Source organism: Botrytis sinoallii, assembly GCF_014898435.1.
Source record: "Botrytis sinoallii strain Bc 23 chromosome Unknown BSIN_005, whole genome shotgun sequence".
NCBI lineage: Eukaryota > Fungi > Ascomycota > Leotiomycetes > Helotiales > Sclerotiniaceae > Botrytis > Botrytis sinoallii.
This window is the reverse complement of record NW_024066032.1, coordinates 21239-93327: the sequence shown is the minus strand read 5'-3', so window position 1 is coordinate 93327 and position 72089 is coordinate 21239. Positions and strand designations below refer to the sequence as shown.

The following is a 72089-nucleotide window of genomic DNA, read 5'->3' as shown; positions in this document are numbered from 1 at the left end:
TCAACTCGAAGCTAGCAATAGAAAGCGTGAAGCCAACTATGCAAACGTATGCGGGGATACTTCAAACCCCCAAAACCGCGATCGCTACTCCCTCCGGCTCAACGGTGAAAGTAGGGGCTGCAAATAGGTCCAAGCAGGTGATCAGTGGAGCACCGAGATTAGAACGTACAGACGAAAGACTTTTTCTCTGATTTGACAAACAAACCAAGATGGAGTTGTTCTTATGGAGAATCAGATAAATGTTAGTAAAGGTGGTTCTAAAGATTGTTATTCTAGGGGCTAGAGTTATTGCAACAGTAATAATTACCCGAACTGGGTGGGCAGTCATAGCTTTTCTAGAAGCCCGTATAGTCCTTTTTGCGAACAAGTAATAGGCTATAGCAGCTACTAAAGCTACAGATCTCGCGATCAGTAAGCTATGGTATATATATATAGCATTAGGGGTTCTAATGATCATTACCGATCTCCTGGGAATGCCCACAGAGATTGGGGAAAAACAAATGAGGAAAGAAATCTGGTATCAAACGGGACTATGTTCAGTATGGGTAGCGAGATTCAAGCTTGGAGTAGATGAGCAGAATCGGATTACCTGGATATTATCCTTCCAGGAGCAGCTACCTCATTGTAACTTATTCAACGAGATTTGAATGTTTCCAGTAAGTAGAAAACGAGCCTTGGGAAGATACGATTCAGGGTGTTAGTAATACTGTGAAAGCTGGAAATACAAAAGAGAAGTGGTATGTAGAAAGTGTGTATATTTACTATCTATTTATGAGCTAACCGGGGATTGTAATCATCCAATACAATGTGCAGAATGCCGCAGGCCCTTCCCAGCGGATTATGATAATTGCTTTACCAAGCTCCAATAGGTGAACGGTAAGACAGTGCGTTCGGATCGAAAGCAGATCCAGATTATCCGACGAGTAAGGGAGATTAGTATTACTATTGCTTTAGTATTAGTAGTAATAGTTCAAATACTGGTGATAGTGTAAGGAAGAAAAAGGAAATCTAGGATGGATATAGTCTCCCAATACAAAGATGATAGCAACTCAAAAAGCGATACTAGAAGAGAGCAAGCAAATGATATCTCGAGAAGCTCAACGAATGAAAAGCGGGATGTGTAAGGCTAATGTATCATCTATAGTAGAACAGCAAAGATCAATAAGAATTTCAACCTTGAAGTTCTAAATAATCAGGCTATGACTAGGGGATATAATATAACAATAAAAGATCTATATGAATAAATCGAAGCCGCTATCTATTATCTAAATAAATATACAGAAAAAGCCTCATATCGCATACAGCAGCATTGCAACAAGCGTTTGAGGAAAAGATCGATATAATATATATACAAGAGCCCTGAATATCCAATACACACACTCAAACACATAACGGATACTAATGCCTGTCCCCAGTAACCTCCTAGAGGGAAAGCGAGATGTACAAGGAAGGGCAGGGACGCTTATGAGTAATAATATATATCAAAACTGAGATTAAATTACAAGTACTATAATTAGCAGGAAAGGAGTATAGAGATTATATGTGGCTTTCTATAAACGGAATTAAACTACTAAACCTATATAGAGAATCGAATACCTCAGGAGTCCTGGAGATGATCCTTGATCTAATACCAACTGAGGATATGATTATTGGGGGAGACTTCAATGCTCACCACACACTATTCGAGCCAGATGTGAATACAGCGCATATACAGAAGTCAGGGCTGATATGCATTGCGGATCCGATCACAATATCCTCCTCACTATTATACAAGAGCAAGCTCAGTACCGAGATCCCAATATGTGTATCATATCAGGGAGAAAGACCTACCTTTATTTTAAAGAATGATATCAGTTAATATAACGGGAATCAAATAGGAAGCACAAACAGTAATCACAAGTATAGCCCTGGATCGAGCCGTTGAAAATATACAGAAAATACTACAACAGGCAATCAGAACGATAGGAAAACCGGATCGGAAAACAGGAAAATCGGTTCCCTGGTAGATACCCAACTACACAATCGCTCGAGATGTATACCTCCAGAGCTGCACAATTAATAACAATTACTTTACAGAATATAAAGCATTCCTATTATACATACAACAGACCAAAAGAGAGTACTAGAGGAAATTCCTTAATGAGATGAAATCAGATCGAAATCTATATAGAGTAATCGGATAGTACAACCTGAACCCCATATACCGTTCTCTACCAATTATAATAAACAAATGTACCGCTACATCGGATAAAGAAAAAGCCGAACTACTACACTTAAAGATTCTGCAGCATTTCAAAGCCACCAATAATCTCCCGAACTCCAGATACAATCAAAATGGGAAAAAACTATTCTAGGGGGAGCCCATCTCTATAGAGGAAATGGAATATAACACTATAAAGATCTCAAGTACATCCCCGGGGATAAACCGGATTATAGTAAGATTACTAAAAGCTATCTGAATAGAAATAGGCTTAGTTCTATATATCATTTTCAATAAGTGTCTACAGCTCAATCATTTTCCTATAGTATGAAAGCAAGCAGAAATAGTTATACTATTAAAAATGGGGAAGACAAATCGAATATCCCCATGATTATAGCAGTCTATCGCCCTTCTCTTTTGTATTGGGAAGGGCCTTGAAAGGATTATAGCAAGATATCTAGTGTGGATAGTCCTAATACAAAAAATACTCAGCCCATAACACTACAATGCCTTTCCGAAACGATTGGCTATAAACTTAGTAGTATTGTTCGTTCACAATACAGAAGTAACACTCAACAAAGGCTACGAGATTATAATGGTTATGCTGGATGTACAAGAAGCGTTCGACACTCTACTTAAAAACAGATTCCTAAAACGAATGAGGGGATAGGGGTTCCTATAAAACCTGATTACTCTGATTGATTCCTTTTTAACCCAAAGGCAACTTAGGGTTAGACTTAATGAAGCAATAACTGGCTATAGTATAATGGAATGCGGTACCCACAAGGTTTACCCCTCTCGCCAGTCTTGTATATGCTTTATCTCGTAGAGCTACTCTAGCAAGACCCTAAACTCCGATTTGGGTATACAGACGATATTTATCTATACCGATCATTGGCAAATGTTTAATAAAACGTTGCAATGCTAGTAAGAGATATAAAAAAGTATATTCCACTGGAGAACTAGAAACAAAATAATCTTCGTATTTGAAAAGATAAAGATAATCCATATAACATAGTACAAGCATTTTATCAATCCAATATACGAAATAAACTGTGATTGCACTATCTCATTGATTGCATCAGGATCAGCTTTATAATAATTAGATATATGGTTTGATCGCAAACTCATATTCAAATAGTATATCGAAATGCAAGCAGCTAAAAACTGGAAATTGGCTTATTACATCCAAGGGCTAGCCCGGATTACAAACGAACCTCTAGTAGCATTCTTATGGAAAGCAGTGATCACTTGCTTATACCCAGCCCTATTCTATGGGGCAGAGATATAATATACAAAACAAACAAAAACCACTGGACAGCATCAAGATGGAACACCAGTAGTAATGAGCGCTCGATTAGGAGAAGTGATTCTAGTTATTAATAAGATCCTACGAATAGCAATCAGAGAAGTTCTTCTAGTCTAGCGAACAATCCCGAATATAATGATAATAAGGGATAACACTCTCCCACCAGCAGAAATAGTATTAAACAAATAAAATAAAAAATAGCCTTCCATACCCAAACTATTGATCTAAAATATCCGCTTTATTACCGAGGGATAAGAGCCACCTATTCCTCCGGTAGCAGGGAAGGCCAATTACAGCCAGCCAGAACAAAGATCCAGGTGATCAGCCAATGCCTTCCCAAATCAAGGAGACAACTTTAACAGAGCCTCATTATATATTAGGATATCAAACGGATCCCATTAGAGGTTTTACGAAAAAGATAGCAGTAGAGTAGTTTCAGGAATGGTAAAACAAGTGTATACACAATCAGATTACTATATTCTTTAATGAATCGGAACAGACCGATAAGGATAGTAGGCGAGTAGAATATAAATATATTGTATATAGAGAACAGATGGTAGTATGCAAAGGAAACGGTGGATTGCATTATAACTCTTATATATTTGATGCAAAAGCGATTGGGGTATACCGAGGTCTCCAAGCAGCAATCAGAAATATTACCGGTATAAAATAAATGGAAATCTGTATATACATCGATAGCATATCAATAATATAGGGAATAAGAGGCATAGCCTTTATTACATCGCAATAGGCTTTCCTCAAATGCTATAAACTGATACAAATGCACTTGATTCAAATCAAATGGTCACCAGGCCATACAAGGATCGAAGGGAATAAGTGTGTGGATGCACTTGCTGATAAAGGAATAAGAAAATCAGCCTCAGAGTATGTAAATCGATCTACAGCAAGCGGTATCTGCTCTATAGCAAAAACTGCTATGGAATCGGCAGTACAGGTATGGTGGATCAAATAGATATTAATGCTCTTCAAACAGTACCAGAAATGGGACCTAAAGAGCATAAACAAATGCTCTAAGGAACTAGAACTCTTACAAGCAATTCTCTATTGCATATTAGCGATTCGCTTAGCATATAATAACTTTGAAAGCTATCACCGATGATTTAAATACAAAGAAGCAACAATCCATTGCTCATGTGGAGCATTCAAATCCCCCAAGCATATTGTGTATTGCCACAAAGTCCTCGCGACCTATAAAACCTGGCCCCCAGATATCAAGCCTAAATACTCATCCTGCAATCAAGCAGCTCAAGAACGACTACTAAAACAGCTAATGTATACACCAGCCAAATTCGCTAAATTCATTGTTATAACAGATTTCTATAAAAGCATATGCCCTAAAACACTATCAGAAGAATAGAAAGAGAGAAGGAAAGGGATCGATTGATCCAGGCGAACATAAGCAGGGAGTAGGAGGGGATAGATCTAGAAAAGCTATGTGGAAGAAAATTGAAGCACACAGCATACCATACTGCAATAGAATATATACAAAAGCTACCCTTACAGGATAAAACAGCTTTCAAACAAATACTATATAGGAGATCGGAAAGCGCGCACGGAGGCGCTCAGAGGATCGGAGACAAAGGCGCAAGTGCGCTAGCCATCGCTTGGGAGGCTACTGAGGGTATTGAGACCCCATCCCTAGGAAAGGGGGATCATGTAAACTAGAAGATCATCCCGCAGTTAGCCCAACCGTAATGCCCCCTGGGAGGCTCGCCTATACGGCCCGGTTGAAAATTACTAATAATAATAATAATAATAATAATAATCTGTTTACCCTATTTTACAAAAATTACCAAGCTGACCCTGTACCCGAATCTATTCTGAAATCCCTACAAAAAGAATCCCCGAAATACTCGAAAATCATTTTTGTTAAGTATACTGAAAATAACAACTTGTTATACTATCAAGAAAAACTATATATTCCCAATCATAATCCCCTGAAAACCTACCTACTCTGCCTATACCACAAATCGCCTGTTGTTGGTCACCTGCACCATACCCGAATCTTTGAATTATTATCCCGAAACTATTATTGGTCTGGATATTATAATTATATTATATAATAAATCTGTAATTATTATAATTATTATTGTACTACCCCAAATCGTAAAGGTTAGAAAGGAGTTTTCCGTTTGTTTTTGATTCTGTAAAAAGCTTAGCAAGATATTTCAATAAATTTTATTATATACCTACCCGAAAGTATTGATTTCAATATTATTATAGTAATAGTCAATCGATTAATGAAAATGAAACATTTCTTGCCCTACTATAATATCTACAACTCCAAAAAGATCGCCCACTTATTTTGAAAGAATATCTGAAAGCTTTATAACTTACCCCTAACCATTATATCTGATTGTAAAGCTCAATTCGTCTCTGAATTCTGGAAATATATCTACAAGCGCTTGGGCATAGCCGCCAAGCTTTCAATTGCTTACCATCCTGAAACTGATAAACAAACTGAAAGAGCTAATGCAATGCTGGAACAATACCTCTGGTTGTATGTAGCCTACTTGCAAGACAACTAAGCAGAGTGGCTCTCACTCGCTGAATTCTCTATTAACAACACCTAATCCAAAAGTACCCGAATGACCCTGTTCTTCTCGAACTATGGGTTTCACCCCCGTTTAGGCTTCGAGCCTGTATCGTCCCAGAGTAACTGTTCTGCTGTATAAGATGCCGAAGAATTCGTTACTAAAATGGAAGCCATCTCCTTACACCTACAAACCGAATTAACTACCAGTCAAACCCGATACTCGAAGAATACCAATGCTTGCTGTTCCCTTGCCTGTAGATACCTGCCCGGTAACCTGATCTGGCTGAATACTAGAAACATTAAGACCCTACATCCACAAAAAAAGCTTGATTAGAAGAACCTCGGGCTCTTCAAAATCCTGAACCCGATAAACCCCTATATCTATAAACTGGAGCTCCCGGCTTTAATGAAGATTTATTCTGTTTTCTATATTAATCTGCTATATTCTATATACAATAATCCTGTTTCTAGATAGCATAATTTGTTACCACCCTTTATAGAAGTAAATAGCCTCGAGTGTTTTGAGGTTACTGAAATCCTAAATTCTTGTTAAAAAAGAAAAGGTTGTAGAGAACCTTGCCTAAAATACATTGTTTGTTAGATCGGTTACGATACACCAACCGAAAAACCTGTAAACTACCTGAAAGATACACAAGAATTGATCTACAACTTTCACCATAGATATTCTGATAAACCTGGTTCTACTTGATCAAACTCTGCCTGTTTATAGATTATAAATTGTGATGTGCTGTCTCGATGGAGCTCGATCTTTAGGAGGGGGGTAATGTTATGATGTAAGTTTATGTGATATGCTGATCCTATTGGAAAGGATCGAAAGAAGCGCTCGTACCGGAGTACAAGCGAGCTAGGGCCTGATCGGGCTAGCTTACTGTAAGAATTCTGTATATCTTCAATTCAAAAAATCCTGTATTGTAGCTTTTTGAACTATATCTTAATCCTCAATCTGAATCTATTATTCGAATCAGTATAGCCTTACCAGATTAGGGCAAAGTTATTAGAACTCTATCCAGCCCGCCTGCCCCGTGATAAACCACTAGTTTGTTTTTATATAATAGTAGTCCATCTTTGAGGCTAAAGTGATTATTATCTTTCTGCATTTGTTTCCGTAAGGCTTTCAAAAAAGGAGTATAGCGATTAGTGAGTAAAATACGATCGATAATCCGTAGAACTGGGAAAATCGGAATTAGGTCTAGGGTTCGAATAAGAACTTCTTCGGCAGAATCTGGTCGAAGCTTGTGAGCCAGGATAAAAGGATCGATTTGATTGTCTTTTAGAAGTTACTAATAGTATTGCAACTTTTTCTTTTGATTTTGGTTATCGAGTTTGTTGGTGTAATGAATAAGAGTATTGGCTAATGAATTATCTTTTCCTGGATAATAGTATATTACAAAATTGTAATCCACTAGAAATTCGGCTCATCGTGTTTACCGGGAGTTTAAGGTTTTTATAGTTATAAAATAGATTAATACTTTATGGTTGGTATAGATATAAATCTGGTGTGGTATACTAGTGAGTTCAGTATATTAATATTCAAAGGACTTCACAATAGAGAGTATCTCTTTATTGTGGACTTTGTAATTAAGCTTAGCAGGAACTATAGTTTTCGAATAGAATCCTACAGGTAGCCAGTTTTCGCTATGCTTTTATAAGAAAACACTCGCTATTATTCTATCTAAAGTATCTATTTCCAGTATATATTCAAGATCTTATTGATAATACTATAAAATAAAAGAGAAGGTAAGAGAGTCTTTAAGAATATCAAAAGTATGTATACAGTTATTATTGAATTGAAAGGGAATATTATTTTTGATTAAATTGATTAAAGGTTTGGCTAATATATCAAAGTTGTATATAAATCGGTGGTAGAAATTACAAAATCCTAAAAAGGATTGGATTCCTTTAACTATAATCGGATACACCTAATTATATATAACAGCAATTTTCTCAGAATCTATTTCAACTCCTTCTATGGAGATTATAAAATCAAGGTATTTAATATGAATAATTGTTAGAATATATGGAAGTCAGGTGACTCCGTTCACCCTGTCTAGCCTCATTGGGAATAGCTTAGCAAGGCATATTCCACTCTATATAGTTGTAGCTAGTATACAATCAATATGAAGATAACCTTTTCCACTATTATGCTTCCTATTATATACCTAGGACAGATTATTTCTTTAAACAGGTTATAAGCCCGGGTTCGTATTATAATAGAGAATAAGTATTCCGGCTTTATTGTAGTTATTAAAATATATAGTCCGTTTAGTAGAACCGGAATAGTAGCTGAAGCTTCTGGAAAATATAATATTGAGGAGATACCTTCAACAAATTCATTTGTAGAGACAATAGAATAAAAAATACTGATACTCTACTATATAAATCATACAGTACGCTAAGAGATCTTGATATATATTATTAATTCGAAAAGCCAGTAATAAAAACAAAGGAGTTATATTCTATTATATAAATTAAGCAATACATCACCAATACAATATAACAATATCCTTTTTACTAGAATTTAAAGAAAAGTGCCTAACAAAGAGTCATTTCTTTACAATACTTTCACTTCTTCTTTACTTTCTCATTAAGCTTATAATAATCGCATATATCAATATACTGAATCAAATTCTTTATATTTCAATATGATATCTATATATATACAATCCTTTTAAGAAAAGAATCTTTATTGATATAATTATATTATCAATATCTTGATATTTTTCATATTCTTTTTTATAATTAATAATAACCTACAAAACTACTTTCCTTTTCTAATTAATAATAATCTATAAATCACCTTACCTTATACAAAGCATTTCGATATACCTTATCCTCAGATTTTCGATATCATATAATAGAGAGCTTAAGGGAAGGATTATAATCTCAATTCAAGTATCAAAAACTTTGCTAAGAAATTGCAAAGTTATATATCGATATCACTTTCGCTTTAAAAGCAATTCTATTATATTACAAATGGGTTTAAAATAGAACGAGTTCATAAGGGAATCAAGAATTTAGCTTCGTTCCCATTATCTTATTTAACAAAGTTCACTTTTTCGATATTTTCATATTCTCGATATCCGAATCTTTTCTTGAACCCTGTAATACCAAGTAGATATTTTATATAGAGGATATATAAAAAATGACTAGAAAGATCTATAAGATCTGAGTCATAGGGATTATCAATCTGCAGATCCCAATAGCATTTATACCTAGATTCTATATACAATTCGCTGCACTTTACTTTATAAGCTATTTCATTTAATAGGATTTCATTATTTTTATTATTCTATTCAAATATTTTATTTATCTTATATATAGAGCTAAAGCCTAAGCATTGATCTAATTAGTTTTTTGATCATCGGGATTAATCTTTATGTTATTTTTGTTATTCTATTTCGAAATCTTAAGGTATATAAATATCTAAAGTGCTTTTTCATTATTTTAGATTTTGTTCCTTAATTTAAAATTCCTTTTTTTTTTTCCGATATCATTAATAGCCGGACATTATAAAAAAAAATAAAAAAAAAGAGAAGTGCCACACATTATACTCCATTTCTTTTCTCATTGCTTTTAATGTATCATTTAGTAAATACTCAATCCAAAGGAATGAAGAATTATTAGCATGGGGGGGCTAATTAGTATTCGTTTGAGTTGTATTGCTGTATACAATATCATTGTTTCTTATTAGAATATATATAAAGAAGATCCTTATTATTGATTTTCTTTTACAGTATATTCGTTACTTAACTTTCAAAAGCTAGGGGATTTTTAGTTTTATAAATATCTGAACTTAAAAGACTCTTATTCGATCAAAAGAGTTCTTTTTGGAAAGCTATTATCTGCCTAAAGGAATAGCTTATAGTTTTTTTTATAATTTTATTATTGTATTTTACATTAGAATATGGATATTAATCAATTTTTGATTATATTTTATTTCTTCAAGACAATTCACTCGTTTTTCGCATCCAATTTTTTTTAATTCGATAATCTACTATTTGTTTTACTACATTGATATTATATACCAATCTATATTCGGCTATTGTGGGGGGGAATAGGGGGGTATAGGAAGAAAGCCTATAGGACTGACCACCTGAATAATGGGAAGGCCGAAGGATTTGAATTGGATTATCTAATTGAAGAACTAATAATACAATAAAAGTAATCCTAAAGATAGAAATCACTTGCTTAAAACTAAACCATCTAATTGGAGAACTAGTGATATAGTGAGAAATGAGATTACTACTTATACTCTGGGAGTACTGGATACGACTGAAAAGGAAAGGCAGAGAACTCCCACGCTATCTCTAATTTAGAAAACTTCTAGTTATATTGAAGGAGTACATTACTAGTATACTTTGATTTTCTTTTAGGTTTTATGTTTCAGGTTTAAATCCAAATATATACACATACAATATATATATTTAAGGGGAATACTGATTAACTAGCATCACAGTGTATAACTGTATTGAGGTTATAGTTAAAGTTAGCTCTGGTTTTTCATGTTTTTCTAGGCCTAACAAATTCACTTTGTATTGCCTTAAGAAAAGTGTTAGAATATATAGAAGTCAGATGACTCCATTCACCCTATCTAACCTTATTGAGAATAACTTAGAGGCACATTCCACTCTATATAGTCGTAGCTAGTATACAACCAATATGAAGATAACCTTTTCCACTATTATGCTTCCCATCATACACCTAGGACAGGTCATTCCTTTAAACAATAATACTAAATTCGCTTTTCTTTAGATCAGCTTGAAGACCAGCGTCTCTTAAGCATTGTAAAACCTTTTTCACATGGATCTGATATTCCAAAGAATCTAAAGAGTAAATTAAGATATTATTCAAATAGATTATATAGAAATTATTAAGGTAATTGAAGAAAATGTTATTTATATAATATTAATAGATAATAGAACTATTAATTAGGCTAAAAGGAAGAACACGGTATTTGTAGGCTTCATAGCGCATACGGAAAATCGTATATTCTTTGGATTGAGGGTCTATTCTAATTCGATAGAATACTTGACGGATATCGAGTTTGATGAAAATCTTAGTATCAGTAAGGCAACTAAGGATTTTATCAATCAAAAGGAGAGAGTATCGATTCTTTCAGATAAGTAAGTTTAATATATAAAAATCGATACAGAATCGAAGACTTCTATCTGCTTTTTTTATAAAGAGAATAAAGGTTACAAATAGGGCTTGATTAGATTCAATAAAGCCTTTATGAAGGTTATCAGTAATATACTTCTTGACTGTTTCAAGCTTTTCAAAAGATATTTTATAAAAAGAACTATATTTGAAAGCTTTTTCACTATTACCTTTAAGGATAATCTTATGATTATATAATTGATGTAGTAGTAGTATATCCGATTCGGCTTTTGAAAATACATTGGCATAGTCTTCATATTCTGATGGAATGGAAGGTTCTGTATTTAGTATAGATAATAAGGCTAATAACAAATGTGCAGCTGTATAACGTTGCAATAAACTAGAACAAAGGTCTTGCAATGCAATATCAACTAATTTGATTGATCTTTCCTCTTCAAAGCATTGATCGATTAATTCGCTAATTTTGTGGAAAGAACTAATGAATAATTCATTGTTTTGTCAGTATATACAGATCAAATGGAATACAGGGCCTGTAATAAGAGCAATTCGATTAGATACTTTAGAGCTATCTGAGGAATACAGAATAGAAAAACGCCTTTTACAAGGTATAGGTATAGATGAATTATTCTTTAAGACTTTATATGATAGATTCTTCAGAATTTCGTTTATTCGCTTAATACTTCTAATTATTGATTTCTTAAAAGTATTGCTAATAATAATCAGAATCAAGGATATCTCTTTTGAAGTCTTTTCGAAATTCTTTTTTAAAGGTTTTAAAACTTTGGAGCTTTCTTGAAAAAAAACTTCTAATACTTGGATATCAAGGGATATATTGAATTCTATTGAATTATTCGAAAGGGTGATTTTATAATCAGAATTAACTTATAAAATTAGGTTCGAAGAATAATATATATTATTAAGAATAGGGGATTTTCGTTTTCTTTAATATTGATCTAACTTTTGATCTCTTTGCTTAGTGTCTAATTACATTGCTGAATCTAGAGGCTTAGGTTGAGATTTTTCCAAGAGAGAATATAATTGGAAGTATCACGGAGGTAATAGCTATGTCTAATGGTCACTTTGATCAGGAGATAGGTATATAGAGTGATAATAAACTAGATTGACTTGAGGTGTGATCATAAGGATCATACCTGCTTTATATACCCTGATCAGGCGATGGAGTCGCCTAATTAGGTATATAGGGTACACAAATGAACTGAGTGAAATAGTTTTAGTAATCATGGGAATGAGTACTCCGGAGGAGTACTAGGATTAATACCGTAGGGTTACACTATACGGTGAATTCCGTGACAGGAAGCAAAAGAAAGAGTTGGAGGATAAGAATGGGGCTAAAGCCAATTTCTGTTTTTGTAATCAAAAAGGAGGGAATGCTTAGCTAACTATTATTATCCTAGAATAATATTATTGTTTTGAAGAGTAGTAATCAGAAAAGAAGTATATAATTAAATACATTTATCAATTATAAATATAAAATAAGTATAATAAATAATTTGTTTATTTGTAATACTATTATATTCTTTAACAAATATTAAAGTAGATAATTTAATAACAAAAATAATGAATATCAAGGAGATTTGTTATAGAAGGGTTTATCAATAAATACATAACTATTAGCTCTAGAGTTAATAAGAGCTTGAACTTGAAAAGCAGTTTCTTACTTCAAAATCGTATAAGGAATAGTTATATAAGAACCTCCTATTAGCTTTTGTAGATTAAGGTATCTTATATTTTTTAAATACTCTAAAAAAAAGACTTTTCCTAAAGTTTGTTTTTGAGAGCTTTGTATTTATTACTTTTTCTTTCTAAATGAAATCCATTAACTATTGAATATTGGAAGGGTTACTAATAGATTTGCCAAAAAGTTTATCAGTATCAATAATCTCTTGAATTCGGGAATCGGATTGAGTTGGAATCGAATTTCTTGTTGGATTATTAGATTTCCAAGATTGGGAATTATAATAAGGATTATTTGAAATGGAAATTGTATTGAATTGGTGATTCGATGGTAAGTGGGGTGAAATGGTATTTGTGGAATATTATGGGATTTCTTGATTAGTTTTAGGTATAGAACGTGATTGTTATGAAATAATCGTATAGTTGCTAGCAGGGTTCGATCGGGTAGCCGATGTGGTTGTATATTCCCTAGTTTTAATAGATCGGTAATTTACATTATAAATTTGAAAAAGAGCTATATAATCATTAACATTTCGAAAACTAGTGAACTTTGTAATGCAAGTATATACTAATCTGATATTAATTTGGTTTCGAAGGCTATTGAGAAGAGTAAAGCTATCTTGAATTCCGGTAATATTAGTTAATTGTCGAAATTTTTGATAGAATTCTCAAAATAATTGATTTGCGTTTTGTCTTAATATTTTATATTGATCTAATACTATTTGTTGCTCAGCCGGATTAATAGTAACTTGTATAATAACTTCAATTAATTCTTGTGTATTATATTCAAGAAATAGATTAAGGAATAGGGATTGCAAATGATTATAAGCTATGTCTTTGGTATTAGTGATAATATAAATCCTGTGTTGCTTTTTGTTAGTAAAAGTATATATATATTATTCCAGGTTATATTTAATCAATATTTCCATAATTTGGGCTTCAAGGCTTTACTATCCGAAAGCTTTTCTGTAAGATAAGAAATCTTCTCTATTCTATAGAAAATGGAGAAAGTTGTACTTTGCTTATCAAATATAGATTATTGAGGAAAGATCGAATCAGGAATAAGATGAGTATTCTTTTTGTGTGAAGAGTGTATAGTGATTTTCATAGAATCCACAGATTCAATCGTATCAAGAACTAATTGATATAAGGCTTTCTGGAGAGTAAGGGATTGATTTCAAGAGTTATTTTTAGAAGAATAAGAGATACAAATATTATTGATTTCTAATCTCAATTCAGTAATAATAGTATTTTGCTGAATAATAAGATTGAGAAGATTATTAGCTCAGGTAGAAGGCTTTTCTTTATCTGATTCTTTGTCTTTTTGTAGTATAATTATTCCAGGAATAGAGGAATCCGAATCTTCTTCGTTATTGTTAAGAATAACAAACTAATTTGAGATTGAAATGGAAAGACTAGTTTTCGTTTGAGGAGGAGGAGTATACAATAATCTTTTGCTTTAAAAGATTGTAATCGTATTGGATTCTTCGGAATTGTAAGGAGAAGCTTGAGTATACTTCTTTATAACTCTTTTCGATCTTTTTGAAGAATTAATATGAGGATTAGAGGATTGTTGTTAGTTAATTATCCTTCAAAGATGTTTTCTTGTCTTCTGGTATAGGTTCTTTTAATCCATACAATATCGATATTTGGGTTTCTTAGGAAAAGGTAAGATATTATTTGGTATGCTGTTATTGGCAGAGACTTGTATAAATGAGTTTTAGATAATATAAAGGATTATTATAAAAAGATTTAATTCATTTTAGAATCTAAAACTAAAGAAGGAAAAAAAGAATAAGAAGAGAACTATAAGGGCTCCGAACTATATATACCAATGAGTCATGTGCTAGGCTAAGGTTCTAGAAGCTAAGTGACTGAGAAAGGAACCTGAAAGGGACTGAATCGTCACATGAGCTAGTATATGAGTATATAGTATATAAGAGGGAATAGACTAATATTAGTCTATTATGGGAAGCTGGCTCGTATTAACAACTAAATAGCTATGAAACACGTGATTTTCATGAAACAGTATATTGATATTCTTATTTTCTTATTCTATATTCGAGGGGAAAGGCCTTATTTTATGCTTTTTCCTACTAATCTAGCTTTCCACTTTCGTTTATCTCTCGTAGATCTCTTTCTAATCCGGCCATTCCATCAAATAAAGCTTTTCTTTCTTATTCCTTATTCGATTTCGCTAGTACTATGTCGATTTTACTACGAATGGATTGAAAGAACTAATAAAGAGCTAATAAAGAATTGATTTTCAGGCCGTTCTGGGCTAAGAGCTCTCTTAAGCGACGATCATGTGATTTGATCATGTGATCCTGTGATTCGCTCTTAGTATACTATATGAATATAGAACTATATATATAAAAAGATATATTATTATATTATTTTTTATATAAAAACAATAGATAAGAGATACTATTATATAACTATATGATAATATGATTTTATAATATAAGATCATATTATATACATATTAGTCATTAAGATATGGGATGCGAAGACTCAACACCTGTACGCAGTGCATTCTACGAACCTCCAGCTCTTTCTTGAGAGTCTGCAGAGCTAAGATTGAGTTGCAAATGGAATTGGAAGAATTGGAAGGAAAGAGGTTCAGAGATATAGCAAAGGATTATATTACGATTTTATAATAGCAATACCTACAAAAAGTTGAATACCAGTTTTAAACGCGGATACAAAGGTTACGGAAGCCCTGGTTAGATTTAATATTTATCATCGATTACTATTTCAAATACAGAAATATGATATGCAATAAATCTCTTTTTTAGAAAAGTCTTTTCGATATAAAGCTTGTTGCTGCTCTACTTGTATTACAACTCTTTTTTATACCTTTTGGCTTTCAGCCACTCGAATATTATAACAATATAATACAGAGAATGCTATTGCCTTCAAATTAATATCATACTCTGGGTATCGATATAGTACAACGTTTTTCTTTTAATTTTCGAATTTTCGAATTTTCTGAATTGATTTGTGTGTGGGCAATAGGGCTTAGGATTCGGCCCTGTTCTATTATTTTCAATAGTTTCGATTATATACATCTAATAAGAGCTGGAGGATATCAAGCTTATAAAGATATATAAAGGGTTAGTTTAAAAGAGATAAAGATAAAGAAAAGTAGTGCTTTCTTTTACTACCTTACTAGCAAGAGGATCTTTTGTTATATTAAAAGCAATTCGGGAAGGATAACTCTTGTCTTTTATAGAAAGGGAGGGATAGCAAATTGGATTTAGGATTTTAAAAAGAGAAATTGAATATTGGGATACTTTGATTGAATTAGGGGTAAGGAAAGAGTAAGGAAGGAAATATCTTAGAGGATGAAGATTATTTAATCTCTATTTGCATTCCGAATAGAAATCGGGCATAGTACTCCAGCATTTGTTTTTACTCTCCCAAATTGAATATATCTACTGTAGATATTCACTAGTAGTTGTTAGGTTCTTAAAGCCTAGCTGTTCTAAATAGTCTTGGACTGAGAAAAGGACGTTAATTAAATCAATCAATCAATCAATCATTAAGATATCTCTTAATTAGTAAGATTGGATCAAACAGAAACCAACGCTCTCCAAACAGTACCAGAAATGGAATCTAAGGAGCATAAACAAATGCCCTAATGAACTAGAACTCTCACAAGCTACTCTCCACCACATGCTAGCGATCCACTCAGCACACAGCGATTTCGAAAGCTATCACCAACAATTTAAACACAAGGAAACAATAATCCATTGCTTATATAACACATACAAATCCCTCAAGCACATCATACACTACCACAAAATCCTCGCGACCTACAAAACCTGGCCCCCAGATATCAGGCCCAAATACCCACCTTATAACCGGGCGGCTTAAGAACGACTACTGAAACAGCTAATATACATACCAACCAAGTTCGCTGAATTTATTGCTATAACAAACTTCTATAGGAATATATGCTCTAAAATGCTATCAGAAGAATAGAAAGAGGAAATGGAAATGGATCGACTAATCCGGGTGAATACAAATATAGAATAGAAGGCGATCGATATAGTAAGGCTATAAAGAACAAAATCGATATATACAATATACTATATTGTACTAAATATATACAAAAGCTATCCTTATAGGATAAAGCAGCTTTCAATCAAAACATTATATAAAAGATCGGAAAGTGTGTACGGAGGTATTTAGAGGATCGGAGACAAAAGCGCAAGCACGTTAGCTATTGTTTAGAAGGCTATTGAGGGTATTGAGACCCCACTCTTAGGAGAGGGGGATTATGTAAATTAGAGATTATCCCGCAGTTAGCCTAACCGTAATGCCCCCTGGGAGGTTCGCCTATACGGCCTGGTTGAAAATTACTAATAATAATAATAATAATAATAATAATTAGTAAGATATTAATAAGTGATTTAGTGGACTTATTATGAATCCTCACAATTTCTATAATATATCAAAATACATATAGCGAAAGCTATGAAAATAGCCTCACACATCAGATTAATCACCTGCATTATATATAAACTACCAGCTTTTTATTTACAAAAAGTAGTGATCACCTGTATTCTCTTAGTAATATTATTCGGTATAAAGGTGTAATACATTAATAAATATAAATCTGATTTGGATTGAAGCGAAACAAATATAAGTATAGATATCAAAGATTATTTTTGTTATATTAATAAAATAATTAATATTATTACAAAAAGAGTGATTCCAGTATACAAAACAATATCAATCATAGCTCTTATCAAAGAAACTAGCTTATCATCAGGGATAGTTGCGTTAGAGTACACTAAACTGAGATTCGCTTTCTGCTTAAAAACAATTAACAAATAGTATCTACTAGTAAGCCATCTAAAACCTATAATATAAAAGTAAGGGTGAGGAATAGGTATAACTAGAAAACCTTTCACAAGAATTCAACAACTCAGCCTCCTTATTTCAGAAACCTAGCGGCCAGAATTATTCCACCCGCATTTTTTGATAGATTATAGAACAGATTTAATAAAAAGATTAATTAAAAGAAAGCAGCTTAAGCCTTCAAAGAATAATAACTATAATTCCTATTTAAAAATTATATAATCTTTTCTAACAAATCAAAATAAACTATTAATTGTAAATACTATATTAGCTATGGATATGTAATATATTGCAATAATATTCAAATAGCTTCTAGATCTAAATAGATCCGAAGTGATTTATATATATTCGATACAAAAGCAATAAGAGTATAGCACGAATTGGAGTATCTAATTATTATACTCAAAGATTCCTTAAACAATTGGATCTGAATATATATTAATAATATATCGATTATCTGGGGTATACATAGAAATACATTATCTATAACACAATAAGCCTTTCACAAATATTACAAAGTAATGAAATAACTCGATATCAGGATAAAATGGTTATCTGGATATATAAAGATTTCTTGGAGGTTAGCTTTTATAATAATAAGGAATAGTATTATTATAATGATAGTGGAAGATCTAGTCAGTTTAAGCTTGAGGGATAAATCGAATATATAGAATAAGAGTTGAATTGAAGTCAATTTAGAAGAGCTAGGCTGAGTTGAGATGAATTGCTTGCTTTTTCCTAGATTTTCTTTAAAGAATATTCTAGGTTTATATAGTTTATAATGAAATTCCAGTATATTCTATACTTATAAATAAGATCAATTTAAATCGTATCTTATAGAATCATTTTAGATAATAAAAAGAAAGTACAACCAATCAATTTAGCAATATTTCCTGTATACTTCCATCTAGTTCCATTTCATTTTATTTTATTATAAATCAATTTGATAAGAGATACTATTATATAATTATATAATAATATGATTTTATAATATAAGATTATATTATATATATATTAGTCATCAAAATATCCCTTATTTAATAAGATATTAATAAGTGATTTAGTGAACTTATTATGAATCCTCACATACCCCCTTAATAAATGCATTAAATCAATCTTATTATATATTTTAATTCAGATTGATCTGATTTGTAAATTCGATTAATTTGATTCGAGCTAATAGTTTAATAAGCCCATTAGCTTTCTGTTTATTAGTAGATATATAAATTAGGTCTAAATCCTCTAATTTAATAATATCTTTAATATAATAGAATCTGATTGCTATATGCTTGTTTCTTTTGTAGAATATAGGGTTTTTAGTAAATGCTAGTGCAGTCTGATTATTTGTATATAGAGGAAATTTATTTTGTTTATATAAATTAAACTCTAATAATAGTTTTTTAATATAAACAGTCTTTTTAATAATTAGATTTATAGTAATGAATTCAGATTCAATTATAGAAAGAACTATTATTAACTATAATTTAGATTTCCAATTAATAGGCCCATTCCCTAGTATAAATATATATTCACTAATGGATTTATATATATTGATTTCCTTTTTATAATCAGTATTACAGAATCCTTGAATATAAGGGTTTTTAATTTTATTATAATTTGTATCCTTATTTATAATTCCTTTTAAATATTTTAATATTCTTTTAATAATTTGAATATGTTTTGTACTAGGATTGGACAAGAAACTAGTTAATCTAGATATGGAAAATACTATATCTAATTTAATTCTGAAAACTAAATATAATAAAGAGCTTATAATTTTTTGATATAATTTAATATTATTATTATTAGCTTTTTCTTTATTATGAATTAACTTTATTTTCGGATTTATTAAAATGAAAACAGAATTGGAATCTAATATATTGAATTTAGCTAATATCTTTTTAATATATTTTAATTGATATAGCTTTAATATATTATTAGTTTTTTTGATTTGAATACTTAAATAATCCTTTATAAGATTTAGATCTTTTAGATCGAAATATTTCTTTAAATTATTAATAAATTTATTAATAATCTCTTGATTTAAGACTATTATAGTAATATTATCGATATATATATTTAGAATTATATTCTTATTTTTATTAATAAAATATATTTCTTGAAGATTAGATTTATAAAGCTTAATTTATTTAATATATCTTTTAGAATATAATATCATATCCTAACCAACTGTTTTAGGCTATATAAAACTTTATTTAGCTTTAAAGCTTTATTTTTTAATTTGCTAAATCTTTTTGATAGATTTAATAAAAGTAATATATCAATATTGTTTTATACAAATATTAGTATCATATCGATTTTATAAATTAGCTAATTGTTTTGAAAAGTTAATATAAATAAGAGCTTCTATATTATCGATTTAATTATCAATATATATATATCAATATAATCTAATCTATATAACTATTCGAATCCTTTAATGATAAATCTAGCTTTAAATTTAATGAATTTATCTGAATCTTTTATTTTATATATTTATTTAATCCTTAGAATTTTATTATTATTAGGATTATTAATAATATCCCAAGTTTTATTGAATTTAAAAATATTTATTTTGTATTTTATAGCTTTCAGTCAATATTCCTTTTCCAAAAAGCTAATAACTTTTTTATAGGATTTAGATTTAATCAATATACAATCTGGCTTATTAATAATAATCTTTTTATTATTTTTAAATCTAATATCGAAAGTTAATTAAAGATTTTGTTAATCTATTTTGATATTTATTCTTTTATTGATTAAATTGAAATATTCAGAAAAAGCAAGTCTATAATAGGAAATTATATATTTTTCATTATTAATAAGATCTTTATTATTAGAAATTAGATCTCTTATATATTTAGATTACTATATATTAGATTTTATTAGCTTATTAAGCATAAATTCACCAGGTGTAGATTTACCAGGATCAATCTCTATATAATCGATTATTCCATCACTTTCATTGTTTTCATTCATTTCAAAATTAGCTTGATACCTATTAATACTAATAATATCTTCATTCTCTATATTATCTTAAATAGATTGAAATTCGAGATCTTCTTCTTTCAATAGCTTTAGATCTTGGTTTTTATATTTATTAGAATATATAAGATCTTCTTGAATATCGATATCTCTCAAATTAATCACTCTTTTATTGGCTAAAATATAAACCAAATAATTGTTAGATGAATCAAAGCCTACTAGTATATCTTTTCGAGCTCTAGAATCCAGTTTTCTATTATGAATTTCTTTATTATTAATAATATAAATAAGAGAGCCTAGGATTCTAATATAGCTTAAATCAGGCTTTTTATTATATATTAATTTAAATAATGAATTATTAATAGAATTATTATATATTCTATTTTTGATATAAGTGATGGCTTTAATTAGATATAGCTATAAATAAAGTAAAATCTCTTTTTCTTTAATTAAATAGATTAGTCTTTCAACTATATATCTGTTTAGTATCTCGACTATTTTATTCTGGGAATAAGTGTATGGGCTAATATATTTATATATAATTTTGTGATTTCGAATAAAATTCGATTATTTATTTGAAAGGAATTCAAAAGTATTGTTTAATCTTAGTATTTTAATATTAATATTAAATTGATTTCTAATTAGATTATAGAATTTTATTAGAATATTATAGGCCTAGGATTTGAATTTAATGGGATATATTCAAATAGTTTTAATAATCTAATCTGTAAATATTAGAAAGTATTTTTTATCTTTAATTTTTGTAGTTCTAAAAGGTTTAGTTATATTTAGATTGAATTTTTCGAATTTAAAACTTATTTTAAGGATTTCAAAAGGTTTCTTGCTTATTTTCTAATAGAATTTGTTGAATTTGTATGATTTATATGTCTCTAAATCAGATTTAGTTATATCTAATTGGATATTTAAGGATTTAATAATATAATCCTTATTTATATAATCTAATTTCTTATAAATTAGATTGAGATTGATTTTATTTAATAATAAATTCGATTTTTAAATTAATTCCTTTTTTATTTTAAAGATATTAATATTTTTAAGATATTTTGAATTTATTTTAAAATTAAGATAATATATATCAATTAATTAGAAAGCTATAGTTTATATATTAATCTTTTTATAAATAATATCAATCTTATTTCCTGAGGAAATAATATAATTAGCCTATTCTTTTGAATTATTTTATTTGAATTAATAAGATTGGAGGCTATATTGAAAATATAATATACTTTTTATAATAGCACTTCTGATTTATTATTAATTAGAATAGAAATATCTTTTATATTATTAATACAAAACTTTTTCTTATTAGTTATAATAATAAATGATTGTTTAATAACTTATAATTTATAAATCATTTTCTATTGAATAAATAATACTTTATAGTACCCGAATCTAATATAAATTTATATTTAGATCTAAGAGATTGATTAGTTAAGTCTATATAATAGTCTATAATTATTAGTTACTTATTAGAAATAGGTTTATTCAAATCTTTATTCAAATCTTTATTCGAATTTTTATTTGAATTCGATTAAAATGCTTTTTATTATTCTCTTTATTGGTTTTTAATTTAAAGTATTTTATAAAGTATTTCGATTTTAAATATTCCTTTTTAAAGTAATGCTTGTAATAGAAAGTTTTATTAAAACTTATTTTATTAGTATTTAGATTAATATTAGATTGTATTCTAGTTTTTTTAGATATTAGCTTCAAAAAAAGCTTATTCAAATCAATACTAATTATATTTTTAGCTAGTTCTTTGTATTTTCGAAAAGCAAAGTTATTATTTATTTATTTATTTATAGTGATTAACGTCTTGTAGAGGACCTCCCGAGGGGTATGAAAGACGTGGCTAGATCTAGAGTTACAAATACAGAAAGGCGCTGATGCGCACGCTAGTAAAACCTCACAGGGTAAACCCAGTTCCTTCTATATATCCTAAACAAGCCAGTGTAATGATCGCAAATAGGGCCGTTTTTGTTTGGCCCCATATTCCTAGCGCTTCCTTCTGCTCATGGAGAGGAGCGCTCTGATTGTACAATTACTTCTGTCATAGAACCATGTTTTATGGACAGGAGCGGTGTGTATAGGTGTGCCGCTTCAAAGAAGCGGGTGTGTGTGTGATGGTGCTCCAGAGGAGCGGAGGATTCGGCTATTGGGCCGCTCGAGAGGAGCAGCCGGAACGATGGTTCCGCTGAGTAGCGGAATGGCGCATAGGCGCAGTGGTGGCGGCTGGAGGGGGGATCAGTTCCCCCTCAGCATTCGATCGATCGCTTTTGCGGCCCATAATAGAAAAGCTCTATTAGGGTTAGCGGTAGATTGTCGGAGCTCAGTGGAGCTGTGTCAGGAGGTCCACACTAAGGTGGCCTATGAGGCGGCATATAGGGTGGATCCATGTGGATCAGATCGCTATAGCCATAAGTCGTAGAACAGTAGGAGAGTGACCCGATCACTCTACCACTGAACCAGCCAGGCTCCTTGCGGAGGACAATGGTCTTTTTGTCTGCAAAGTTATTAAAAGAGCTAGGTAAGCCTTTAAAAAGAAATTATATTATAAAGGTATCCGGAATATCGAAATTCATCGATTTTAGGTAATTATATAATGATTGGATCGAATTAATATATTCGTTTATTTCTTCTGAATTAATATAATTAGATTCTATTAGCCTATTTAAATATCTTCCCATTAATTCGATAAAAGACTCTCCAAACATCTTATTAATAGAATCCTATAGACTTTTAGCCGAAATTTTATTTTTGAATCTTTCGACTAATTTGAAGCTAATTATAGATTTAATAGCTTTTAATGCCTTTCTTTTATTTCTCTGATATTCTGAAAGTCTTTTATTATATTTTATAGTTAATTCAGGTGAAATAGGCTTTTTTGATTTATCTATATATAAACTTTTATTGGGTGAAACTTCTGTATTATCGATATATAGCATAAAGCTATTTATTTCTAAAAAGAGTTTAGCTCGGTTAATCCATTCAATATAATTAGATTTACCTTTTAGAGGATTAGATTTAAAATTAATATTAGAAGCTATTTTAAGTTCTTTATAGATTAATTGGTTTTATATATTGATTAAATACTAATCTAAATATTTAATTAATTTTAAGACTTGAATAGATTAGATAAATAAATCGATTTAAAATCGATTTTAGTTTCGAGGATCAAATAGATTAGTTATTTTTTAAATTAGATCTTTATCTTATTTGGTATAAAATAAAGACTAAATAAACTAGGGCATCTTGATATAAAGAATATTGATATATTACCTGCTATAAGTAACAATATAACATAAATATATTGTTTAGGGATCTAATTTTATATACTTAATTAGGTTTAGCTTTAGGGATGTAGATCTTAGAATCTATATATAGTATTTTTCGATATAAATTCGATTGAATTGATTTGAAAATTCGATATTCGATAGCTTAATAGTAATATATATATAATATACAGCCTTAAATCAAGCTAATTCCTTTTTTAAACTAGTTTAGATTAGCCGGGCTTATAATCTCTTGGAGGTTAGCTTTTATAATAATAAGAAATAGTATTATTATAATGATAATGGAAGATCTAGTCAGTTTAAGCTTGAGGGATAAATCGAATATATAGAATAAGAGTTGAATTGAAGTCAATTTAGAAGAGCTAGGCTGAGTTGAGATGAATTGCTTGCTTTTTCCTAGATTTTCTTTAAAGAATATTTTAGGTTTATATAATTTATAATGAAATTCCAGTATATTCTATGCTTATAAATAAAATCGATTTAAATCGTATCTTATAGAATCATTTTAGATAATAAAAAGAAAGTACAACCAATCAATTTAGCGATATTTCCTGTATATTTCTATCTAGTTTTATTTCATTTTATTCTATTATAAATCAATTTGATAAGAGATATTATTATACAATTATATGATAATATGATTTTATAATATAAGATTATATTATATATATATTAGTTATCAAGATATTCTTTATTTAGTAAGATATTAATAAATGATTTAGTGGATTTATTATAAATCCTTATATATCCCCTTAATAGATATATTAAATCAATCTTATTATATATCTTAATTCAGATTGATCTGATTCGTAAATTCGATCAATTTGATTCGAGCTAATAATTTAATAAGCCTATCAGCTTTTTGTTTATTAATAGATATATAAATTAGGTCTAAATCTTCTGATTTAATAATATCTTTAATATAATAGAATCTGATTACTATATACTTGCTTTTTTTGTAAAATATAGGGTTTTTAATAAATACTAATACAATCTGATTATCTATATATAAAGGAAATTTATTTTGTTTATATAGATTAAACTCTAATAATAGCTTTTTAATATAAATAGTCTTTTTAATAATTAGATTTATAGCAATGAATTCAGATTCGGCTATAAAAAGGGTTATTACTGGCTGTAATTTAGATTTCCAATTAATAGGCTTATTCTCTAATATAAATACGTATTTGCTAGTGGATTTATATATATTGATCTCCTCTTTATAGTTAGCATTACAGAATCCTTGAATATAAGAGTTTTTAATTTTATTATAATTTGTATTTTTATTTATAATTCCTTTTAAATATCTCAATACTCTTTTAATAATTTAAATATATTTTATATTAGGATTGGACGAGAAACTAGTTAATCTAAATATGGAAAATACTATATTTAATCTAATTCCGAGAGTTAAATATAATAAAGAGCCTATAATTTCTTGATATAATTTAATATCATTATCATTAGCTTTTTTTTTATTATAAATTAATTTTATTTTTGGATCTATTAAAATAAAAACAGAATTGGAATCTAGTATATTAAATCTAGCCAGTATCTTTTTAATATATTTTGATTGATATAGCTTTAATATATTACTAATCCTTTTAATTTGAATATCTAGATAATTCTTTATAGGATCTAGATCTTTTAAATTGAAATATTCCTTTAGATTATTAATAAATTTATTAATAATCTTTTGATTTGGGGTTATTATAGTAATATCGTTAATGTATATATTTAAAATCATATTCTTATTTTTATTAATAAAAATATATTTCTTAAAAATTAGGTTTATAAAGTCTAATTTATTTAATATATTTTTTAGGGTATAATATTATATTCTGGCTGATTATTTTAGATTATATAAAGTTTTATTTAGTTTTAAAACTTTATTTTTTAATTCGTTAAAATCCTTTTAATAAACTTAATAAGAGTAGTATATCGATATTGCCTTGTGTAAATATTAGTATTATATCGATTTTATAAATTAGTTAATCATTTTGAAGAGCTAATACAAATAAGAGCTTTTATATTATCAATTTAATTATCAATATATATATATTAATATAATCTAATCTATATAATTATTTTGAATTCTTTAGCAATAAATCTAGCTTTGAATTTAATAAATTCATCTGAATCTTTTATTTTATATATCTATCTAGTCCTTAGAGTTTTATTATTATTAGGATTATCAATAATATCCTAAATTCTATTAGATTCAAGAATATTTATTTTATATTCTATAGCTTTCAGCCAATATTCCTTTTCCAAAAAACTAATAGTTTTTTTATAAGATTTAGGTTTAATTAATATATAATCTAACTTATTAATAATAATCTTTTTATTATTTTTAAATTTAATATCAAAAATTAATTGAAGATCTTATTAATCTATTTCAATATTTATTCCCTTATTAATTAAATTGAAATACCCGGAAAAAGCAAATCCATAATAAGAAATCATATATTTTTCATTATCAATAAAATCTTTATTATTAGAAATTAGACCTTTTATACACTTAGATTACTATATAGTAAATTCTATTAACTTATCAAGCATAAATTTATCAAGTATAAGCTCATCGGGATTGATTTCTATATAATCGATTGTTTTATTATTTTCACTGTTTTTATTTATTTCGAAATTAGCTTAATATCTATTAATATTAATAATATCTTTATTCTCTATATTATCTTGAATAGATTGAAATTCAAAGTTTTTTTTTTTTAATAGCTTTAGATCTTGGTTTTTATATTTATTAGAATATATAAGATCTTTTTGAATATTGATATCTCTCGAATTAATTATTTTCTTATTGACTGGAATATAAACCAAATAATTATTAAACGAATCAAAGTCTACTAATATACCTTTTCGAGCTTTAGAATCCAGTTTTTCATTGCGAATTTCTTTATTATTAATAATATAAGTAAGAGAATCTAGAATTCTAATATAGCTTAGATCGGGCTTTTTATTATATATTAATTCGAATAGTGAATTATTAATAGAACTATTATATATTCTATTTTTGATATAAGCAATAGCTTTAACTAGATATAGCCATAAGTAGAGTGGAATCTCTTTCTCTTTAATTAAATAGATTAGTCTTTTGATTATATATCTGTTTAATATTTCAGCTATTTTATTTTGGAAATGAGTGTATAGGTTAATATATTTATATATAATCCTGTGATTTCGAATAAAATTCAATTATTTATTTAAAAGAAATTCAAGAGTATTATCTAATCTTAATATTTTTAATACTAATATTAAACTAATTTCTAATTAGATTATAGAATTCTATTAGAATATCATAAATTTAGGATTTGAATTTAATAGGATATACCCAAATAGCTTTAATAGCTTAATTGGTGAATGCTAGAAAGTATTTTTCATTTTTAATTCTTATAGTTCTAAAGGGTCCAACTATATTTAAATTGAATTTTTCGAATTTAGAACTTATTTCAGGGATTTCAAAGGGTTCCTTACTTATTTTCTAATAGAATTTGCTGAATTTGTATAATTCATATACCTCTAAATCAGATTTAGTTATATCTGATTGAATATTTAAGGATTTAATAATATAATCCTTATTTATATAACCTAATCTCTTATAGATTAGATTGAAATTGATTTTATTTAATAATAAATTCGATTCTTGAATTGATTCCTCTTCTATTTCAGGGATATTAATACTTTTAAAATATTTCGAATTTATTTTAAAATTAAGGTAATATATATTAATTAGTTAAGGAGCTGTAATTTGTATATTAGCCTTTTTATAAATAATATCAATTTTATTTCTTGGGGGAACAATATAACTAACCTATTCTTTTTAAACTATTTTATTTGAATTAATAAGATTGGAAGCTATATTAGAAATATAATATATCTCTTGCAATAGTATTTCTAATTTATTATTAATTAGAATAGGAATATCTTTTATATTATTAATACAAAGCTTCTCCCCATTAGCTATAATAATAAAATAATTATTAATAGCTTATAATTTATAAATCATTCCCTATTAAATGAATAATACTCTATAGCATCCAAATCTAATATAAATTTATATTTAGATTCAAGAGATTGATTAACTAAGCCTATATAATAGTCTATAATTATTAATTACTTATTAGAAATGAGTTTATTCAAATCTTTATTTGAATCTTTATTTGAATTTTTATTCAGATTCGATTTAAAATGCTTCTTATTATTCCCTTTATTGATTTTTAATTCAAGATATTTTATAAAGCATTTCGACTCTAAATATCCCTTTTTAGAGTAATGCTTATAATAAAGAGTTTTATTAAAGCTTATTTTATTAGTATTTAAATCAATATTAGATTGTATTCTAGCTTCTTCGGATATTAGCTTCAAAAAGAGCTTATCCAGATCAATACTAACCATATTTTTAGCTAATTCTTTATATTTTCGAAAAGCAAAACTATCAAAAAAGCTAGGTAGGCCTTTAAAAAGAAACTATATTATAAAGATATCTGAAATATCGAAATTCATCGATTTTAGATAATTATATAATAATTAAATCGAATTAATATATTTGTTCATTTTTTCTGAATTAATATAATTAAATTCTATTAGTTTATTTAGATATTTTCTCATTAATTCGATAAAAGACTCTTTAAATATCTTATTAATAAAGTTTCTATAGACTTTTAATTGAAGTTTTATTTTTGAATCTTTTGATTAATTTGAAGCTAATTATAGATTTAATAGTTTCTAGTGTCTTTCTTTTATTTTTCTAATATTCTGAAAGCTTTTTATTATATTTTATAGTTAATTCAGGTGAAATAAGCTCTTCTGATTTGTTTATATATAGACTTTTATTGAATGGAATTTTTATACTATCGATATATAATATAAAGTCATTTATTTTCAGAAAAAGCTTAGCTCGATTAATCCATTCAATATAATTAGATCTGCCTTTTAGAAGATCAGATTTAAAATTAATATTAGGAGCTATTTTAAATCCTTTATAGATTAATTGATTTTATATACTAATTAAATACTAGTCTAAATATTTAGCTAGTTTTAGGACTTGAATAGATTAAGTGAATAAATTGATTTAAAATCGATTTTAGTTTTGAGAATCGAATAGACTAGTCATTTCTTAAATTAGATCTTTATTTTATTTGATATAAAATAAAGACTAAATAAGCTAGGGCATTTTGATATGAAGAATATTGATATATCACTCACTATAGGTAGCAATATAGTATAAATATATCGTCTAGGGACCTAATTTTATATATTCAATTAGGTTTAGCTTCAGGGACACAGGCCTTAGGGTCTATATATAGTGTTTTTCAATATAAATTCGATTAAATTGATTCGAAAATTCGATATTCGATAGCTCAATAGCGGTATATATATGATATACAGCCTTAAATCAAACTAATTCCCTTTTTAAGCTAATTTAGACTAGCCAGGCTTATAACCTCTTGGAGATTAGCTTTTATAATAATAAGGAATAGTATTATTATAATAATAATGGAAGATCTAGTCAGTTTAAGCTTGAGGGATAAATCGAATATATAGAATAAGAGTTGAATTGAAGTCAATTTAGAAGAGCTAGGCTGAGTTGAGATGAATTGCTTGCTTTTTCCTAGATTTTCTTTAAAGAATATTCTAGGTTTATATAGTTTATAATGAAATTCCAGTATATTCTATGCTTATAAATAAAATCGATTTAAATCGTATCTTATAGAATCATTTTAGATAATAAAAAGAAAGTACAACCAATCAATTTAGCGATATTTCCTGTATACTTCCATCTAGTTCCATTTCATTCTATTCCATTATAAATCAATTTGATAAGAGATACTATTATACAACTATATGATAATATGATTTTATAATATAAGATCATATTATATGTGTATTAGTCATCAAGATATCCCTTATTTAGTAAGATATTAATAAGTGATTTAGTAGACTTATTATGAATCCTCACAAGATTGAAGGCAATAAGAAAATAGATTGTTTAGTAAATGTAGGTATAATTAGACTTATAAACTAGATAATCAACAAATTATTAATAATCAGTGGGATGTAAACAATCACCCGTTAGAAGCGTTTATATGTAAAAACTATCTAATGGGAAGAAATGAATTCCTCTTTCTCCGCTAACTACAAGAAATAGTCTCCTAGATATAATATAAAGGAACTAAAGGAACTAATTCTATCAAGAATAGTTTTACATTAACTACTAGTTATGAAAATAGGCTATGATAATTATACTGCTTACCATTAGTAATTTGATTATCAAAATAATAAGTTGGACTGCTTATGCAACAATATAAAGGAATTATATTATTTCTTTAAATGCACAATAAACAATTTAAAGCAATCAGACTGGCCCCTTACTCCTATAGAAATGTAATTTAATAAGTAAGCGATTATTTATATTAAAAAACTCTTATATATATCTAATAAGCTTATTCAATTAATTACCGACTTAGAGTTTTATATACAGATCTATTCTAATTATTAAAGAACTTTTAAAAAGAAATTATCTTTTCAATAAAGCCTATTGTCCCCTTCCTTTATAGATTTATCACTTAATTGATTATTTAAACTTATTTTATTTCTAAAAATTACAAATTCAAGATATAATATTTTTTATTTTATTTATTTATATTAATTAACGTCTGTTTTGGACCTCCCTAAGGGTATTTAGACGTGCTAAGATAAGGAACTATTTGAGCGGTGTGATCGTCGCGATCGAATTTAGCAATTTAACTTCAATGCCAGGGGCTATTCGCTCCTCTGCGGGTGCGATCTGCTTCTGTTTCCAGAAGGGAATGTCTGATCCGGGTTGTTGTTGAGGCAGAGCTTGGTTCCCGGGTGGATGGGCTCGTTGTGGGCTTCGATCCTTATGGTAGAGGAGAAGAAGTGAGAGTGGGTTGCTATTTGTTTAGCTGAGTAGCAGGGCTTTTGTGTTATATATTGGGTTTGCGGTTTTTAGGGTGTAGTGTATTCGAGTGATCAGTTGAGTGATGAGTTTATAAGGGATGAGCAGCAAGCTTTGTTGAAAAGATTGTTGCTTTTTAAGGGTCCTTTAGTAGTTAGGATAGATCTGAGTGTAGAACTCTGAGTCGGTGATCAGCTGAGTGAGCTTGCTAGGTGTGTGTAAGAGTTTCTTGATATATGTGAAGATATAATATAAGAGCCTTATTATTTAGTTAAATAAATAGTAATCCACTTTTGCTTTTTTTTCTTTATTATAAAGATTGAAGTCTATAACAAATCTATTTATTTAAAAACCAAGCTTTATTTCAATAATAATCCGGATCAAATATATTCTTCTAGAAACAGAAGTGAATTGTACCTATAAAGGAACGAACAGCCCCTAGCATTGAAGTTAAATTACTAAATTTGGTTGTAATAATCATATTGCTCAAATAGTTCCTTATCTTAGTACATCTAAATACCCCTAGGGAGGTTCAAAACAGACGTTAATTAATATAAATAAATAAATAAATAAATAAAAAATACGAATAATCTACCTCTTCTTAACATCTTTTCTACCACCGAACTAAAACTCCTTCCCTTCTCCCCGAATGTTTATTCTCTAGGCTCGATTTTCCCTCCATCACCCCCCCTTATTCCCTTATCCTCCACTCAAGAGCTCTGATTTGTGCCTGATCAATGCCGGCCAGCATATCTATTTGTAAGCGCTGGCAAGCGCTATACGACTACTAGTTTTTGAAATGGATAAAAGTTATTCGCCATACCCTCCAGCCAGATCCTAGAGAGACGAACGTACTGATTCTTGAACCGGGGGCAGTGAGGCCGCGGGGTGAAATACAGGGTGATCAATCAAACATCTCATCGGCCCGCGCCTAGTAGTCGGTGCCCACCCAACTACTGACCCGCCGTGGCGAGGCTTGTGTACCAAACAGTGTCCACTGCACTGCTCATGCCCAAAATATATAATTAGTAACGATGAGTGAAGACTTTATGTAGACAACATATCACGGGTTCTACCCCTCATAATATTAGTTTATTGATTGTAGAAGTTATTATATACGAAGTTTAAAAGTACAGAATAAATCCCCTGCTTGCATTGTAACTTGATCTTTGAGATTCTCCCAAAACTCGTCGGGATTATAGCCTTCGGAAAAGCTGATATGAAACTTCTTTAGTAACATTGCTGTTACGAACCGCAACTCTAGAAGGGTAACGGCTTTTCCGACGCATTGACGGGGACCTGATGAAATCTAGTTAGTCAATCTGTGAAGTATGGAGCTGAAGAGGTGGCTGTATAGATCAAGTTCACATACCGACGCTGAATGGAGCATATGCTCTCTGGTCAAGCACTAACTCAGGATGCGTAGTCCAACGCTCTGGAATAAACTCATCGGGTTCAACAAACGCATTAGGCACTTTTCGAGATAATATGATTAGCTTCAGGTAGGTATACGAAGAAGATGGAAAAAAAATCACATACGACGATGCGAAGAATACTTCGTAGCAGTAACTTTCACCCCAGCCGGAATAAAAATACCATCAACCCAAAGACCGTCTGGGCCCGTCATCCTCGCTCCTCCTGTCAATGCTGGGGGGGCAATTCGAAGTACTTCTTTCACAGTAGCGTTGAGATGTGGCAGAGAGGCTAGTAGGTTCATATCTTTTACATCGATATCTTTCACCTCATCGTAGATCTTGCCATACGTAGAAGGGTATTTGCAGATGTAGTACATCATGGCGATGAGCCCGGCTCGTGTAGTATCGCTACCGGCTGTCACTGCGGATAGTGTGCTTCCTAGAAGAATATTGTATCTGACTTTGTCGCTCTTTTTACCTTTTAGGTCGTTGTATTCCTCGATGAGAAATTGCGCGATATCTATCTCTTTGGTATCTTTCTGCGACGCCTTACATTAGTATCTATGATTTTACATGTAGGGTTTGAATATTTCTCAGCTAGACTGGGCTAGACTTACCTTCATCCGCTTTTGTATCGTTTCCCAACAAAAGTCCAAAGTCTTCGTTACATGTCTCACGTTTTCCAAAAAAGGGAAGAAGCAGAGACCAACTCGAGCCAGCCAGATAGCATCATTCATAGGGCTTAGCATAGCTAGAGCTCCTCTCTGATGTATGAGCTCCATTCTCTGTTTTTGTGCTCGAACGAAGCCGAAATCTTCTCCAAAAGTAATCAGACCCATCACATCGAAGGCAAACCATGACATAAAATCATTGAGCTTGATAGGTTTGGTATCTCGAGATTGAATTGCATCAACAAGATCGTTTCCAAGAAGAATGATACGGTGTGAGTATTCTTTGACGGCTGCGAGGGAGTTAGATGGAGGTTGCGGAATGAAAGCATAGGGTTACATGGTGTCTTACGTACCTTTAGTAGAAATACCTTTGTTCCATGCATTTCGTCGTGATCGAACTTCTTCGGGATCCCGTTCAAAGACCACGGAGGTCATTGGATGCAAGAGATCATACCAAGGATCTTTGCTGTTGTTATTCTTCGCGCCATCAAGAAGCTCGATGCCGGCTGGGTGGAATATACAGAGTTCATTTGGGCCTGGAAGAAAGGTTTAGCAAACATCGTATGATTGAGCTAGTCCAGGCCCCATGAGCAGGAGTGCGGTGATCAATGAGCTCACTGACCAGTTCGAACTATTGGGCCATATTCCTTATACACCTTGTGTAAAACCAAATGATTTGTGGAATTCCGGGAGTGCCATAGATGCCAAAACTTGGTGGCAGCTGCGAGTCTTGGACCAGGGAAATGCTTCAATTGATGGAAGAAGAGACGGTATGTTACAATGCTCCCAAAAAGACCAAGTAGGTAGCAAGCAAAAATTCCCAAAGTTGTCATATATTTACTTAATAAATAAGTGTGCTCGGTAGGGGATGTCAGAAACCAAATGACGGAGAACAGGGCGGTATGCGAAAAAACGATCTCATAGATGCGCAAATGCCATTCTCCTCGGATAAAAATGCTCAGATGAGCAGCAATGCCTGACGATATTGCTACAAGAGACAGGAGAATATAATTCATGTTATTCGCTTCTCGTCGCACAGAACGTATTTGGTAGGATGTGATCAGGAATCATAGATCATGCCATTACTTGCGCATTAATATTAATAAATGTGAGCGGAAGTAAGAAACCTTTCCAATCGAAGTACCGTTCCACAACGGCACGGCATTTCTATACATCCCCGTCTGATTGGAATACCGCTTGAAGACTTTAGTGCCGCTACAGTGAAGATGTGAGGACTTCTAGATCCATCATGATCCATTCGGTCTCGCCGCAAAAATGGTGAACTAAACCGTTGTAATCTTTAATAGAGACATACCGCCGTGCGTTTGACCATGGCGGACTTGTTTGATTCACCGCATGATGTGGAAAAATTTCTCCATGCGGTTCGGTTCATGCACGGGATTCTGCTCTAGGACCTCGGATAATTGATTTAACCGTACGCAGCCCCGCTCACTCACCCTAGGATCAGCACTAACACATGCAGGAGGCACAGATGAGGCACAGATGAGGCAGTGCTGAAGGATCAATTGAAGACGGCCCTTTTCTCAAATGGGCATCACCCGTTGGAACGCAAGGATTATCACGATCATCACACCTTGCTGAGGGTCAGCATAGAAGTAGACTTTTGTGGTCCCGAACGACTTTCGAGCCATGCATGTAGTTACTAACATAAGCTTGCTGAGATGACAATTCGGTGAAAGACATACATAAAGTACGCGTAGAATACGTTGTCACTGCAGACCCAGTCTGGACCCAAAACGATAGAAAGAGTAATGAGGGGCAAAAGGTTACATTGATCGAAATTATCACTACAAAAAAATAACAACCCAACCATCCTCCTTCTGTGTAACCGTTACATTTGACACAACAAAATTAACAAGTATTACTGCAGCAATTCGGCATTAAACCTTGCATAGTCGACCGTCGATTCGTTGCGTCCAACGGTCGCTTCCTACCGCACCCAGAGCGTAAAATCTATCCAACGGATCGTACTTGGCTTTGATCGTATTCAGACGACCATAGTTTGCGCCGTAAAACGCGGTTTGCCAATTAGGTTGTTGGAAATCGGCTTCGTTGAGGTATACCGCTCCGTTAGGTGTAAGAGCAGCTAGTGCAGGCCCAATAGTGTTGGTCATATAGTCTTGGCTTGCAAAATTGGCTTGGAAATTGCTATAATCGAGATAAGTTCCGTATACAGCATTCATAAGCGTTTTTCTCCAGTATGGGTTCACAGCAATATCTGGCGCGCCGGGAACCACGGTTTTGTTGACATCCAGAGTGACACCAGCCATGACATAGTTGTTGTTGACAACAGATTTAAGAATAGAGATGAAACTATCAGTACTGTTTTGAACTACTGAACGAGGGATCAATCGCCCAGCAGTATTGGCGTTGGAGACATTGGCACCGAAACCTGCAGACTGATAATAGTTCAGAAATGAGGTAGATACTGAGGATACATAAGCGTATGGAATCCCGCCTGCAGTGAGCGTAGAAAGAGTTGGCGCAATAAGGTTATCAATGACATCTTGTTCAATCTCAAGACCGACGATTGGCGACACGAGGAAGAAACCGGCACCAGCGGTCCATACAAGTTGCAGACCGCTGTCAACCATTTCCGGTAGCGATTGCAAGAACACCTTGATAGCATTCCAGTATACAGTAGCACCTTCCGCTGTGGATGGAGTAGCAAATTGCAAAGTCGCAGAGGAGATAGACTTTATCTTTGGGTGAAACTTGACGGTTGCCGACACAACAACACTATAGGTTCCACCTCCACCTCCAGAAAGGGCCCAGTAGAGATCAGAATGACTAGTTGGTGAAGCTGTAACCAGTGCTCCAGTACCGGTTACAACCTGCCATTCCAGGACTTGATCAACTGCAAGACCAAACTTTGTAGCAAGCGGGCCGTGTCCCCCTCCCTGACTGTAGCCACCTGCCAACGCCACAGTAGGACAGTTTCCTCCTACTATAGTTCCGCTATTTGCCTCAGCAAATCGGTAAGCCTGAATAGATGATACACCAGCTCCAAGGACTGCTGCTTTCCCATTATATGCAGTAGATTTATATGAATCAATAAGAGAGAGAGATGTCATATAATGTGTCCATATAGAAAGTGCTCCTGCACCAGTAGATTTGCCATTATAGTCGTGACCAGTTCCACGAATAACCAAGCGAAGGTTGAACAGATTAGCAAAGATGACAGCTTCACTAATATGTAACGAGGATGTTGCGTTGACGGTATAGCTGACATAGTTTCCCAAAGTGCATGATGCTGACTCTGGAAGAAAAGGGTTGCAAGAGTTGTTCGTGAACATCCATGCCATAGCAGAGGAGGAGGAGGCTAGGTGGGGCTCGGGAAGGTACCAGTTATTCTGAAGATTGTCGCAGGCAGCCTTGTCATAATGATCTTGGTGACAGATTGCAGCGATAGGTACCGAGGCAATGAGCCTCCCGCCAAGTGTCGCATTGAAAACAGCCCACTCCGAGGCGTTAGGATAGAAGGCATCTCCAGGGAAGTTGCGACAGGTTGAAGTAAGGGAAGAGGCAGTGACCATCAAAGGGCAGGAACCAAAAGGGTAGGAACCAAATGGGACCATTGACATGATTGCGATAGCAGAGAAGCTCTTTACGAGCCCTCGATGAAAATTCGCGAGGAAGCCGCCGTGATCAATCATCTTAACGGTTTCAGGATCTTGGCCGCAGTTGTCCTTTGTAATTGGTGATTGGTGATCGGTCTGTGCTGCGGCGAAGGTGATGTGACTGCGACAAAAAGTGTGGTTCGGATGTAACCGCGATTTGATTTATTCAACAAGAACGTAACAATTCGTGAATCAGCTTCCGTGTTGCATATGCACGCAGAGTGTCACGTGCAATAAAACGAAATTGATGTTACAAAAGCTTGTGTTGCAGAGAAAAAGATAAAAACTGGAAGATACTTATTACAGAAGTATACGAAAACCTCGTGTTCAGCTACTTCCCTCAAAAAAGGTTATTCCGGAAGAAGAATCCAATATGAATTTGCCTCCACAATTTTGCTATCGTAGGATTCTTCCAATAAAAAAAGCATTGCTTTCCGACCCCGAATTGAGAAAAGAAAAGGATTGTATGCTTACCACACTATTTTTTTCGAAGACAATAACTAGGAAGACTGAGTAGTGGACCAGGTTAACATCCCTGTCCCGAAGAGGAAGGTCATATATGCGAGTTGGAGATATTATGCACAGTGTGCTTACTCAGACCAAACCATGCTACCTGTACTGATTCCAAATTCAGGAGGCTATAATTGTAATACCAGGGTTGCATTTTGGTACGTACGGCCAAGTCTTATTGCCTTGTGCGAGAAAGGATGGTTGGAAACTTTAATTAATCCTTCAGCCAATCTCCTTGGTTGGTATATCTGTAGGCACCATCTCAATACTTCTTATTGCTTTTTCTTACCCAGCTCATCGGTAATGTCGATAATAGAACACAAGAATTTGAAGAACAGGCAATAAACCTCCAAATGGCTACGACAGAGCGTGGGAAGGCTGTGATAGTCTGGTTAATAGTGTTTACAATACTTGTAACACTGAGTATGATCGGTCGATTTTGGGCCCGACGAATACAGCGAAGAAAGCTTTCTCTCGACGACTTCTTCGTTGTCTTTGCATTTGTAAGCTCCGCTTCCACGTCTTTCGTTCCCATAGACAAAATGTCTAACCGAAATACAGCTTAACCTCATTGGACTCGAGATTCCAACATTTATGAGTGCGTGCATATCGATAATCATCCAACAGTTGGTGGAATTGCACTGACTGAATCTCAGGCTACCATCATAATCTTGGAGCTCATGCAGTGCACCTAACTTATGAAGATTCCACATTTCAACATAAGGTACGTCATCGAGAAGAGAGTAGGCTGATAAGCATAGGAAGCTTATACTTGTTTCCAGGCCCAGTATTCCGCCTCCTTCACTTGGACGTTTGCGACATGTTTTGCGAAATTGGCGGTATTATGGATGTACCTCACTATTTTCCCAGGTCGCAGGCTCAAGTGGGCCGTCTACGTGACGATGGGGCTTAGTGTTGCCTTTTTGATCGCCTTCGTCCCAATTTTCATGACTGTGTGCCTGCCAGTATCAGCGCAATGGAGCCCCGACATTATGTTTACCTTGGCTCACTGCAGGGCCATTCAAACCCAAGAGTTCGCATCAGTAGGGGCGAACATGGCTCTGGATCTGATTATTGTCATGATTCCGATTCCCTCTATATGGTCCTTACAGATGAGTGTAGCCAAGAAGGTTTTCGTTACATCTATGTTCAGCCTGGGATTGGCGTAAGTTTTCCATCAAAATACATGTTTTGTAGGCTTTAACTGAGAGATTCCTTTCCAGCGTGGTCGGTATTGGCGCATGGAGAATTGACACCACTATTAAATCCACGAAGTCGGTCGACTGGAGCTGGTTCGTCGTCCCTGTCGGGCTACAAAGCCATCTCGAACTTTGGCTTGGAATCATCGCCGCAAACTTACCGCAGATGAGCCCTCTATTGACTAGGCTCCTTCTTCCAGCCATGTCAAGTTTTTATAAATCAATCACCTCCAGCAGATACACTCTGCGTCGAACTGGTGGACAAAAAGACACGTCTGGGTCGACGGATGATTCGCGGGGAGGAAAGAGCAGCCGGAGGAGATTCACACAAATCAGTGACGAAAGAACCGAGCTTGAATCTATGGAAGTCCCTCTTGGCACAATCGAAAGACGCCACGAAACTGATATTGAATCTGGCCAACATGATTCTCAGGAGTATCCCAAGTCGAAGATTTGGCGGGAAATCGAGGTTAGCATAAATCATGAATAGCACGACGGAGTTGCACTATCCTTGTACTATATATGTAATCCTAGTATTTATGCGAAATTTATGCAAGTTTTAACGTCAACACTAGCATATCGCGATACTAGGTTTTGAAATCGGTGATAAGATGTCAGAATATCATTTGATTTTGTATTATTTCGTTGGTATGTTTATTTTGCTTTTGTCGTTCGGTTGTAAGGTTATTGGTGAGATAGTCTGCACAATACTAGTATTGACGACTACGACTACAGTGTTCTTCTGTACAATCCCCAGCGTCGCTAACCTTAACCTGAACCTTAACTTTTATATATTTGCGCCTATATCCAAAGTACTGCGAACAAATAAGAGGTTCAAATTATCTCGAAGTCATCATCTGATTATTTGTTGAGATTGGCAGGCGAAAGAAATTCTTCAGTATGTACGAGCACACAGGGCGTGAATGTAGTAATCTGAAGGTTAATAATCATCGATTTTTTCTCAATATTTTGACTCTCGCATAAGGTTACCCCTCCCTCACCTCCCTACGGTGGTTGGATGGGTAAGTAATGTAAACCCCACTTTTACTAAAATCTTGCTGTTTTTATAGATTTTGCTACTGCTTTAAGCGATTCGAATAGATATTGAACTGTTCCCCCCAAAATTCAATCTTTGAAGCTTTTACTTGCTTTTTATCAATTCTAATAGTTTTTAGTATTTGAAGCATTTGAAGATTTCTATAGATTCTAAATAGGTTTAGGATAAGGATTCGAATTTGAAATCCAATCGAAATCATCAATTTCAATAAAAAAGTAAATAATTTTGAATAAAACGTGACTTTTACAATACTTCCACCACCTAGAGTTCACCATATAAATTTTCAACCAGCGTGACGATATGATTGGCTAAAGCCTCTAAATATGGAGAAAAGCACGGTCGCTTTTTAGTGGGTTTTACATTACTTACCCATCCAACCATCGTACTCTGTTAACTCCTTGTCATTATAGTGTTCAAAACATATGCATAGTAAGTCTAAGATTACCCCCTCCCCACCTTCCTATTCCGTTCCCTCCTTGTCATTATAGCATTCAAAAACACATACATACTGCATAGTAAGCCTAAGATTACTCCCTTCTCCACCTTCCTATTTCATTCCCTTTTTGTCATCATAACATTCAAAACATATACATACTGCATAGTAAGCTTATTAATTGTCACAACCACTACGGAAAAGATCAGTGGGGCGAGCACGAGCCCCTCCCCTCCTACACACATGCTAGCTAGGCAGCTGATTACGCATCTAGATACATTCATCCTCCAGGCACGAAAGGCCATCCTTCGCATCCAAGGGTAAAGATGGTACTATTCTGAATCTTCTCGGCTTGCGCACAAAGTTCATCAACATCCCAGTTAGCCCAGATCATCCGTCCATTCAGGAATTTTGTCTTCGGCTGGGTAAGCCACACTAGGAAGTTCGCAGGCAACGCAGCTGTGGATGGGAAGCATGGATTAGTAATTATGATCTTTGAAAATAGGACGGAGCAATGGTACATACCAGTGTCCATCGGTAGTGTAGCAGGATCAACATCAGCTGCACGAAATACCTTGGTGTCCACCATTCCAGGGTGGACAGTACAAATGAAGATGTCAGGGTTCTCCAATGCTAAGAACTCCATTATCTTCACTTGTGCCGTCTTGGCACTCTGGTAAGCCGATTGCCCAGCAATCCATGTAACTGGTAGCACCAAACTCCCTGAGGTGAGTCCGTACACATATGCGCCAGCCTTATTCGCATTTGGAAAAAAGGCTTGGGCCATTATTACAATGGATTTAACATCAGTCTAGTTAAAAACGCTTAGCAGATCATTGTTAAAATCGATATCGGACGAACCTCATATGCTTCCCACCACTTGGCGAGATCTACAGAGACAATAGGTCCCTTGATACCCTTGCTTGCCGCACCCATCACGAGAACATCCCACGTGCCAACCGCCTCAGCTACTTTTTTTATTCCTGCCTCATCAGAAACTGATGTAGCAAATACTGAGCTGCTGGCTGTGTTCTGAGGGATTTGACTCTGCGTCTCAAGTAGATCTGATTCAGTGCGGCCAATGAGTACTAAATGCTTGGCTCCCGCTTTGGCAAAGGCCAAGGCTGTCTCGCGTCCAATTCCGCTACCCTATGATAGAACAATAAGCATCTGCGTATGTTTTCGAAATGTTATAAGGAGTCTTACCGCTCCTGTGACGATGACAGTTCGTCCTGCTTGACTAAGGGCTGGCTGAGTAGCGTCAATAGCTTGATAGACATCGTTGTGCCAAGTGGCTGTTGGGCACGGATATGGAGGTTGCATCGTGGCTTCAGCAACTTGTATTATGATGGCCGAAGATTATGGAGATGGTTTGAAATCAGGTATTCTGCCGTTCAATAAGTTCTCAAGAAATAAGTATTTCGAAAGAAGAGGAACCATGAAATAGAGGAGTATTATATATTCTGATCAGCATTGCTGATTACTCGGTCCTAGATAGAACCAACAAAAGAGGGGGGGCGCAGTGCATGATGTGGTTTCACAAATTCACTCGCGACCATACTATATACGATAACGCTGGCAATTACGTTACTATTTTTAATACATAGTGTTGGGAACGTCGGGGAATTGTGACATTTGGTTTCTTAAAAAATTTCGGAGAAAGAACATTTTCTTTGATTAATCAATCACTGGTAACTTTGGTGAGCGTATTATGATATTTTAGAATTGAGGTTGCACCGGATGATGTGCCGAGTACGGAATTGTCCTTCCACATTCTCGAATCCCTGCTTTAACAATCCTCGCTCTTATGCAATATACCGAAAGTAGTAACCGAATCACGTGTCATATGTTCGTACAGATTATCTCCATAAGCCTTTCATTATCAAGCCTAACCCAGAGTCATCACTGATGGTTAAAGTCGCCGCCATCGTTCATGTCCAAGAGGCATGAGTGATAACAATGCTGTCCAGCAACACCACACTTGCCATGTCCATTTATCCTCATCTTTTCCGCTGCGCAAAATACATCTGTATGATACATAAAAGCCGATGAGAATTGCTGGAATAGACGCTATCCATTCACCCCAGAAGAGCGCACAAATCGGACTCCAAAGGAAAATAGGAATTGCAAGTGTCCACCTAGTAATCCGCTCTCCCAAAAGAATTGGTGCAGTTTCGCGCCCTCTCGACTTATCACCAAGTATATCTTTCAGATCTTGGACATGCATTGTTGTCATAATGACACCACTGATTACTAGAACCCATAACTGTCCGACAGGTGTGATAACTGCATCAGAAGAACCGCCTCCGCCGATAGCGACTTTCAGAGAACTTCGGTTATACACCCAAAAAGCGAGAGCAGCGATGAAGTTGCGCTGGATCCAACCATCATCTGACGCTTTGAGATCATTGTAAACCCACGTTCCCGTCAAAATACAAGCCGTTTCGGCTCCAACATAGAGAAAACAGTGATTGATAGCGAGTATAGCAGGAATTAACAACTGCAATGCTAGACGCACTTCCGTACGAGTCACCAGCCCTTGAGGTATAGGCCTCCATGGTTTATTTAGCTGATCCTCGGTTACGGACTCCCATAGTCGCTGGTTGGCGAGGACAAAGATTAGTAGGTTCGACCAGTTGAATAACACGACAGCAGGAATTCTCCAGAGCACTTCCCGGATCGAAATGTGGTCTCCTGAGACGAGAGGAGGTCCATCAAGCGCACAACAGATCCCAAATACCGTGTTAGGAACGACAAAAGTCACAACGTCGCTGCTCGTAAATCGCCAAAAGTATCTGACAATTTTGGCAAGGATCTCGACTCGTTTCACCAAAGAAGGAGACTCGACTACGGATATGGCGTCCATTTTGGCCGACATTTTGGTGTTTTCCGATTGCAGATGGAACGATTGTAATGTTATCAACATCAGAAAGATACTGGGCCAAGAAATTATTGCGGTTCTATAGGTTCGGATCGGAACTTTGATATAAATTCCACCCACCCGCATTCAATTGGTGGATAAAAAAGAGTCCCCAGTTTCTCGGAGTGGATAATTTTCATGGGTATCGACGGAACTCCCTGCAAATTGTAAGTGTGGGGTCAGATAGTCGCAAATATCCCAAAAGGGATAAAGTAATTGCTTGCGATTACTCTGCTGCAGTCAGCATGAAGTGTTATGCGGTGATTCAGAAATTTCTGCTTAGATATCATTATAATTTGCTAATATATTCATGCAGCTAGTCATGTCAGGGGGGCCTGGTGCACAATTTAGGAATAGACGCTACTTAAGGCAGCTGTCAAATCAATCTTTGAAGCATCGGATAGATAACCATGATATCCCGGATGCATTTTACTACGCTTTCATGTGGCTTTTCAATCAGCCCACTCCTGCTACTTTCGTTTCGGACAGACATGTCGGGCTGTGATTACCTGTATGCTGTGCTGCGCCTCTCCTGGGTAAATGCCAATGAGATTGCGTCTTATTCTTAATCATTTAGGCTGAATGCGTGGCTTCCTAGTGCCTCGATTACTGGCAGTTGAGTTTTCCTGGCACACACTTCTCTAGTTTTTATTTCACGCGCCGCACTTACACAGCACCGCAAAGTAATAATTCGGCGCAATATAATGCCCGATCTCTTACTTGATGCATCTCAGAAAAGATGCGGATCCTTCATGAATACTCGGTGTCACATACTGCATTTCACGATGCAACGTTCTGCTGTAGCATCGCGTTTTAGAGGTACGAACTCTCTTAGGATGCTCCGGGAACGAAAAGATACAAGCTGCTACTCACCTTCCTCTTACACATATCGTCACATTTTCAAGCCGGTTGGCGAATTCATGCTGAAGATCATTTGTCAATATCAACATCTCATCGCATGGCTGAACAAATGGCCTTCCTCTCCTGTGATCAATTACTTGTCTCTTTCTGGGCTGCGTTTTTTCCTTTTGCTCTGCAGACTCCAAGATGGAAATTTCCCACCGCCAAGTCTTACACAGGTTCAAACCTCTCATCATTATTTTTATCATCCTCATCAGTGGACCATGGCTTTGTGCATCTACTATCCTCAAAAGCTGTCGCTGTTTTCCAGGAGACTTATGCTGGCCCAGCGTATCAGAGTGGGCTGCATTTAATACATCTGTAAATGGAAGACTGATCTCAACTATACCAATCGGCTCTGTGTGCCATGAATTCTTCAGAAACCAAAGCACGTACAATGTATCAAAATGTACGGATCTGCAGGCCGCTTGGATCGACCCCCAGACTCATGCGGATACGTCCCACTCCGTCATGGCACCATTCTGGGCGAACCACAGCTGTGATCCTTTCTATCCTACTAAGAGTCAGTGCGTCGTAGGTACCTACGTCCAATATGCAGTGAATGCCAGCTGCACGTCAGACTATCAAGCTACACTTGCGTTTGCAACAAAGCGAAATCTGCGTTTGGTAGTCAGGAACACAGGGCATGATTACTTTGGAAAATCTTCGGGTGATGGTGCCTTAGCCATCTGGACACATCATATTCGGGACTTTAAATTCCTGGATTATACTTCGAAGGGATACACAGGAAAAGCTATGGTGATTGGTGCCGGACTGCAGGTTCTAGAGGCTACTACTTTGGCTCATACACAGGGTTTGACGATTGTTGGGGGGGCTACTGCCAGCGTAGGTATTTCGGGGGGTTATACTCAGGGTGGTGGTCATGGCCCACTACTGTCGAAGTATGGATTTAGTGCAGACCAGGTTTTGGAGTGGGAGGTGATCGCTCTTGATGGACGACATATGAGAGCATCTCCATATCGCAATCAAGCTCTATATTGGGCGTTAAGCGGCGGCGGCGGTGGGACTTACGGGCTAGTCCTCTCAATGACAGTCAGAGCGTATCCGGAAGAAGTGACAACAGCCGCGAATCTCACATTCACCAATCAAGGCGTCTCCCAAGATCTATTCTACAGCTCTGTGGCAGCTTTTCATAGTATCCTCCCTGCTCTAACAGACGCGGGTGGCGTGGCTATCTGGACACTGCAGACTACAGGATTCAATTTAGCTCCAGCTACAGGACCAGGCATGACGAAAGAAAAGATGGATGAGATCTTTGCACCTGTATTACAAGCGTTGACCGATCTTCAGATCTCATACTGTAAGATTTTTCTATATATGTCTTATATATATGGCTAAGTACTAATACATAACGATTCAGCATATACATCAGTCGAGTTTCCTAACTTTTACGAAAGTACCATTGCTATGAATAATCCTTCGGAGACTTCTATTTTTCAAATTGGCAGTCGCTTGCTCCCTCGTTCTGGTTTGGCTACCAACTCAAGTGAGTTAATAGATGCTCTTGCGAGTATATGCTCCTATGGTGCTGGGATTAGCGGACTTGCTTTCAAAGCTCCTTCGAACTCTTCATTCCCCAACTCAGTCAATCCCGTCCTTAGAAGTAGTATGATTAGTTTCGTAGTAGGAACGTAAGTATATTCAATTCAATTCTTACTATAAAACTAGAGCTAATTGTCGTATCATAGCTGGTGGAATAGAACTGATTGGGAAGCAAATCTCGAGAACCAAGTACTACTGACAGATACTTTGCTTCCACTAATAGAAGAATTTACACCGGAGGGAGGATCTTCATATTTAAATGAAGGGGATATCCGGGAGAAAGAGTGGCAGCGGGTGTTTTACGGTGATAATTATAAATCTCTTCTTAGTATCAAAAACGAGGTTGATCCTAAAGGTCTTCTATGGGGCCGGACAGCAGTAGGAAGTGAATCCTGGGCAGAAGATTCTAATGGGAGACTCTGTAGAGTTGATATTTAAAGTAATTCATATATTATATCAGGTTTCTCTTCTTTTGTAATATCATGCTTAAGTGATAGCCAGGCATATGTAAGGGGTGGAGCCCGTGATGTCTGGCTCAGGCAGAGCCTTCGCTTACCGTTATCAATCACATGGTATACATATATAATTGAGAACTGAAAGCGGAAATCTCTTTTTTCTTCTTTATAAAATCGTTCATAGTGTTATAGATACTTATCCGAGGGTATAAACTACGATTACTTTCCGCCGGAACGTGTATTAAACTAATCGCCTGCTATTCAAAGAAAACAGTGAAATATAAGAGTAGATAAGTCGACAAAAAGACCATTGTCCTCCGCAAGAAGCCCGAACTGGTTCAGTAGTAAAGTGATCGGGCCACTCTCCCACTATTCTATAACTTAAAGCTATAATGATGAAATCTTTTGTATATATAGGCTAATCTCCATTTTTGGGATCCATATAGATCTACCCTATATACTGCTTCATAGACCACCTTAGTATAGACCTCATAATACAGTTTCTCTGAGCTTCAACAATCTATTACTAATTCTAATAAAGCTTTTCTATTATAAGTTGCAAAAGTGATCGATCGAGTTACTGAAGAGGAACTAGTGATCCCTTTTCCAGCCACTACCATTATGCCTATGCACCACTCTCCGCTATCAAGCAAAACCACCGTTCCGGCCGCTCCTCTTGAGCAATCCTAATAACCGAATCCTCCACTCCTCTGGAGCACCATCACACACACACCCGCTTCTTTGAAACGGCACATCTATACACACCACTTCTATCCATAAAACATGGTTCTATAATAGAAGTAATTGTACAATCAGAGCACTCCTCTCCACGAGTAAAAAGGAAAACGCTAGGAATATAGGGCCAATCAAAAACGGCCCTATTTGCAATCATTACACTACTTGTTTAGAATATATAAAAGGAAACTAGATTTACCCTATAAGATTTACTAGCATGGCACATCAGCGCCTTTCTGTATTTATAACTCTAGATCTAGCCACATCTTTCATACCCCTCGGGAGGTTCTCCACAAAGACGTTTGTCATGATACGGGTAAAGACTTATATTGTACCATAAGGGTAAAAGAGCTATAAAAAAGTGAAGCCCTATTTATAGGAAGTAGGGCGTATTAGTATTCTGTATCTAAAGCATGAAGGCAATTACAGATCATATAGTTGGCGTTGTAATAGTACCCCCTGCTCACACACAAATTTCGAAGGAAACTTTTTCCTCGAAATACGAACCGTTTCGCGATCGCTATAGATTATAGTTATTAAACCAAATCCATTACAATTCCTCCTAATTGATTCGAATCAATAATTGTTGTAATACTGTTGTCGATATTCTAAAACGCAAAATACATACAAAAATTCGTGTAGAAAACTCTTCATTCTAATCTTTAAAACAGAACACAATCCTTAAAAATGAGTTTCTCAAATATATTGAAGAATATTAATATGATAGAAGCTTCTTCCGAAATCTCTATTATACCTAATACCTATTCTACAATCATATTAGATACTTCTATATCAAATCCCTATTTACCTTTTAAAACCTTTATATTCGAAATCTCCAGTCTAATTCTATTAATCAACTTCAAAAAAAGAAATAAAGAAATCAATTTATCTAGTATATCCCTTTCTTACTCAAAATACAAATAATATTACCTATATCTTTAATCAAATAAGAAACATAGCCCCACAATACCTTTCGGTAATCAAAACAAACAATCCAGAATTCAAGATAATTTCTTTTTCTTTAAAAGAAGCTATCCTAAAAGCAAGAGATCTTATAATACTAGCTTCAATACTTACTCAATTACATAACAAATAATTCAAGCTTCTAAATCTCCTAGAAATCTTTAAAGAGTATACTGAAAAGGGAAATCTTATTACAACCTTCAAAATCATTACCTCTCAAATCACCCATCTCGAATCAGTTATTCGAAAAATCGAATCCCAAGCTAAAGCCCTAAATACAATTCCTATATTTACTACTATCCCAATATCAAAACCAACATATACAAAAGTTTCAAAAGGAGAATAAAACCTAATCTCCAAAAAAAGCATCAAATCAATCCCTATAAAGGAAAAGATAGATTCAATCCAAAAACGATTTATTCTAATTAAACCAGAAATCTCAAACCCCACTTCCTTCTCCTTTTTAACTATTCGAAACAAAATAAATAAAGCTTTTCAAAAGATTGGAATTAAAGGATTAGTTATTACAACAACTACTTTATCCTTCAATAACAATATCATTATTATAACAAACAATCCTTTTACATCACAATTCTTAATAAAAAGAAAGCTATTTGGAATAACATTATCAAATTCGAAAGGATTTAAAAAAAATCAAGAATGGCATAAGTTATTATTCACAAAGTCCTTATTAAAGAATTCTTAGGAGTAAAGGGAATGGATCTTATCTTAAACGAAATCAAGATCTTCAATTCTGACTTTAAGCCTATAGGAACTCTTTTCTGGTTATTTCTATTTCGAAAAAAGCTTATTAATAAAAGGAAATTGTAGTTATTACTTTTGCTATCAAATTAAAAGTGGAATTAGCTATCCGAAAGTGGTTATATATTGCTGGAAGTAGTATAAGATAGAAAAATTCTACAAATCAAAACCAACTACACAATACCAGAAGTATTAAGGGTTTGGATACTAGAATGCTCACTGCAGAAAAAACCCTTCTTGTGGTTTATATAAGGTAAATATATTATATTAGTATATTTGTGTATGGTATATAATATTAAAGGAAAATTCTATTAATATTTAGTAGCGAAATACTTGAATTGTTAAGGAAATCATATAGCAAATTTGAAAATATATAAAATCTATCAGGCTATTCAATAAAAATCAAATAATACCTTTTAATAAATCACATTAATATTCAAATCCTTCAAATAAATCTTAATCGGAATTTATAAGCTACAAAAAACATTTTACAAATTATAATAGAATTTAATATCGATTTTATTACTATTCAAAAGTCTTGGATTATTAAAAACGAAAATAATTATTCAATACTAGATCAATTATATATTCTAATTTTATATAAACATTTTCAAAATTCGATTCTAAATATCGATTATGAATATTATTATACCCCTCAAAAACCCTTTAATTTATAATTAACCTTTCTCCTGATTCTCCAAAAGATTCTAATATTTAGATTTTTGATTATCAAAATGGAAATAAAGCCTTTTAAATTGTTAATATTTATAATAAAATTAATTTATTTATTTATTTATTTATTTATAGTGATTAACGTCTAATATCTGACCTCCCAAGGGGGTATTCTAGACGTACTAAGGAGCGGGCCTACGGGCCGCTAGCGTTCCAGCCGCTCATAGTAGTGTAATGTTAGCTAATCAGGGGCTTGTTGCCTCTGGTATTCCCCCGCTCAGTACCGCTCATGGCGATCCTGCGGCTGTTCTGTCTAAGGGTTTGTGGTCCTGTTTCAGAGGGCCTTGTTTTGTATGCTATCCGGGTGTCGGCGGATGATCAGGTCGATCGTTGTCGATCGGAGAGCGCTCGGAGCGCTTATGGCTGTTCGGTGCGGGTCTTAGGTTGATTGGGGTGGAGAGCTCATCCTCGGGGTATTGGAGCAGGTTGGAATTCGCGTAGTTTCGCGTAGTTTGAGCATATTCTAGTATAGAATCTGGATCTAGCGAGAAGGTCAGTAAAGCTATATTGTGTTCGCAGGACGCGGTTGATATATGCTATCGCGTTCCATTCGGATCGAAGTCGATTTGGTGCAAGCGGCTAGTCGCTGTGTGTCTGATTATTGATTGAACATTGAAAGAAATGCAGTGGGCTTTTCTCAATCCCGTATGTACAGGTGTTTGTGCTATTTTCATGATTGAATCTGATGTGATAGGCTGCAAAGTCATTGTGTCCGGTTTGCATCGCTATGAGTCTGTGTAGTACCCCGCGAGGGAGCTTGAGGCTTTCCGGCTCCGAGGTATCATATACCGGTTTCCATGCATTGTACGTTTCGGAGATCAGGCCCCTTTTTTCCCTTCCACCATCTGCTCTCGGAGCGCCGACATTTGGCACGTAGGACAGAGCGGGAGCTGCTGACTGTGGGGAGGCAGGATGGGCTAGGGTCAAGCGGCCCAGCCGTGCCCTGATCAGCGAGGCGATCGGCTGCCTCGTTGCCCTCAATCTCAGTATGCCCAGGGGACCACTTGATTACAATATTGTAGTGTTGCATCGCTTGATGGCACTTGTGGTATGCCCATTGAGAGGAGGCAGCGGCGCTTCCTCGCATTCCCCAGATTACTGAGGTGCTATCAATGCATAACCATATTTCGTCCCTGGTAGGGGCGATCAATGATGCTCAGGAGGCGTTCTAGTCCCCGCCACGCGCCGATCGCCTCAGCGTCAAAAACATGCGACTGTTCGCGTACACGGCCGTAGCCGCTATCGATCTGTTGCTTGCCGCGGTAGATTGCAAAGCCGTACCCCACGCGGTGACCGTGTTCGTCGTATTGTTCAGACCCGTCTGAAAACACAGAGTAGTCTTCTTGGGGGATTAAGTCCCACCATTCCTTGAATGCTTTCGCGGCGTCCTCTTTGTCCATACCATTCGTTGGATCGGTGCGGCACTCGGGAGAGAAGTGAGGCCGTAAGAGTCTGGGCGCTCGGTGGCAGGGATCGCCCGTCCCATTCTTTGCAGTTTTGTATTGGGACCTTTCAGAGTACCTGTGCCTCGTCCTCTCTTCCTGATGCACAGCTTCAATCGGTTTACAAGTAGGTGTTGTGCATCCACTGTCTGAAGCCGAAACGCGAACCTCAGTCTGGCTTGCTCTAGTGCAACAATTCCAGCTGGGAGACCAGCTTCTACGAGGAGTGCGGTCGTCGGGGTCGTCTTGTAGACGGGTAAAGCTCCCCGTGCCGCACTGTGAATCGTCTTGCTGACTAGGTCGACGTGTTTCTTGATCCCGGTGCGACCGGAACCATGGCTGCATTTGGGCGTTGTTTGTTATAGCCCATCGAACCATACTTCGGAGGCCGAAGAGAGGCGACAGGGAGTACACAGGTAATAATCGCTTTTCGCAAGCAGACTGCAGATGGTCCGTGGGCTGTATGAGCTATTGATCGGATATAGGATGCAACACGCATAGCTTTCGCGGTGCGCGTTTTGACATGCTGTAGGAACGTTAGGCGCCGATCAAAAAAGACGCCAAGCCAGCGTAAGGTCGGTTGTGCTCCGTTGGTGAGCCCTAGAGGGGTCGGCGTGATGACTAGGTCCCGACTTATCCTCATAGCCGGGTTTGCAATTTCATGCTTCCTCGATATGTGAAGTAGCTCAAACTTTTCCGGAGCGAAAAAGACCTTATTCTGATCTCCCCATCGTAGGATGCGTCGAACGGTTCGGCGGAGCATACGTGTATTCGTGAATAGGTCCTTAGATGTGTGATATATAGCTATATCGTCAGCATATCCGAAGCGCTGTGCTCTATCTTGATTGAGAAGCTCAGCAAGATAGAGGGTATACAGGATAGGGGAGAGTGGCGATCCCTAAGGGGTACCGCATGCGACCGGGAAATCCTGTATTGTGATCCCCTCAAGCCTTACACGCACACGTCTCCCAGTCAGGAATGAATCAACGAGTCGCAAGAGCGCCATAGGCCAACCCTGCTTCTTTATATGTTGTAGGAGCCGTCTTTTAAGGAGTGCATCATAGGCGCCTTGTATATCCATTGTTACTAGTGTAACCACTTTGCCAGCTGCTAAAGTAAGCTCAGCATTATGAGTGAAGGCAGCTGTGAGATCAATACCGGCTTTTTTCGGCAGCGCTCCGCAATGCTGAGGGCTGATAACGTTGTATCTCATGGCCGTCCATGCAATTTGACTGGCGATGTACCTTTCTAGTCCTTTTCCAATACACGATATCAACGCAATCGGCCTCCACGATCTCGGGACGTCCTGTCCTTCTTACCAACCTTGGGCAGCATGACTACTTCAGCGAGTTTCCACTCGTTAGGGTAGTAGCTGAGCCTGAGGCAGGCCGCGAAAATCTCATGTATTACACTCTTCGTGCTAGGCCCAGCACGCCTTGAGGAGGCGAACGGTTTTGCCCGATCGACTCCGGGTGACGTGCTCCTGACTCCTATTACATGTTTTTTCCACTTCCTCGCGGTGATCGTTCTTTTCCATGGTAAGGTCGTCTGGCAGCCCTGTTCCTGTAGAGGGTCGTGCTGTAGATCGTCCGATGCTTTGAAGCGGTCGAGTACCGTTGTAAAGAGTGCTTCGGCTTTTTCCCTGGTATCAGTGATCTCCTGGCCTTCGATCACCAGAGGAGGTGGCCTTGAGGCCTGCTTCTGGGGTCAGCTTGTGCCAGTTCATGACTTTGTATAGTTCCTGATCGTCCTGTACATCGTCCAAGCGCTTAGTCCAATAGGCTCGTTTCGATGCTCGCACGACCCTCTGTAGGTCCTGCTGGGCAGTTGCCATTCCGTTAGCAGTTCCAGTTCTCCTGGCTTGTGTGTATGTTCGGTGTGCCTCCTTACACTCGTCGGTCCACCACGGGGATGATCGGTAGGGTTTGCGGCCTTTCTGCCCCATAGCTACTACAGAGGCGCTCAGTGCGCTTGTGAGTCTGGCGATCAGTCTGTCGACATCGTAGGTAGATCGGAGGTTGGGTTCTGGAGGTTCGCTAAGCGGTTGGCCATTATGCCTGCCAGGCAGGGTAAATCTGAATCGCGTATCCGGATGTGCGCTTGCTCGTATTCAGAGGTTCCTCTGTCCGAGATGGTAGTGACTTGAGTGGCGTGATCGAGCCGCTGTGCAGGTCGTTATCGATCACCGTCGTAGCGGTGATCAGGTTGGAAAAGGTCAGGTCCAGAACGTGTCCCCTCGCATGCGTAGGGGCACCAGGAGTCCCGATATACTCCATTCCCTGTTCGGCAGCCCATTGTGCAAGCGTGTCACCTTGGTTGGCAGTTGCTACTCCGGGTTCCCACAGATCATACTTAGCATTGAAGTCACCTCCGATGACCGTACCAGTCCCTGGGGCGATCTCTAGTCCGAGTATGTATTCTATTGTCAGCGGATCAAGCGGGGCGCGGTAGGCATTGAGGATCGAGTACCCGTTAACATTGATCCAAAGTAGGTCCCTGCTTCCGGTCTGCCTCATTTGTCTGACCTTCAAGTTGCCTCCTTTTCGTACGTAGGTGATCACTCGTGGCCCATGCTCAGGGCCATCAGCCGCTCCCCAGGTGTCGATCGGCTGGTATCGGTCATATGCGGCATGATTTTGGGTTGCCGAGTTATCGTACAGTCGGGGTTCTTGGACACAGATGATATCCATATCAGCCTCTCCAGCGACCTGTAGGAGGGTAATATGATTGGAGTGTCCGCGCCCCACATTCGCCCACGCGATCGTGAGCCCCCTTCCCCCTGTTGAGTTCGCACTGGTTGTGCGACTCATACAGGGGTGGTGGCGGTTTCGTCGGCGTTTGACTCACTCCCCTCGCTCATTTCAGAGTCGGGAGGTGAGAAGGCTTTTTCAGCTATAGCTGCTACATTATAGTTTACCCCTTTGTTAGCACGGCGCGGAGGGTTACGGCCCGGGGTGTGAATCGGACTGTTGGAGGGGCCCTCCCCTGATCGGGCCCGTTTTGGGTGATCGGTCCACCAGTTGCCATTCGTTCTCGTAGGCAGTGATGCGGGCCCCCGGTACAGGGGGTCTGGGGATGACCACTTGAGGCTGTTTGGCTGGCGTTGGAGCAGGTGCCTTTCCCTGCGTGTTTCCTGAGTCTCCCTTCGGCCAGCGGTCCTGACTTCTCTCACTTGTCGGTGGGTGAGCCTGATCAGTTTTCCATTGACTGATCGTGGTGCCGCTGGGCAGTTGCTGTGCGCGGATCGGAAGGGTCCTAGGCATCCCGCACATTGAGCATCGTTTTGGCATTGCTCATGGATCTTTCCGTCGGTGTGTTTAGCAGTCAGTTCGCTGCACCTAGAGCAGCGAGGCAGGGGCTATAACACACATACGGGTTACAGTATAGCTGGCACCCGTTGGAGTGCTGTTGTGGTTGAGGGCGTCGCGACCTGTCAAGGGGCTTCGAGTATTCACTGACATTAAATAGCCGGATGGTTTTACTGTCTTCTTGAAAACTAACAATCCAGTTGGCCCTCCCTGTTGAAAGGGTTCACCCCGTACTTAGAGACTCTGTATTGCATTGGTTCCTCTCCTGCCTGCGCCTTGATCTCTTCTCGGATGATCGTGTCTGGGAGTGTTGTGAGCGAGCCCAGCGTGTTGTGAGGGACCTGAGGCACAACATAGTTGTACCAGGTCTCCGCGGCTTGAGCATCATCCGCACCAAGGCGCGGGTGATCAGCCGTATGCGATTTTTCGTCTCGCAAGAGGTTCTTGCATTCCTCTGGCGTCTTGCATCCCAGGGTCCACCCCGTCCTGTTGCGATGGAGCGAGGGGATCAGTTCGAGCCTTAATCCAGGAACTGCTTCTATAATCTTCAGTCGCAGTTCGAAGGGGTTATTGGCGATCATCTGTTGCCCACTTCCCATCTTTATAAGGATCGTGCGGCTGTTTCGCTCCCGTCGTTCGCGCTCCTGTATCGTCTCCGTCGTTTTGGGCGTGCTCGCCTTGGCGCCCTTCGGTGCCTGAGGCGCCCCCCCAGTCTTGAGCGCATCAGTATAGGATTTAGCAGTTCCCTCTGGGGTTGCTCTTGTGATTGGTGTAGGGGTTCTCTGTGTAGGCCCGGCTTGTCTTATAGTCTTGATCATGCCATCGATGCACGCAGACCTCAGCGCGTCGGCGTGGCTCAGTTCCGTCTTGCTCAGGGTTTTAATGCACGCGTCGATCGCGCTCGCGATCTTTAGGGTTACTCGTCGCTTTCCGTCCTCCTTATAGAATTGATCGGTTATTGCTTTGTAGATAGACCGTGTGTCGCCATCTCCACTCGCTTCAGTTGTCGATGTGGTCGTCGTCGTCGTCGTTGGAGCGATTGGGTCGCGACCCGACGCGCTCGGCGGCGCGACAGGTCGCTCACGACCGCACATTGACGGTATCATGGTATTGTAAGATTGAATCGAGTCCATATATATATATCATGAAATTGATGCTTTTTGTTAAAGTAATTTATAATATCATTGTTATCATAACGTTCACTGATTAATAACAATATAATATAATCAATGGAGATGTCGGATATATTATTACTATATCAATTATATAATTATAAGATTATTCTTGAAAATAATAATAAAAAAGCTTTTAAATACAATTCTCTTTATAAAATGTTTCTTAAAAAGCTTGAAATGATAATAAAATTAATCAAGCTAAAGAAAAGAGCTTTATATTTGAAAGATATCTATATAATTTATTAATTATATAAGAAACTATTCTTATAAGCAATTTCAATTTCTATTACCCATGGTGGGATTCTTTTTTAAAGAAAAGCGGAAATACTGATTAATTAGCTGAATAACTGGAAGATTAGAATCTCATTTTTTTAAATAAGCCTAATCTTAGTACCTTCTATCGCAATAATCTTTTTAATTTAAGTATTATTGATCTCATATTAGCTTCAAAAGGAATTGCTTTTTAAATCCAAAATTAATAAACACTATCAAATACAGAATCCAATCATACAGGAATACTATTCGAATTTAAAGGAAAAAAAGAATCAAGTCCTTGTAATACAATATTGCTAGTTAGATATAATACTAAGCTAATCAATTGGAATAAATTTGAATTGATACTGAAATCAGAAACCTTATTCTCTCCTATTCTTTCTACTTTGATATTGATAATTTCATTTAAAGAGGATTCGCTTAATAATTTGAAAGAAAGAAATGATCATTCTAATCTGGATTAAGCAGCAAGCAAACTTATAAGAATTATTCAGAAAGCTATTGAAAAATCTATATCTAAAGTCAATTCAGAAAAAAGGGGAAAACCATGGTGGATATTCGAATTAAAAAAGCTTTGAAAAGTATTAGGAAAAGTAAAACAATTAATTGAATCTGATTTAGAGAATTCAAATTTCAAAGAGGAATATCGAATTGCTAAAAACAAATATTTTCAGATTATTAAAACAACAAAGAAGAATTATTGGAATGAATTTCTAGAAAAAGAGGATATATAGATAATATTTAAAGTAATAGTCTATACAAAAGACTATTAAGATTAAAGGATATTGGATATTTCAATTGAAAGCTTTTTTGAAGGAAAATGCTCTATTTTCAGATCAACTCTATTCCCATTTTTCTTAGTTATTTCAAAACTATAATGAAAAGGATATAAGTAATCCAAGAAATGGGAATAACCTAATCTTTCATAAATCGAATTAAATAATATCTGTTCAGTCAAAATCTAAAGAAAGATTCCTAGCTTAGATAGAATTATTCAGGAGATTATTATGAAAGTATATAAAGCAATTCTATAGATCTTCTTCAATTTATTCAGTAATCTAATCAACCTTAAATACTATCCACAATGCTGGAAACACACAACAAATTTCGAAGGAAACTTTTTCTTCGAAATACGATCTGTTCGCAATCGATTAGATTATAATTATTAAACCAAATTGATTACAATTACCCCCCAGTGATTCTGACAGTAATTATTATACTACTATCATCAGCACTCCAAACACAAAACATACACGAAAATTCACATAAAATTTTCTCACTCCAAACTACCAGAATAAGAATAGATCCTTAATATGAGCTCTCTTAACAATTTATCAACACTTAGAGATACAGCTATAATAGAGGCTCCTTCTGAAGCCTCTATTATACCAAAATTTATCCTATTATTATCCTAGATACCCCAATATCTTTAAACCCTTCTTGACCTTCTAAAACCTTCAATTCGAATCTCTAGCTTTATCCTATCAATCAATTAGCTAGCTAGTTCTAGAAGAAAATTGAAGAATTCAATCTATTTAGTGACCCCTTTATTACTTCAAATACAACCAATACTATCTATATATTCAATTAGAATAAGAAACAAAGCCCTACAATACCTTTAGCAATCAAAACAACAATCTAGAATCCAAAACAACCCAAACACATTTAAGGAAGTTATTTTGAAAGCTAAAGACCTTATAGTGCTAGCTTCCTCTTTCTCCCAATTATGCAAAAAACAATCTAAGCTTTTAAATCTCCTAGAAATCTTTAGAGAATATATTGAAAAGGGGAAGTTTACTACAGCTTCAAATATTATTATCTCTCAAATCACTCATTTGAAAACCGCTACACACAAAATCGAATTACAAGCAAAAGCATTAATTAAATCTTTTCTGTCTATTATTGTTATTATTATTATATTAAAATCAATATATACTAATATTTCAAAAAAAGGAGAATGGAATTTAGTCCTTAAAGGGAAAAACATTATATCTATTAATATAGAAAAGAAATCTAATTTTATCCAAAAACGAATTATTTTAATTAAATCAGATTTTCCAAACCCTATTTCCTTTTTCTCTTTAATTATCCGAAACAAAATAAATAAAACTTTTCAAAAAATCGGAATCAAAGAGTTAGTTATTATAGCAATAACTATATTCTTCAATAATAATATCATTATTATAATAAATAATCTCTTTATATCACAATTCTTATTAAAAAAAAAAGCGATTTGAAATAATATTATCAAATTCGAAAAAATCCAAAAGAATCAAAAATAGTATAAAATCATTATTTACAAAATCTCAATTAAAGAATTCTCAGGTATAAAAGGAATAGATTTTATACTTAATGAAATCAAAATCTTCAATCCAGACTTCAAGCCTATAAAAACCCCCTTTTGACTTATACCTGCTTTCAAAAAAGCTTATTAATAAGAGAGTACTATTATTATTATTTTTGCTATAAAATCAGAAGCAGAATTAATTATTCGAAAGCAATTATATATTGTTGGAAGTAATATAAGAATAGAATAATTCTACAAATCAAAACTAACTATACAATATCAGAAATGTCAAGGATTTGGGTATTAAGATACCTATTATAGAAAGAACCCTTCTTGTGGATTATATAAAGGCAAGCATATTACATCAATACATTTGTGTATGGTATATAATATCAGAAGGGAAAGTTCTATCAATACTTAGAAGTAAAATACTCGAATTGCTAAGGGAAATCATATAGCAAAATTCGAAAATATATGCAAAACCTATCAGATTATTCAACAAAAATCGAATACTACTTATTAAATGAGTTACACTAAATATTCGAATCCTTCAATAAATCTTAATCAGAATGTTACAAGCTACCAGAAATAATTCTATCTATAACTTGTAATAGAACTTAACATCAACCTATTATAAGTCAAAAATCTTGAATTATTAAAAACAAAATTGATTGATTCAAATTTAAAATTGATTATATACTCCAATTTCATATAAACATTACCAAAACTCAATCCTAATTACCAGCTATATATACTATTATATATATCAAAAACTCTTCAAGCTATAATCAATCTAGCTTTTAATTCTTTAATAAATTCTGATATACAGATTTTCAATTATCAAAATAAAAACAAAACCTTTTAAAATCATTAATATATATAATGAAGTTGATTAAGTTAAGAGAAAGGTTTTATAATCAAAAAGTACTTATATAATATATCTATTATATAAGAAACTATCTTTTTAAACAACTTCAATATCTATCACCCATAATAGAATCCTTTTTCAAAGAAAAGCGGAAACGCTAATCAATTAGCTGAATGATTTAAAGATCAGAATCTTATTCTTTTAACAAACCCGAAATCAATACTTTCTATCAACTAATCTTTTTAATTCAAGTATTTTTGATTTAATGCTAGTATTAGAGAGAATCTCTTTTCAAATTCATAATTAGCAAACACTTTCAGATATAGAATCTGATTATATAGGAATATTATTCAAATTAAAAGAAAAAGAAGATTAAGTACTTTTAATACTAAATCGATAATTAGATATAATATTAAATTAGCAAATTGGAAAAAGTTCAAATCAATATTCAAATCGAAATCCTTATATTCCTTTATTCTATCGAATTTAAAATTAATTCTTCTAATCAAAAAGAATTCCTTAAATCTTTTAAAAAACAAAGATAATTACTATTTAACTTTAAATCAAATAGTAAGTAAATTTATTAGAATTATTTAAAAAGCAATAGAAAGGTGTATACTTAAAATTGTTTCAATCAAAAGAGTCAAACCATGATGGACACCTGAATTGAAAGATTTCCGAAAAGAGCTAAAAGAAGCAAAGCAAAGAATTGAATTAGATCTAGAGAATCATAACTTTAAGAAAGAATATCGAATCACTAGAAACAAGTATTTTCAAGTTATTAAAACAGCAAAAAAGAATTATTGGAATAAGTTTTTAGAAAAGAAGGATATAAAAACAATTTTCAAAGTAATAATCTATACTAAAAACTTTCAAGATCAAAGGATATTGGATATTGCAACAAAAAGCTCTTTCAAAGGAAAATACTCTGTTTTCAGATCAACTCTATTCCCACCCTCTTCTATTATCCCAAAACCATAATAGGAAGGGTATAAATAATCCAAGCAATAAGAATAGTCTAATCTTATTCAAATCGAATTAAGTAATACTTGTTCAATCAAAATCCAAGGAAAAACCTTTAGTCCAGATGGAATCACTTAAGAGATTATTATAAAGGCTTATAAAACAATCCTACAAACCTTTTTTACTTTCTTTAATAAATTTATTAATCTAGAATATTATTTGAAATATTAGAAACAAACCACAAAAACTATTCTAAAGAAAGCTTTCAAATCAGATTATTTTCTTTCAAAAGTATATAGAGTAATTGCACTCTTAAATTGCTTAAATAAAATAAATAAAAGGATTTTAGCTTAACGATTAGGATATTTAATAAAAACAACCCATTTTCTTCACAAGAGTCAAATAAGAGGATGCCAAAAGAAATCAGTAATTAATACTGTACTTTTATTAATTATAGAAATTAAAAGAAACAAGTAAGCTAATAAAAAGATCTCAATATTATTTATAGATATAAAGGGAGCATTCAATTATATTTCGAAAAATCGACTATTAGATATTTGTAAAAAGCTAAAACTGCTTATAAATCTGATAGTCTGAATAACCTTATTTCTTTAATAAAGACAATTGAAACTATCTTTTAATAATCAAATCGAATCTTTCAAGCCAATTTCGATCGAAATACTATAAGGCAGCCCGATTTCTCTAATTCTCTTTCTTATATATATTAGGGCATCTCTTATTATTACAATCCGATTCTGAAAAGAAAATCTTTGTTTCAGCTTTTCATCTATCTAAAACACAGATTTCACACACGAGCTTATAACAACCATATCTACGGATATCCCGAAATCATATTATACAATACATACCAGCGCGATCGCTGTAGCGCTTCGAGCTGTTTGGCTCGAGAATGCTGTCGCAGCAGAATCAGAGAGGGCCGGCGAGCCAGCCGTCACCTACAGGGACAGCGGGCTCCCCGATCGATCTCGATGACTGCTCCTCAATTACTGCTTTGAAGAGAGCGCGGATTAGCAACAAAAGTGCTGGTTTTCTCTCAAGCTTGTTTGAGAGCGGCCAGAATACTATTGAAATAGTTGTGAAGATAGCTATTCAGAAGAAGATCGATACACAATGGAAGCGCACTACAGACGAGGCTCTAGTACTCACCAGCTTCGAGACAATCCTCGTACAGTTCGCAGTGCAATTTGCGGAATAGGATCTGAGCCGACTGGCAGGAGAACTGGTACGCAGAGCATTAACAGTCATCACAGACAATACAAAAGGGACCTTCAACTCGAAGCTAGCAATAAAAAGCGTGAAGCCAACTATGCAAACATATGCGGGAATACTTCGAACCCCCAAAACCGCAACCGCTACTCCTTCCGGTGCAACTGTGGAAGCAGGGGCTGCAAATAGGCCCAAACGGGGGATCAGTGGAGCACCGAGATTAGAACGCATAGACGAAAGACTCTTCCTCCGACTCGACGAACGAACCAAGATGGAGTCGTCCTCATGGGGGATCAGATAGGCGTTAGTAAAGGTGGTCCCAGAGATTGCTACTCTAGGGGCTAGAGCTATTGCGGCAGTAACATCCACCCGAACTGGGTGGGCAGTCACAGCTTCCCCAGAAGCCCGTATAGTCCTTCTTGCGAACAAGCAACAGGCTATAGCAGCTACTAAAGCTACAGATCTTGCGATCAGTGAGCCATGGTATACATATATAGCACCAGGGGTCCCGATGATCATTACCGATCTCCTGGGAATGCCCACAGAGATTGGGGAAAAACAAATGAGGGAAGAAATCTGGTATCAGACGGGACTACGTCCAGTACAGGTAGCGAGATCCAAGCTCGGAGCAGATAAGCAGAATCGGATTACCTGGATACTATCCTTCCAGGAGCAGCCACCTCATTGTAACCTATTCAACGAGATCCGAATGTTCCCAGCAAATAAAAGACGAGCCTTGGGAAAACACGACCCAGGGTATCAGCAATACTGTGAAAGCTGGAAATGCAAAAGAAAAGCGGTATACAGAAAGTACACACACCCGCTATCTACTCATGAGCCAACCGGGGATTGTAATCACCCAACACAATGCGCAGGATGCCGCGGGCCCTTCCCAGCGGACCATGACAACTGCCCTATCAAGCCCCAGCGGGTGAATGGCAAGACAGTGCGCCCGAATCGAAAACAGATCCAGATCATCCGACGAGCAGGGGAGATCAACACTACTATCGCCTCAGCACCAGCAGTAACAGTTCAAATACCGGTGATAGTGCAAGAAAGGAAAAGGAAATCTAGAATAGATGCAGTCTCCCGACACGAAGATGGCAGCAACTCGGAAAGCGATACTGGAAGAAAGCAAGCGAACGATATCTCAGGGAGCTCAACGGATGAGGAGCGGGATGCGCAAGGTCAACGTATCACCCGTAGTAAGGCAGCAAAGATCAACAAGAATCTCAACCTTGAAGCTCTGAGTAATCAGGCTATGACTGGGGGACATGATACAACAATGGAAGATCTATATGAATAGATCGAATCCGCTATCTATTGCCTAAATAAACACACAGAAAAGCCTCGCACCGCATACAGCAGCATTACAGCGAGCGTTTGAGGAAAAGATCGATGTAATATGTATACAAAAGCCCTGGATATCCAATACACACACTCAAACACATAACGGATACCAATGCCTGTCCCCAGTGACCTCCTGGAGGGGGAGCGGGACGTGCGAGGAAGGGCAGGGACGCCCACGAGTAATGACATATATCAGAACTGAGACTAGACTACAAGTACTACAATTAGCAGGAGAGGAGCATAGAGACTATATGTGGCTTTCTATAAACGGAATTAAACTACTAAACCTATATAGGGAACCGAATACCTCAGGAGTCCTGGAGATGATCCTTGACCTAATACCAACTGGGGACACGATCATTGGGGGAGACTTCAATGCTCACCACACACTATTCGAGCCAGGTGTGAATACAGCGCATGGTGGCAATCGGCTCGCGGAATGGTCCAGCGACAGAGGCCTCAAGTTCACGAACATCCCGGGTCAAGCGACACACAGAGCAGGACACGTGATCGATCTAGTCTTTTCCAATATCCCAGGAACATATACAGAAGTAAGGGCTGATATGCATTGCGGATCCGATCACAATACCCTCCTCACCATTATACAAAGAGCGAGCTCAGCACCGAGATCCCAATACGCGTATTGCATCAGGGAGGAAGACCTACCTCTGTTTCAAAGAATGGTATCAGCTAATATAGTAGAAATCAAACGGGAGGCACAGACAGCAGTCACAAGCATAGCCCTGGATCGAGCTGTCGAAAACATGCAGAAGGTACTACAACAGGCAATCAGAACGACAGAAAGACTGGATCGGAAGATAGGAAAATCGGCCTTCTGGTGGACACCCGACTGCACGATCGCTCGAGATGTATACCTCCGGAGCCGCATAACCAATAGTGATTACTCTATAGAATGCAGAGTATTCTTATTGTGCATATAACAGGCTAAAAGAGGATACTAGAGGAAATTCCTTAATAAAATGAAATCAGATCGAGATCTATATAGAGTAATCGGATGGCATGATCTGAGCCTTATATACTGCTTTCCACCAATCATAATAGGCAAACACATTGCTACATTGGATAAAGAAAAGGCCGAGCTGCTATACTCGAAGATTCTACAGCACTTCAAAGCCATTAACAATCTCCCGAACTCCGGATACAATCAAAATAAGGAAAAACTATCCTGGGGGGAGTCTATCTCCATAGAGGAAGTGGAACATAACACTATAGGGGTCTCGAGTACATCCCCAGGGATAGACCGGATTACAGTGAGATTACTGAAGGTTATCTGGACAGAAATAAGCTCAGTTCTACATACCATTTTCAACAAGTATCTACAGTTCAATCATTTCTTTACAGTATAAAAACAAGTAGAGGTAGTTATACTACCAAAAGTAGGGAAGACAAACCAAATATCCCCACGATCATAGTGGCCTATCGCCCTCCTCTCCTGTATTGGGAAGGGCCTTGAAAGGATCATAGCAAGACATCTAGCATGAATAGCCCTAACACAAAAAATACTCAGCCCACAACATTGCGGTGTCTTTCCGAAACGATCGGCTATAGACTTAATAGCGTTGTTCATTTATAATGTAGAAGTAGTGCTCAATAAAGGCTATGAGATTATAATGGTTATGCTAAATGTATAAGGAGTGTTCGATACTCTATTTAAAAACAGATTCCTGAGACGAATGAGGGGATAGGGGTTTCTACAGAATCTGATCGCTCTGATTAACTCTTTTTTAATTCAAAGGCAACTCAGGGTTAGACTTAACGAAGCAATAACTGGTTATAATATAATGAAATACGGTATCCTATAAGGCTTACCCCTCTCGTCAGTCCTGTATATGCTTTATCTTGTAGAGCTACTTTAGCAAGACTCTAAACTCTGATTCGGGTATGTAGACGACATTTGTTTATACCAATCATCGGCAAGCATTTAACAAAATGTTGTAATGCTAGTAAGAGATATGAAAAGCATATTCTGCTGAAAAGTTAGAAACAAAATAATCTTTGTATTTAAAAAGATGGAGATAATCTATATAACATAGTACAAGCATTTTATTAATCCGGCATACGAAATAAACCGCGATTACACTATCTCTCCGATCACATCAGAATTGGCTCTATGATGGCTAGGCGTGTGGTTTGATTGCAAGCTCATATTCAAATAGTATATCGAAATGTGAGCAGTTAAAGACCGGAAATTGGCTTATCACATCCAAGGGCTAGTCTGGATCACAAACGGATTCCCAGCAGTATTCTTATGGAAAGCAATGATCACTTGCTTATATCTAGCCCTATTCTATAGGGCAGAGGTATAGTACGCAGGATAAACAAAAACCACTGAATAGCACTGAGACGGAACACCAGTAGTAATAAGCGTTCAATTAGGAGAAGCGATTCTAGCTATCAATAAAATCCTACGAATAGCAATCAGAGGAATCCTCCCAGTCTGGCAAACAATCCTGAATACAGTGATAATAAGGGATAGCATTTTCCCACCAGCAGAAATAGCACTAGAACAAATAAAATGGAGAGCAGCCCTCCATGCCCAAACTATTAATCCAAAACATCCTCTTTATTATTGAGGGATAAGAGCTACCTACTCCTCCGGTAATAGGAAAGGCCAATTGCAGCCAGCCAGAACAAAGATCCAGGTGATCAGCCAGTGCCTTCCCCGAATCAAGGAGACGACTTTAATAGGGCCTCACTACATACCAGAATATCGAACGGATCCCATTAGAAGCCTTACGAAAGAGGTAGCGGTAGAGTAGTTTTAAGAATAGTGGAACAAGCGCATACACAATCAGATCATTATATTTTCTGATGGATTGGAATAGACCGATAAGGATGGTAGGCGAGTAGGATATGGATATATTGTATATAGAGAACAAACAGTAGTATGCGAAGGAAACAATAGATTGCATTACAACTCTCATATATTCAACGCGGAAGCAATCGGGGCATACCAAGACCTCCAAGCAGCGATCAGAAATATTACTGGTATAAAATAAATGGAAATCTGTATATACATCAATAGCATATCAATGATATAGGGAATGAGAGGTACAGCCTCTATCATATTGTAATAAGCTTTCCTCAAATGTTACAAACTAATGCAAACACACTCGATCCAGATCAAATGGTCGCCAGGCCACACAGGGATCAAAGGAAATGAGCGTGCGGATACACTCGCTGATAAAGGGACAAGAAAATCAGCCTCAGGGTATGCGAATCGACCTACAGTAAGCGGTATCCGCTCTATAGCAAAAACTGCTATGGAATCGGCAGTACAGGCGTGGTGGATCAAACAGAAACCAATGCTCTCCAAACAGTACCAGAAATGGAATCCAAGGAGCACAAACAAATACCCTAATGAACTAGAACTCTCACGAACTACTCTCCACCGCATGCTAGCGATCCGCTCAGCACACAGCGATTTCGAAAGCTATCACCGACGATTTAAACACGAGAAAGCAACGATCCATTGCTCATATAGCGCATACAAATCCCCCAAGCACATCGTGCACTGCCGCAAAGTCCTTGCGACCTACGAAACCTGGCCCCCAGATATCAGGCCCAAATACCCACCCCGCAACCGGGCGGCTCAAGAACGACTACTGAAACAGCTAATACACACACCAGCCAAGTTCGCTGAATTTATTGCTATAACAGACTTCTACAGGAGCATATGCCCTAGAACGCTACCAGAAGAATAGGAAGAGGAAATGGAAATGGATTGACCGATCCAGGTAAACACAAATACAGAATAGGAGGCGATCGATATAGCAAGGCTATAAAGAACAAAATCGATATATGCAATACTCTGCGCTGCACTAGAATACATACAAAAGCTACCCTTACAGGATAAAGCAGCTCTCAATCAAAACATTATATAAAAGATCGGAAAGCGCGCACGGAGGCGCTCAGAGGATCGGAGACAAAAGCGCAAGCGCGCTAGCTATCGCTTGGGAGGCTACTGAGGGTATTGAGACCTCATTTTTAGGAGAGGGGGATCATGTAAATTAGAGATTATCCAGCAGTTAGCCCAACCGTAATGCCCCCTGGGAGGCTCGCCTATACGGCCCGGTTGAAAATTACTAATAATAATAATAATAATAATAATAATATATATTAGGGAGCTTTTTTTACCCAATTCAATCAAGTTTCTTTTTTATATAGATAATATTGCTTTAATCACACATTCATCTATATGGAAAAAGAATATCAAAACCCTAGAAAGAGTTACAAAACAAATCTATGAACTCAGTTCTAGAAATATAATCCAATTTGATTTAGCAAAAACAGAGCTAATACACTTTTCATCATTCAAATTGATAAAAAAATATCCAATCACGCTATCTAATTCGAAAATAATTGTATCCCAATCTCTTATTAGATGGCTGGGAATATAGTTTGATCTGAACCTCAAATTCAATCAATATATTAATATTCGAATCATACAAGTGAAAGGTGCTTTCCATCGAATGGCTCGATTAGCTAATACTGAAAAGAACCTTAATCCTAAAGTCCTTAGATAATTATATATAGTATATATAATCAGTATAGTTAATTACGGATTAGTAATTTGATAGAGAGATCAAATTCATTTCAAAAATATAATACAATCGCTTCAAAACCTAGTTTTTCAAAAAATATTAGGAGTTTTCAAAATAGCCCCAATCCTTCCAATGGAAGTAAAAGCAGGCTTAAAGCCCCCAAAAATTCGATTAGATTCAAATGTTAGGTAATATGTATTTTGTCTAGCTAAACTTTCGCTAAACCATTCAATTAATATCGAAAAAGAAATATCAGTTCAATATCAAACCGATTTGGAAGTAATCCCTACTCCTCAAAGAAAACAATATAAATCAATCCAACTTGATAGAATTAGAGAATTAATAAATCAGAATCTCAATCCTATTTCACTTAAAAAGATTATTCATTTCAACTTCCCCTTATGGAAAAAGGAAATTCCCTTCAGAGTTAATATTAGCAATTTATCAAAAGAAGATATTACTATTCTTTACAATATTATTTTCAATTATAGAGATAAGAATACTATCTATATTTATATTAATACCTTTTCTATTGAAAAAGGAATAGGTATAGGTATAGGTATAATTACAATATAATCAAATAATCGAATTTCATATCAATAACAATTGAATATTGGTAGTAATCAATTAATATATAATAAAGAGCTTTACAGAATTATTAGAACTATTGAATATACTAATACAATTATCTGTATTAGTAATAAATTCAAGATATATTCAAACAACCAAGCTAATCTATATCACTTAAAAACATTATCAGATCATCTTGAATAGACCTATCAGATTTGAGTAATCAAAGCAGTGGAAATCATTAAAGCAAAAGGAGCTAAAATATCTCTAAATTGGATTCCAGGATATACTTTAATAAAAGGAAATAAACTAGTAGATAAACTAGCAAAGGAAACAACTACAATATATTCTATCTCAAACAAAAAAAAAAAACACAAATTTCGAAGGAAACTTTTTCTTCGAAATACAACCTGTTCGTAATCGATTTAGATTATAATTATTAAACCAAATTGATTGTAATTGTTCTTTAGTAATTCTGATTAATAATTGTTGTGCTATTGTTGTCAGCACTTCGAATACAAAACATATACGAAAATTCGTGTAAAATTTTCTTATTTCGAATTATCAGAATAAGAATTAGATTCTCAATATAAGCTCTCTTAATAATCCATTAATACTTAGGGATATGGTTATGATGGAGACTTCTTTTAAAGCCTTTATTATATTAAATACTTATCCTATTGTTATTCTAGGTACCTCAATATCTTTAAACCCTCCCTCGCTTTTTGAAAACCCTTAATTCGAAATCTCTAGCTCTATCCTATCAATTAATCAGCTAGCCAGTTCTGAAAGAAGATTTGAAGAATTCAATCTATTTAATGATTCCTTTATTACTCAAAATATAATTAATACTATTTATATATTCAATTAGAATAAGAAATGGGGCTTTACAATATTTCTTAGTAATCAGAACAAATAATCTAGAATCTAAAACAATCTAAATATATCTAAGGAAGCTATTTTGAAAGCTAGAGACCTTATAATACTAGCTTCCTTTTTTTCCCAATTATGCAAAGAACAATCCAAGTTTTTAGATCTTTTAGAAATCTTTAGAGAATATATTGAAAAGAGAAAGCTTACTATAACTTTGAATATTATTATCTCTCAAATCACCTATTTGGAAATCGCTATACACAAAATCGAATTACAAGCGAAAGCATTAGCTAAACCTCTTTTGCCTACTACTATTATTACCATTACATTGAAACCAATATACACTGATATTTCAAAAAAAGAAGAATAGAATTTAATCCCTAAAGAGAAAAACATTATATCTATTAATATAGAAAAGAAATCTAATCTTATTCAAAAACAAATTATCTTAATCAAATCAGATTTTCCAAACCCTATCTTCTTTTCCCCTTTAATTATTCGAAACAAAATAAATGAAGTCTTTTAAAAAATCGGAATCAAAGAGCTAGTTATTATAATAACAACTATATCCTTTAATAATAATATTATTATTATAATAAATAATCTCTTTATATTATAATTTTTATTGAAGAAGAAAGCGATTTAAAGTAATATTATTAAATTCGAAAGAATCCAAAAGGATTAAGAATGGTACAAAGTCATTATTCACAAAATCCTAATTAAAGAATTTTTAAATACAAAAGGAATGGATTTTATATTTAACGAAATCAAAATCTTCAATCTAGACTTCAAGCCTATAGGAATCCCCTTTTGGCTTATATTTGTTTTCAAAAAAGCTTATCAATAAGAGAATACTATTATTATTGCTTTTGCTATAAAATCAGAAGCAGAATTAGTTATTCGAAAGTGATTATATATTACTAGAAATAATATAAGAATAAAACAATTCTACAAATCAAAATCAATTATATAATATCAGAAATATCAAGGATTTGGGTATCAGAATGCTTATTATAAAAAAAACCCTTTTTGTAGATTATATAGAGACAAGTATATTATATTAATATATTTGTATATGGTATGTAATATTAAAGGAAAGTTCTATTAACATTTAAAAGTAAAATGCTCGAATTGCTAAGAGAATTATGTAGCAAATTCGAAAATATGTGAAACCTATTAGGCTATTCAACAAAAATCGAATATTACTTATTAATAAGTTATATTAATATTCAAATCCTTCAAATAAATCTCAATTAGAGTTTATAAGCTATAGAGAATATTCTATAGCTTGTAATAAAACTTAATATCGATCTCATTATAATTCAAGAATCTTAAATTATTAAAAACGGAATTGATTACTCAAATTCAAGATCTATTATATATTCCAATTTTATATAAATATTATTAAGATTTAATCCTAATTACCAATTATATACACTATTATACATATTAAAAACTCTTTAAGCTATAATCAATCTAGCTTTTAATTCTCTAATAGATTCTGATATACAGATTTTCAATTATCAAAATAAAAACAAAACCTTTTAAATTATTAATATATATAACAAAGCTAATTAAGCTAAAGAGAAAGGTTTCACAATCGAAAGGTACTTGTATAATATATCTATTATACAAGAAACCATTTTTTTAGATGACTTTAATGCTTATTATCTATAATGGGATCCTTTTTTGAAGAAAAGGCGGAAACACTAATCAATTAATTGAATGGTTTAAAGATTAGAATCTTATTTTTTAAATAAGCCCGGAATCAGTATTTTTTATCAAACTAATCTCTTTAATTTAAGTATTCTTAATCTAATACTAATATCAAAGAGAATTTCTTTTCAAATTTATAATTAACAAACGCTTTCAGATATAGGATCTGATTATATAGGAATATTATTCGAATTAAAAGGAAAAGAAAATCTAAGTATTTTTAATACTGAATTGATAGCTAAATATAATATTAAATTAATAAATTAGGAAAAGTTCGAATTAATATTCAAATCGGAATTCTTATATTCCTTTATTCTATTAAATTTAGAATTAATTCTTCCAACCAAAAAGGATTTCTTAAACCTTTTGAAAAACAAAAACAATTATTATCTAATTCTAGATCAAGTAGTAAGCGAACTTATTAGGATTATTCAAAAAGCAATAAAAAGATATATATTTAAAATTGTTTTAATCAAAAGAATCAAATTATAATGAATATTTGAATTGAAAGATTTCTGAAAAGAGCTAAAAGAAGTAAAGTAAAGAATTAAATCAGATTTGGAGAATTATAGCTTTAAGAAAGAATATCGAATTATTAGAAACAAATATTTTCAAGTTATTAAAACAATAAAGAAGGATTATTGAAATAAGTTTTTAGAAAAAAGAATACAAAGACAATTTTTAAAGTAATGATTTATATTAAAGACTTTCAAGATCAAAGGATATCGGATATTACAATAAAAAGCTTTTTCGAAGGAAAATACTTTGTTTTCAGATTAACTCTATTCCTACCCCTTTTTATTACTCCAAAATTATAATGGAAAAAGTATAAATAATCCAAGCAATAGGAATAGCCCTAATTTTATTCAAATCGAATTAAGTAATATTTATTCAATCAAAATTTAAGGAAAAAACTTTTAGTCTAGATAAAATCACTTAAGAGATTATTATAAAGACTTATAAAGTAATTTTACAAACCTTTTTTACTCTTTTTAGTAAATTTATTAATCTAGAATATTATTTGAAATATGGAAACAAGCTATAAAAGCTATTCTAAAGAAAGCTTTCAAATCAGATTATTTCTTTTCAAAAATATATAGAATAATTGTATTCTTAAATTGCCTAGATAAAATAAGTGAAAGGATTTTTAATTTAATAATTAGGATATTTAATGGAAATAATCTATTTCCTTTATAAGAGTCAAATAAAAGAATACCAAAAGAAATCAGTAATCAATATTGTATTTTTATTAATTATAGAAATTGAAAGAAACAATAAGTTAATAAAAAGATCTCAATATTAGTTATGGATATAAAGGGAGTATTCGATTATATTTCGAAAAATCGATTATTAGATATTTATAAGAAACTAAAATTGCTTACAAATCTGTAATCTAGATAGCTTCATTTTCTTTAATAAAAATAATTGAAATTATTTTTTAATAATCAATCGACTCTTTCAAACCATTTCGATTGGAATATCACAAAGGCAGCCGATTTCTCCAATTCTTTTCCTTATATATATCAGAAAGCTCTTTTTATTCAATTCAATTAAGTTTTTTTTCTATATAAATGATATTAACTTTTAATCACACATTTATCTATATAGAAAAAGAATATCAAAACTTTAGAAAAAGTTATAAAATAAATCTATGACTTAGTTTTAGAAATACAATTCAATTTGATTTGGCAAAAACAGAGTTAATATACTTTTCATTATTCAAATTACAAAAAAATATCTAATCATACTATCCAATTTGGAAATAATTATACCTCAATCTCTTATTAGATAACTAGGAATATGATTCAACCCGAATCTCAAATATTCAATTAATATATTAATATTCGAATTATACAGCGAAAGGTGCCTTCCATTGAATAGCTCAATTAATTAATATCGAAAAAAGCCTTAATCCTAAAGCCCTTAAACAATATATATAGTATATATATATTAGTATAGCTAATTACGGATTAGTGATTGATGGAGAAATTAAATTCATTTTAAGAAATAATATAATCGCTTCAAAATCTAGCTCTTCGAAAGATCTTAGGAGTCTTCAAAACAGCCCCAATCCCTTTTAATAGAAGTAAAAAGCAGGGCCTAAAGCCCTCAAAAATTCATTAGATTCAAATGTTAGGCAATATACGTTTTGTTTAGTTAAATTCTTACCAACTATTTAATCAATATCGAAAAAGAATATATCAGCTCAATATCAATCGATTTGGAAGTAATCCTATTCTTAAAGAACACGATATAAATCAATCCAACTTAATAGAATTAGAGAATCATAAATCAGGATCTCAATTCTATTTTACTTAAAAAGATTATTCACTTCAATTTTCCCCCATGAAAAAAGGAAATTCCCTTAGAGTTAATATTAGCAATTCATCAAAAGAAGATACTGCTATTCTTCACAATATCATTTTCAATTATAGAGATAAGGATATTATCTACATTTATAACTAATACCTTTTCTATTGAAAAAGGAATAGATATAGGTATAGGTATAAT

At 34.4% G+C, this 72089-nt stretch overlaps 6 protein-coding genes across 6 annotated transcripts; 2 read left to right on the top strand and 4 right to left on the bottom strand.

Annotated features, from left to right (window-relative positions):
- Positions 1–32043: 32043 nt before the first annotated feature.
- Positions 32044–34227, bottom strand: EAF02_003294 (uncharacterized protein). Its single transcript, XM_038899342.1, has 6 exons — positions 33714–34227; positions 33445–33627; positions 33038–33381; positions 32545–32968; positions 32378–32479; positions 32044–32304 (listed from the first exon to the last, which is right to left on the bottom strand). The coding sequence occupies exons 1-6, from the start codon at positions 34105–34107 to the stop codon at positions 32117–32119; spliced, it is 1635 nt and encodes a 544-aa protein (XP_038760269.1). The 5' UTR covers positions 34108–34227; the 3' UTR covers positions 32044–32116.
- Positions 34228–34992: 765 nt separating this feature from the next.
- EAF02_003293 (uncharacterized protein) lies at positions 34993–36696 on the bottom strand (the record flags this gene model as incomplete). The annotated part of the gene is made up of 1 exon (XM_038899341.1): positions 34993–36696. The coding sequence occupies one exon, from the start codon at positions 36694–36696 to the stop codon at positions 34993–34995; it is 1704 nt and encodes a 567-aa protein (XP_038760268.1).
- An 899-nt stretch (positions 36697–37595) lies between these two features.
- EAF02_003292 (uncharacterized protein) lies at positions 37596–38931 on the top strand (the record flags this gene model as incomplete). The annotated part of the gene is made up of 5 exons (XM_038899340.1): positions 37596–37745; positions 37804–37840; positions 37899–37966; positions 38025–38407; positions 38466–38931. 5 exons carry the CDS (start codon positions 37596–37598, stop codon positions 38929–38931), a joined length of 1104 nt encoding a protein of 367 aa, XP_038760267.1.
- A 1280-nt stretch (positions 38932–40211) lies between these two features.
- EAF02_003291 (uncharacterized protein) lies at positions 40212–41254 on the bottom strand (the record flags this gene model as incomplete). Its single annotated transcript, XM_038899339.1, has 4 exons — positions 40212–40390; positions 40457–40742; positions 40793–41080; positions 41138–41254. The coding sequence occupies 4 exons, from the start codon at positions 41252–41254 to the stop codon at positions 40212–40214; spliced, it is 870 nt and encodes a 289-aa protein (XP_038760266.1).
- A 589-nt stretch (positions 41255–41843) lies between these two features.
- Positions 41844–42809, bottom strand: EAF02_003290 (uncharacterized protein; the record flags this gene model as incomplete). The annotated part of the gene is made up of 1 exon (XM_038899338.1): positions 41844–42809. The coding sequence occupies one exon, from the start codon at positions 42807–42809 to the stop codon at positions 41844–41846; it is 966 nt and encodes a 321-aa protein (XP_038760265.1).
- A 1089-nt stretch (positions 42810–43898) lies between these two features.
- EAF02_003289 (uncharacterized protein) lies at positions 43899–45752 on the top strand (the record flags this gene model as incomplete). Its single annotated transcript, XM_038899337.1, has 3 exons — positions 43899–45072; positions 45133–45403; positions 45461–45752. 3 exons carry the CDS (start codon positions 43899–43901, stop codon positions 45750–45752), a joined length of 1737 nt encoding a protein of 578 aa, XP_038760264.1.
- Between the last annotated feature and the right edge of the window lie 26337 nt (positions 45753–72089).

Coding starts and splice junctions, on each gene's coding strand:
- EAF02_003294 (XM_038899342.1), bottom strand. CDS start 34,107: ATGAATTATATTCTCCTGTCTCTTGTAGCAATATCGTCAGGCATTGCT. Junction 33,382..33,444: donor CAAAGGTATTTCTACTAAAG/GTACGTAAGACA, acceptor ACTCCCTCGCAG/CCGTCAAAGAATACTCACAC. Junction 32,305..32,377: donor ATATGCTCCATTCAGCGTCG/GTATGTGAACTT, acceptor AGATTTCATCAG/GTCCCCGTCAATGCGTCGGA.